Below are 72,089 nucleotides of genomic sequence, written 5' to 3' on the forward strand. Positions count from 1 at the left end.
TAAAAGGATAATCATTCAGAACACCTGAAAGATTTAAAACACATAGAAGACAAAAGTCCTGTGTGAAAATGTACCATAATAACACTTTCCTATGATTTATTTTAGTTACTATTATAAAATATATCATCTCCCTGGCCCTGATCATTGTTTGGAGTATTTGCCATAGAAATTGCTGTTGCTAGAAATTGCCAGCATTCATTTAAGAAAAACACACAGCCAGGCAGTCTCTGGTATAAAAACTACACAGTACTGTATTGCCATACCCCTCATGGGAGAATAACATGAGGAATTTTGCCTGGGAGTTATCAATGAATTCCCTCCACTCCAAATTTCCTGGTTCTGATGAAAGTGGGAGTAGAATAGATTGGGACCATGTTGGAGAGAACACCAAAAGTCGGTTCCTAAAAACTTCCCTACTTTTTTCTTTTCTCACTTTAGAAGATTCTAGAGGGCTCTTTCCATATCAGCCTCTCCGATCCCAAGAGTCCAAGCTGTCCCACATTTTCCTAGAAACAAGTTTCCCAAAGCTTAACCCATGGAACACAAGTTCTACAACAGTTGAGAAAGAAAACATTTGTAGGGTCAAATAAGTTTGGGAGATCCAAATGCATATTAGCATAGTGAGTCTCTGAGAAAGTATTACTATAGGAATGAAACCTGTTTAGCCAGGCTTTCCTGAGCTATGAAATAATAACCTTTATTTTCATACAATGCATTAACATCCAATGAGAAGCTCCACAAAACACACTTTTATAAACACAATAATAGCTGTGAATCAGCCAACATTGCTATCTCTTCTACCTCTGTGCAACATTTTAGAATTCAGTAGAATTAAAATAGATAGCAAAGTACATAGTAAATAGATGTATGATACATCTTCCCTTAGAATGATGAAAAACTGCTTGAAGACAGAATCCACAAAATTAGAGGAAGAAGAAAAGAGGGAAAAGTATGTGCCTGAGCAAGATATGCTATAGATTGAGAAGCACAAATCCAGGAATTCTTTTGCTTTTGAAAGTTCAGCAGCATTCTAATATAATTAACTGTTGCTCCTTTTTTCTTAACTTGGAGTAAACTTGCTTACTATGCTTAAAGTTGTAAGATGGGAAACAATTTAATTGCAATGCCTGAATTTCCCCAACCTATGGCATAAATGTAGCCATTAACATTGACATTCTAATCTCAATATCTCCAAGCTCCATTCAGGCAGGTCCCACCCCCCAATTCAATAAGTTTCAATAACTTGCCTCAGTACTTGGGTGAGCTGTGATTGGAGTTCAGGACTATGTGGCTTTCAAATACTCCACTCAACATCATGAGAAACACAAATGCTGGTTCTCAGTGTTTTCTTAAATTGGTCCTGGCAAACCAAACCTAGAGTTTGGACGGGAATACCGAAACCTGGCACCCCATCCCATGCCCCTCCAGTAAAGCCTCCAGGACCACCACCAACGCAGCCACCATCCCCTGTGTACCGATTCCTGCTGAGCAGCCAATGATGCCTTTGCAAAATAAAAACCATCCCTCCTTCCTTGCTTCTGTGTGATGGTGATTTGGAGTGTTATCTGAGTCCCCCAGAGTGTTTCAGATCTCTCTAAGACAGATTCTTTCCCCCTCCGAGAAGCCTTGCCATTCCTGCCACCAGCTAAGCTACCGATGCTGTCTTGCCACCCATCACATGAAAATCCTGCACTCTCTATGCCCACCGAAGGACAGAGGAGAAATAGCATGACTGTCTCTTTGGTGCTGGTGGGAAAAAAAAAAAAAAGAGGAAGAATGGAAACAGCTTCCCTATCTCTGTGCATGGATAGCTCCAGATGGAGACTAAGTGGCTTAGTCCCAAAATATTCTGGCATTTTGAGAAAGAGCTCTTTCAATGGGCACACACATCTCTTTCATCCATGAGTTACAGAGATTCCATGAGAGCTGCAGCACCACTCCAGAAACTGCATTTAGCCCTGAGGCCCTGTGGCTGAGTGAGGTTTGCCCTGCTGGCTCCATAGTCCATAATGGAGAGGAGCCCCTTTCTTTTCTCTCATCTTTCCCCTAAAATGACTTCCATTCAGTCCCTCTCCTCAACCCTACCTTCCACCATCAGAACATATTTCCCTTGATATATAACTTCCAAATAGTCCCTTCCCCATCCCATCCCTAGCCTTGACCATTCAAGTCTCCCCCAGATCCCATTCCATCCCATCCCTAGCCTTGACCATTCAAGTCTCCCCCAGACCCCTTCCAGAAAGCTCTGCAAGCCCACAGATAAATCACTGGCTACAAAGGGAGATCGTTTGAAAAAAAAAGATCTTACTCTAGTCACATGTCCAACGAGGCTGAGTCACCATGGAGCCAGCCTGACCACATGTCCCCTTGCTTCCATCCCTTCCCAGCTCCTGCCCAGGCACTTTGTTCTGTCTTCATCCTAATCCTGTTTCCCAGCTCCTTCCCCTCGGCCTACAGAAGTTTATTAAGCCCTCGGTCTTTTACCTGGATTTTGTTAGTGCCTATGGCTTACCTTCTTTTCATTTTCTAACTGCACTCTCTATCTTTTCTCTTAACCATTCATTCACTCATGCAGCTCCTGCAATCTGACTTATGAAATGGTTCTTATTCCAGTCCCCATTCTTAATAGTTGGTGCACCTGATGGTTCCTATTCAGCCCTTAATTTTCTTAACTTCTGAGCAACACTGCTGACCACCCCTCTGCATTAACACTCGTCCCCGCCCTTTCCCTTCTATGTCATAAACCTTTCTTTCATGGTTTTTCCTTGCTGTTTTGTGAACACTCCCTCTCTGTTTTGTTTGCAGGCTTCTTGTACTCCGTCTTCCCCCAAAGCACTGGGACTTCATTCACCCTCATCACTCTGCACACTTTCCTTCAAAAGATCTCATCTATACCATAGTTTCCCTCAGCACCTATGCACCCATGTCTTTACCTCCCACTCACTTATTTCCCCTGAGCTCCAGACCCTCATTTCCAACAGTCGTTTGGGCAAGTGTGCCTGGGTATCCAATAGACACTCAAAATAGAATTATCCTATCTATCTACTCTACGACACACGTGTCTCATTTGAGTATGAATTTACCCACTCACCAAAGCCACCCAGTCACTCAAGAAAGAAACCTGGGTGTCCCCCTCCTTCATCTCTCCCATCACCAGGTCCTATCATTCTCATTTTCCAGCTCTCAAGTCTGTCCTCTCCCTGTCATTCCCACTGCCACAGTTCAGACACTCAGAGTTTCCTATTTCCCCCCCCACACCCTCACATTATCCAACAGCAAGTATGGTCCGATATATTAATACTGAACTACATTTATTTCCTCAATGCATCATTCTCTTTAATACTTCCATGATTTCACCCATACTACCTTTCTATTCAAAATGTCTTTCCTCTCCTTGTTCAATTGATAGAGACTTCAAATGTTAGATGTTAAGTTCATCCATGAAGTGAATCCTGACTTCATCATAAAGAGACATCTTCCTCCTTTGTGTGGCATGGCACACTGGACACCTACCTCCATTAAGGGCATTGTTCTCTGTGGTTGGCAACTCTTTCCTTACATCTTTCCCCTGTAGACAGCAAGTGTTTCAAGGATAGAATGAGACTCTGTTCTAGTCACTCTCACTTCCCCGGAATTTAAAACAATGGTGGGTTTTTAATGATTGCTGAATGAACCAATTTGTCTGCTGTGCAATAAAAGAAGTAACAGAAATTGATGTTAAGAGAGGGGGCGGCCAGGTACAGTGGCTCACGCCTATAATCTTAGAACTTTGAGAGGTCGAGGTGGGAGAATTGCTTGAGGTCAAGAGTTTGAGACCAGCCTGATTAAGAGCGAGACACTGTTTTAACAAAAATAGAAAAATTAGCCAAGCATGGTGGCATGCCTGTAATCCCAGCTACTCGGGAGGCTGAGGCAGGAGAATTGTGTGAGCCTAGGAATTTGAGTTGCAGTGAGCTATGATGATGCCACTGCACTCTAACCTGGTCAACAGAGTGAGACCCTGCCCCCCCCCCAAAAAAATAGTTGGGGGCAAGCCTTTTTTAGCTGGGGGAACAGCAAGGAAACACACTTACTTTTTAGGAGAAAATTCTGAACAGGAAGGTAGTCTGATGCTTAGATGCATTCAGCCAAGCTCTGCTGTTAGCAATGTCACCTAGATGAAGTCCATTGCTATCTCAGAGCCTCAATTTATTCATCTGAAAAATGAAAAAAGAAAACACAGCTCAATTACTTGCAAGATATCTCTTATCCCTGTGTCTTTAAGATAAGCAAGAATTAGCCAGAAAAGAAGGGGGAAACTGTGAAACAGTCTAGCAAAACACGCAGGTCTGAGTTCAAAGCCTGGCTCTGCCAATTTCTAGCTGCAACCTTAAGTAGATTATCTAACTTTTCTAAGCATCAGTTTCTTTGTCTATAAGGTATATATAATAAATGTTTTTTCAACCATAAAATTATGTGAGAATTAAATCAGTTGGCACATTTAGCATTTAGAACACTATCCAATACATGCAAAGCACTTACCAAGTAGAAGACTTGGTAGGAATGAACCTACATTTGACTTCTTAGCTTTTTACTTCAATGTTGATCAGCTGTGACCTTCAGACTCCCTACATTTGTAAGTCAATAAACCTGTGAGTACCAAGAGCATCTGCAATTTCTGCCTCAGGTGTGCTGTTTCTGCCAGCAGAGCCAACCATTCTTGCACATGCCAATACCAAGAAATCCAGCGTGCACGGAACTGGCAGGCAGGATGTTGAGGTTTCAGACGTCTCCATGAGCATCTATCTTCCACCAACCTCAGGGAGGCCATGGAATAATTCATGATCTGTGCTCCCTCAATTCCGGGGAAAGGAGTGAGAGGACCAGAGGGCACTGGGGGAAAGGAGCTGATGCCTCTGACCTCTTCCAGATAGAAGCTAATCAGTCATAAGCCTGCTTTTTCATCAGGAGCTAGAAGTAAAAAGAAGAGTATAACTCCAAAACCCCATACTGACCTCATTTTGAGAGCGTCATTATAACTACTGATCTCCTTTAGTGAGATTTCCAAGAAAGTCCTTCACCTCCAACTTCAACCTTAGTCTTAACTGACCAACAGGGAAGAGAAGTGGGTGGGAAAGCAGCTTTGATTTCCCCCTGCTGGATCAACACCCAGGTTGAGAAACTTAATAATAGGAAGCCCTGACCTCCATCAAAGGGCTAAGTTATCCTTCAGCGAGGCTATTAAAGTATCCACCATCTCTCATGGATTAGACAGATATTACATTTAACCCCTTCATTTGATGAGTAGCATAGTAGGTAAAGGAAAAGCCCAGCACTGTGTTCAGGATGTCTTGATATCAAATGGTACAGGCTGGCAGTGACATCCCACAACCATTGCTAGGAAAATGAACAGGTGGGGCTCTTAATACATGGTGACCCCTGGCTACATCGTTACAGCTGCTAGGAAGAAAAGACAGGATAGGAGATTTGGGCTACAGGTTGTCACTTCTCCGAATTAGTAATGAAGAACTCGGAAGACGTTGGAGCAATGTCATTAGTCTTAGCTGCCCTCATAATTTTTAATATGCCTTTGTTCACCTTCATTTCCCTTTAAGAATGGGGAAAGTCCATGTAAGAATTCATGATTTTCTGCCCCAATCTGCCTGTCTATAAAGTGGTGTACCTGAAATGGCACAGCTGTACAAGCATGCGAGCAGACCCTTGCCAGGCGAGCTGCTCCTCCTTAGAGTCCGACAGGAACTGTGTGAGTGGGCTAAGAGATGAATGGCGGCCCTTACCTGGCCACAGTGGGGAAACCTTTAAAAGGAGAAGCAAGCAGCCTTAATTTCCTTTATTCCGCAAGGCAATCGTGAGGGGTTTTGATCTTTCCTGGGTTTGTTTCTCAGCCAGCTCTCGTCCTTTGTCTTGCCCCTTTCAATGAGGTTCTGCAGTTTTATTTTTTCTAAACCAGAAAATGTAGCGTGATTCTGTAAATGTTTTCTTGCTGTTGTACTTTTCAGACTATTTTCTTCCTTGTTTTTTGGGGGCCTGAATCTGCCTTTGGTCACACTATTTGCTCCTCTATGGTCACCTCGGAGAAGATTAACCCTTTCATTAGAAAAGCCTGGCCAGGGTCAAACTACCGCCTGGCTAGGGACTCTTACATCCCTTTGATCTCCCAGCTATGGAGAAATTATTAGCAAATTCTAAGCCTTCCCATGTGATTTGTTTTTGTAAATTTGTAGAAATTATTCCTAATCCTATTACGTGGCCTAGGGCAAACCTGCATTAAATATAGGAGACTTTTTGTTATGTGGCAGATGGATAATAAAGGAATGCTGAATGCAGCTCCATTCCAAGTTATGGGAATCTGGACACTTCATCAGCATTCACTTAATCCTCTGCCATGGCTCCGCCTTTGATGAATGCTCTCATTTATGACCACTGATGCCGCTCACTTAATTTCAGAGAAGAAAAATAATACCTAGCTGTTAATGTGAATATTTGAGTTTATGGCTGTACAATGAATAATTGTGACATTATCAAAGGAACATCTCCTTATACATTATTCAGTTGTATAGACCACATTAACCAGAGATTGGAAACTTGCAATTTTGCATCTTCCATCTTCTTTGGAACGGAGACACCACGCAGACAAAAGTCAGTGTCTCAAACCAAATTCTACCTGACAATGCGTATCAGCCCGCACTATATTTTGCTCATTGTGGTGCCAATCTCCTATCTTACCAATGACATTTTTTCAAAGAAAGAGGGGATTTCCTAGAGACTCGACCCCATGCAACTTCCATAGCTTATTATTGAATAGGAAAATGTAGTTTGGGTTTCTGCTTTAATACTGATGGCCATGGAGGATGTCTCGAGGGTTAGACTGAAAATTAAGACAGCACACCTTTGCTGCTTATACTTTATATATAAACTGAGGGTCTGTTTCAATGTATGCTTTCACTTTAGAAAGCAGGAGAGAATGTTTGGAAGTCATCCGTGAATCACTGAGTCTTCGCTGGGTTCAGCCAGGCAGAGATCCATGCTGGTACCATTAAGGACAGTCATGCAAAAATCACTCACTTCTCTGTTACAGAGATAGATGTGCCTTAGCTGCTTCAGCATTTACGCCTTTGTTTCTGGGGAGGTAGGGGGTGAGGTGCCAGCAAAAAGAGATAGAGAATAAGATGGAACATTTTCATTGTAAAAACTCATTGAATGGTGTTTTTAACCAAGATATATGTATAGGTTATGTGCAGGCATGTTGTTTAAAAATGCCAGGAATATTTTATAAAATAGCAAATTTTATTTTATAAGACAGCAAATACCTGTATCAGACTATGAATGGCACCACCGAGCTATTGATTTCTTAAAAATCCTTCCATTTTAATTTAATTTCAATATTGCTTGGTAAATAGACTTTGAGGTTAAGATCAGATTTCTCTAAAGATGCTTTTCTGAGTTGCTGTTTGGGTAATCCTCGTGAGATCGGTTATATTCATTGATGGCAAAACGCCCGCAAATAGATCTTTGAAACTTGGGAGGTGCACTAAGGTAAATGAAATCAGCAGTATGTGTCATTTTTCCAGTTTTAGTAAGCTATAAGCCAAACATTTTCATATTCTGCTAGTTTCTACACTATAGTCAATTTATGGGCACAAACCATTAACTGGAAGATTGTAGAAAAGAAGTATTTTAGCCTATATTCAGAAAATTCATTATAGAAATACATTTATGATTGTTCAATGCCCAGAAGCACGTATAAACAGGGTGTAAAAAGGGCTATTCAAACTGCATATGGTTTAGTAATTCATATTTTAAGCAATACACAAGACTTCTCGACAGTTAAAAGGGGTTCTAGTTGCTCTTCATTTTCATATTATATGAAATTAATAAACTGAATAGCAAATTTGGTGTTAGTAGGCACATAAGGCTTTCTCACCCGTTCCTCCAGAGACTGCTAGTGATGCCATTGAGAACCAGGTGTGGACTCTCAGAACTACTAAGAATAATCCCCAAATGAATAGAATACGCTTAGCTGAGGACACTGCAAAGTTACATCTGTAACAGGTGACGTGGTGTAAGCCCTCAACCCACGGGCGCCATTTTGCTTGTGGTGGTTGTTCTCTTCAACAGATAAAGTTCCTCTACAAACAATTCTAATAACACTTATCAGTGGCCATTCTGGATTATTTATCCCAGGAAAACAGATGTAAAGAAAAATTACAAATGGAAACTTAGATGGAACAACATATCAACTACATTAAAGACCAAAAAGTACTCTACTGGTGCCAGCTTAACACAAGTGCCTTCTGGCTTCATAAATGGCTCATTACTCAGCTCGGGGAGTGGAGGACACCCTATGCCTGCGGCTCTTAATCCTGAGCAATGGATCACCTGTGGTGTTGTAAAAACTACTGATGCCAGTTTCCCGCCCTAAATCTACTAAATTACATTCTCAGGAGTAGAAATGAAGCATTTGAATTTTTCTTAAAGTTCCACAGGGCGTGATTCTGATTTGCTGCCATAGTTGATAATTGCTCCTCTGTAACTTACCTTTACTTTAAAGGCATTTTGTGGGAGAGGGAAAAGGACCTTGGCTTTGAAGCCAGACAACCCTGCATTGCAATCCTGGCATGGCTCTCACTGGTCATGTGCCCTCAGACAAGCTGTTTTGGCTCTGCAAGCCTCTGTCTTCCCCTCTGTAAAATGGGGATAATCCCACTTTACCTCATAGAGCTGCTGTGAAGTTACTGTTACAGTGCCTGCAACACAGTAGGCACTCAATCATTGTGGTTTTCACGTGAAGGTGACCTGACACCTCACCGCACAAGGAGGAGACGCGAGAAAAGAAAGAAGAGGAGGAGGAGGAGAAGGAGAAAAGGAGGGGAGGGAGATCGAGTTTGCCAAGCCTTCCTTATGGAAAACAAACAGGCTTTACCATCCAATAATTCGCTGTTAACTTGTATTCTGAAAACAAAACACCTTTTCAAAATAGTTCCAATTCTTTTTTCTTCCAAAATGACAGCCTAAAAAAACCACCTACCTAAAGTAAAATTTGTTTTCATTGTCACTGAAAGCAGGCAGGGAAGAGAGGGGAAACAGAAACTACCTTAACACCTTCTCTAAGACCCTTTGAGGAAAGTTTAAAAGAATAAAACAAAGCCAAATGAGCCGTCAGATGTGAAGGCCGTATATATATTTTTTCATGTGGGAAATGAAAAAAGAAAATACCATGCAAAGTGAAATTGGGGTTGCATGCCACAACCAAAGGAACCTGCCTGGGCAAAAATACATGCATACACACATATACATGTAAATACATAATGCATACATACATGGCACATTAATAGGGAAAACATTATACTCTTCCCCCTGACCATGTTAGCACTTACATTATTTGGGACCCTGACATCGAGTAAATCCAGTCTCTTGGCCTCACTTGCTGGTTGAATAAAGGCAGAGGGCAACCACCACAGGGCTCCAGGCCCATAGACTGAAATTTTCTACTTTGATCTAATACATCTAGTGTCAGTTTTCTTTTGTGCAAACACCTCCTCAGCAAATGGGTTGGGAAGCTCACCATCTATATCATGTGCAATAAATTATACTTTGCTGAAATGTTGCCTCGCTAAAATATGCTAAGAAAGCTGTGAACAATATTTACAAATAGTTCAGATGTCACAACAAAACACCCACCACTCCTGCATTCTTACATTTCGCTATAATGAATGTGGTGATAGAGGATACCGCTCTTAAACATTAGAAAAGTATTTTTACGGAGACGTAATTGGGAGAAATTCTTTAAATTTACAGAAAAAAATTCTCTCTTTTTTTTTTTCTCCCCCTCCTGAAGAGTCTGCTCTCTCAACTGTCTAGGCGGCAGCCTCAATTTCACTCGCTCCCAGCATCTCATCACACAGCAGACTGTTAGTGCTTATTTTTATTTTGGTACATTGTTAATTTCTTGACAAAGCAGAAAACTTTGTTTACCACGACTGTATACTACTGACATTTTTAAGACTTGATGCAAACCGACGGATGCTATGTCATTTCAGGGAAGAAGAAAAGAGCTGCTTCGCATGTAAGCCAAATGACCTGGTTGTGTTTCCTGGGAGGCCAGTGGCAAGGTAGGGCAGGTGTGGCTATTTCTGCCAGTCACTGGGAAAAGGCTGGGAACAGGGCAGTCAAGCGTGCCAAAAGCCCTGGAAAGAGGAAGGGGAAGGACCGGTTTTCTAACTCAGTTCGCTTCCTCCGAAAGCTCCTGTTATTTCAAAATGAGACAAGCATGAGAAGGAGCTTTCAAGGTAAAATGCAGCAATTCTACTGTGAGATGATATTTGAGGGGGGAAAAAAAAAGTAGAAACAGTTTACAATGGGAGAGATGTCAAAAGTAAGATATTTGAATATCAGGCATTTTTACAGTGAAAGAGCTCTTTCTATGATATATGAGAGCGATCAGGAAAAAGTGCCACACTAAAGGAGGACAAAAAGTTTTCCAATTTAACTATTCTTGATTTTGTTCATAAATCAACATTGAATTTCAGTATTATGGTTCCCACAAAATTTTGTAGTTCAGCTACTTACACTATTTTTCTCTACATTGAGAATCATCCACGTGTTATGTTAGTTTTTTTTGTTTTTATATAAAGAGTGATATGTATTTTTTGTAAACATATAAAGAGAACCACTTTTTTTTTTCATCAAGGAAATCGAATATTTTTAAAATAAAGCTTTTGGTTCTCTGGTTTACTTGCAGCTGCTTTGCTTTTCAAGTACAAAAATCTCTCTTCTTTGCTCTTGGGTCTGTTTTCTAAACTCCACCGCTGAGCATTTTATCATTTAATTCAATTAACCCTGTATTCTCATTCTATAGGTGGCGTAGTGAAAGAAACCCTCAGTTTTTAATTCCCCTGATACAAGCACCATCCTCTCAGCTGCCTTTTTGGCAGAGAAAGTACAGAAAACAGAATCAGGTGAAAAATAAATGTGTTTACCTACCATCAAAACATCTTTCAAGTCCAATACACATTTTTGTTCTATTAATGCCAACGCAGAGTATGCAGGCATGGTGGCCAGGGGTGCTTTAAAATATTGCTAGACAGACCGATTAAAACGCACTGCATTCTCTCTGCCAAATTCCTGCCTATGGGGAGCAATTAAATTTGCCTTCCGCACATTCAAATACTGAATAAGAAGTGAATCTTGTATCTCTGCCACTTAGACAAGTATAATTCCAATGGCAAGATTTATCAACAACTCACAGGCAGTTTGGGGTTTGGTTTTGTTTGTCAAACAGCACAAGCCCTCACACTGCATCTGGACTCTGTTACAAAGTCACACGGGGGACAGGAACCCCAGGAGAAGGGTGCTCATTTTGGCCGATGAACAAGCAAATAAACCCAAACATCAAGGAGGCAGCTCTGAACAAATAAACCGTTCTGGGCTAGACTGAACACACATAACATTATCCAGGAATATAACCAAACAGCAGAAGGACTACTTTCCTATGGCTTCTTTGCAGTTAGAGAAGTCAATGTCAAATGTAATTGCAGAAGCCCATAATTGGAATTTTTTAAATGTGAATTTATTCTACCAATACCACGTGAAGTCACCAAAGGTTTCCTGACTGATGGAAAAACCCCAGCATTTAAGGATCTTTGAAAATAATAATAAAATTACAAATTAGTCCGGGGGAAAAAAAATGATTCAAGAAGATTTGGTGCTGACATTTTTATTTTTAGGTTTTAAATTTTTTCTGCTCCATCGATTATTTCATGTGTGTAGGTTTGTGATTGCCAGAGAGATAAATGGTTGACGGCTGTTATTACACTGCCCCAGTTACGACACTTCCACCCCGACTGCCTGGCTTCAGTGATCTTTTGGGTATGACATTTCAGCTTTGGCCGTGGTCCCCATCAGCCTCTGAGGCAGAGTCCAGGCAATGATCTTTCTGGGACCTGACTAAATGCCTAGTTAACTACAAGGTTACTCACACTGGAGCAGGTCACAAGGAAACATTCAGGCCCCCAGATGTCTTTCTTCTTGCCTCAAACAAAGCAGATGTCTTAGATTTTGCAAGGCTGTGTGTAATCTATTTTGGCTTTGCAATTAGGAAACTATATATTTACCATGTCTTTGGACATTCTGTCCTTGTTGTTTCAAGGGGAATATGTCTTCCAAGTGCATATAAATCAAATAACCTTTGAAATTTTGCAAGTAATAATGCTCCTACGTACAGATTAGGATAAAATGTGGGAGAGAAAACCGTTTTTCTAATTTACTGATCAGTTTATTCAGATCGCAAATATCTCAAGATTATCACACATTGCGTTTTCAATAAAAGGTGGATCTGTTAAAGCTACTGAAATCATTATTGAATATTTCTATTTTGATATCTACTTTCAAGACTTACAAGCAGATGAATTCACACTAGGCTGAGAACTGGCAGACAGATTAATATGCCAGAGCTTTGTTCTTAATGAATTTTGATGTTTCTCTTTCAATATATAAAAAACAGTTTTACATGATCTTAAAAGAAATATCTTAGATTTTCCTGGAAATGAAAAAATGAACAATAAATTCCTTAATTGACATTAAGAATATTTGAATAAGACTCAATAGTTTTATAGGTGTTATATATGTGCATATATATATATATATATATGACAAATGTAAATATGGGTATCACATTTTAAAAGGAGTTATATCAATTCAAGTAATTTGGTGCATGTCTTCACAGAATATATCCAAAACCCACCTAGAAGTTTTTCTAAATATGTTTTTTCATTTCATTCTTTATTGGTCCCCAACATCACTGCCTAGCTGGTAAGTAACCACTATCTCTAAAGCATTATAAATATTCATTTTTAGACAATAAAGTCTTTAAAAATCCTCTCAAAGAATTTCAAGCCATAGCAAATGGATAAATCACTGCACACCTAAGTCCGTATTTGCATAGCTAAATTATGTATTGTAACTGTGGAGTCTTTTACTTCTATTATATCAAGGCACACACTGGTGTGTTTCCATGAATCTTTCCTTTAGGGGCTGCAGCATTATCATAATAAAGTCAAATACCCCATATTCCACAATAGGTGCTCCATTTTCACCTGGAAGGGACTCAGATAAAAAAGCAAGAGGTACCAGCCCTGGAGTCTGAATTCCTTTGACTTTGGCAGATTATGTCATCTTTTTGTAGTAATTGAATTGCCCTTTTTCTGTGGATTAGTTTTAGCAGACTTTCTCTTATTTGTGTAAAGGCAAAATTAAAAGCGCTTTTGAAATAAACGTAACGTATATTATGTCACCATCATTTTTTCAGTTTTGTTCCCTTTTTGTCTCTAAAAGTGCTTTAACGTTCTATAAAGCTTTTTCTAGACTATAAATTCTAAGATAAAGTTTTAATAAAAAGAAGTTTGTCAACTACAATGGCTACAGTCATTCTTCCTTTAACTTAAAACACTGCCTAAAATGCAAGCTTATTGGAAGTTAAGAATTTAGCCAGATTTTGTGAATTCATGTTTATTTATGAGATTTGCTTTTTGGGGTGGGGCTATGTTTAATTTGATGCAATCACTAAAAGCATCAACTGAAGTCTCTGGTTGTCTTTATAAATGTCTAATATCACAATAGGCTGCTGGGCGAAACAAAATTTCCACTTAAATAAAATTTCATTTGTATAAAATATCAAATTTCTAAAATATAAAATAATCCACAGAATATAGTTGTTCTTCAACATGATGTATTAGAATTTTTGTTAAATTATTACTGGGGAAGTATTTTTTTCTTTTGTTTTTGCATTTACTACTTTTTTTGGTTTTGTTTGTTTTTGCTTTTACAAAAAGTAAATGCATGAAGAGGAATTTTGTGTTTTACATGACTGCAAACCTGATTTTTATTTCCGGTGTTCTAAGAAATCCAAGGTAATTTGGAATACAATAAAGAATAAAAATGTGTGATCAATTGAATAAAGTATTTCTGTAAAGTCTGAACAAAGTAGAAACCTGAATTGCAGCCCCAAGTATTTAAATAAGCTATTACAAAAGGAATGCTAGAAACCATTATATTTTGTGATTTCTTGTGAATAATGGAAATGCTCTCTATTAGGTATTTTTGCTTAAATGGAATAAATGTTTGAGAGGGATGGTGTTCAGCCTTCGTAACCTTCCATGCCACCAGTACTAGCACTGTTATAACTTCATCTTTTGAAAAGGAGACATACACTAAAAAGAAATTCACAAAGTTGTGAAAAGAGGTGCAATTTAAACCCTACCCTCCACCTCCATCATTTGTGACTGGATGGTTTCTCCTATATGAACGCTGATGAAGACTTTCAAGCGTCCTTTCCCTGAGCATTCTCCTGTCAAAGCTAAACAACATTACAGCACTCTTTTAGGATAATATGTCTCCTCCAATTCTGAACGCCACGCATTGACAGTGCTCTCTGAAGTTCTTAAAGAAATTAAAGATAGATTTACTATAAATAGTCTGCCAACGCCTTTATGTTAATTGAAATTGCCATCTCCCAAAGATCCTTTGGTATAGTTAGCTAAAGGGTAATACAGTTTGACCATTATCCACTTAAAGTAATTTAAAGAAAATCTGTGTTGCATAGAATTAAAATCATATTTGGTGGCATAAGGATCATACTTAATCATACTGGCATGCTCCCAATTTCCCATTTGTAAATAACATTTCCAACCCAAGGCTGGAGGCTGGAGGAGGCATTTCGGGTATTGCTCTGCTGTAGTCTGTATTGCCATGAGGTGGGAGGAGCACTGGACGGGGAGTAGGGGGCTTGGGCAGAAGTCCTGACACAACCGCCACGTGTGTCCAGACAAATCCTTTCATGTCTGTGGACCTCAGTCACTTTTTATATAAAAATGGCTAGCTGATCTAGAATGCTCCCTCCTCTCCTACAATGGTGGGTCTCATCTGAGTACACAGGCATAGGAGGACAACGTGGGACGTAACTGAATGTTATTACACGGTAGATCTTCCCAAAGTGCCTCCACCAGAACCCAGTAGCAATTTGCTATCAAGTAAAAGACTATGCATATGGCAAGTTTTTCTCTGTTTGAGTAGGAAAATTAAAAAAATATTTAAAGTTATTTAGATATTTAACCCAAGCATTATCATTCATAATTTCTTACATCTTAAGCAACTTTCACAAAGAAATTTCTGCACCGTTGCTCAGATTGCTTGCACAGAGAGGAGTTCCCTCCACCCCTGAAAACAAAGCACAACAAAAAAGAGTCTTTTATTCGTGTTATTGTTGTTGTTCTAATATTTTTGGTCTGAAACACAAAGTCGCCTCCAACCAAGTATTGACAAAGCTCTCTTTTGAAGACCATGGTTCTGACACAAAGAACTTTTCCATGGGTGCCTTTTATTTGGCTCTGTGGTGGTAAAATGCTAGCTACTATGTACAGAGAGTTTATGTGAACATTCTGGGGATATGAATGATAAGAGAGAAGCAGTAAATGCATTATACGAGAGAAGTATTAAATTCTTCTTCTCACTTGCTAAAGAAATACCTGATTTCTGGTAACTCACTTCTCTAATCACCATACCTCAGAAATCAGAGTGTGGGAATCTAGACAGCCTCACCCCATGCAAAAAAGGATCCCTGTGGCCACAATGTAGAAGTGCCCAGGCTTGACTTCACTCCCAACCCCCGGTCTCCTGTTCTGCTTTTCCTTTTTCATTCTCCAGTTGTTGCCGTGAACCGTAAAACTTCCTACAGCATCTCACTGTGTTTTCTTGAAAATAACGATGCTATGAGAACACAATAAATACATAAACAAATCAATAAAAGCATAACGACAGAGAGTTTTGAATCATCATATAGGTAGGTGGCAGAAAAAAGAAATGATTCCTCGTCTTCAAAATATATAAAACCATTTGAAGTTTGCAAGAAATGTTTTTATTATATTATTTGAACCTCTTTTTATGTAGGATTCTGTCTCTTCATAATAAAATGTATTAAAGATCAACATATATTTTTAGACAGAGTGGACAAATGTGAAATTGGTAAATCCTCAACGTGGTTAGCATACGTCTGTGCATGTTTACATCTTGTAGCTAAATACCGGTTTAAATTTTTCCAGCAAACATCACACTTAAATTATTCCATCTATTATCATTTCGTGGAAATCTGAATATATAAACTAACTACAAGATGAGCCTAGTTTATTTCCCATTTCTCTAATTACATATGCAATGGTGCCTGTTTAACATGCAGTGCCTGCTTGATCCCAACTTTCCAGTGGATTTTAGATGACTCTGTCAGTTACACAACCAGGCTAGTTCAAAGAGAGCAAGAAGCACTCGCATCCAAATGAAATCTATATTTGGTAATTCTTAAAATATCATTTTTCCATGGCTTTGTAGGGCATATTGCTTACTCAGATAATGCGCATGCCTTTCCAGTGAGGCACTTTTTTGAAATGTGATCTTGGGTCACTTTATGTTAAACTTACTTACTCCGCACATAGGATGAGTAATGCCAGATAAAGTACTGTCATTAAAAGCATTTTTATTAAGGGGGTTGGGAGAGAAACCCTTTAAGCAGTGTTATCGAGCTCTTTGTTGAACCAGGTGGGACATCTATATGAATAGAATCTCTTCAGACCTAGACTTCGGCAACAGCACACCTGGCCTATGTTTGGAAAAGAAAGTCTCTCTTGTTTGGCTACACAGTCGGCTACAAAGAGCCAAGACAACCTTAATTTATCCATTAAGAGTGGAGGCCCGTATTTAAGAGTCATCAGCAATAAAGGAAAATACACTGGATCATTTCAAGTGCATGCTAATCATTTAATGTAATAAATGGAGCAACTCTAATTATCTCCCGAGGAAATGATTTCACACTAAAACAATGGGAATGAAGAGGTTACTTCAGGAGCATAATACACAGCTGAAAATTACTCATGTGAATCTGGAGATTCCTCTTGCATTTCAGACGGGGGAGGTTTCTCCCCACATACCCCTAATTCAGTTGCCTCCTTAATTCTATGGGATATAGTAAATGCGGTTTAAGATATTTAGTACCAACCCTGCCGTGCTCTTGTTTTATAACCCCAAGCAAAGCTCCCACCAGGCTCGAGATCAGTGTCCATCACAACTGCTTTGAAAGCTGCTCCCTACCTAATAAGAGAGTATCTGACTTTAATGCAGCAAAACAAATAAATTCGTCTACAGACCACTGTAGCATCTCCACTTCCCATTCCTTGCCTCCCCCAAAATGATCAATTTGCCACCTACACTAGCCGTTACAAAAGAATTGCCAGTAAGATGCTTAAAACTGTTTTTTAAATGTTTCAATCTTTGTGACAAGTATTTTTTTCAGTATGGTTTCTTTTTTCTTTGAAGTTATTTCTGTTTAAGTGTGTGTTTTACTTTTTTTTGCATCACAAAATTATGGCTAAAAAAAGGTAATGGAGGATTTGTGGAAGAATAAAATGTTTAATTATTTGGTCAGATCTCTTGCAAAAGAACAGTTTTACCATTAGATTAAAATGGTTTGCTAAAGTCCGTATTTCTGTTGCCTCATTGTTCTGTTTCTTTTGATGAAGCACGTAAAATGAATACTACCTATTTAGAAATTTTTAAAACATAGTCACAGTAAGCAGAATAACTTCAGTGGCTAGGCATACAATCTCATCAACACTAGGTAAAAGAATGATTTGATTTCTTTCAAATCTTTCCTTTAAAATTAAATTAAAATCTAAACAAACAAACAGAAAACCAGATAATATGGACTTGATTTTTGAATAGTCCTTTCCCCAATTTCTCATTGCTTTGCTTTTGGGAATAAAGAACACATTAGAAGACTCTTCAGAAATAACAAAGACTTAGGAAATTGTGTCTTCTTAGGTTCTACATATAACCTAAGTACGTGTTTATCATCGTGAATACAGTAAATGTAAATAAATTCATAACTCTGTTTCTGTTTTGGTAATATTCAAAGGTATGTTGAATAAAGAATCAAATCATCCTTAGATTAGAATTGATAAACAAATCAGAGAACATAAAACAACTACATAAAATAGAAAACAACCCAATGCAAGACTGATTAATTCTCCAATTAGTGTAAAAAGCATAAGTGGAAATCGTAATTTTGAGGGAGCAGATTTGCATTCATTTAAAACCGACATCCATATTTCATAAAAGGGAATGCTTTCACTTTTTACTTGGTGTCACTGCTCTCTGTGTACATAAAAACAACCGGTATCAGATATGAAGTTAATTGGAATCAACTGCGCCCATCTTTACAGGAACACACCGGAATGTGTACCATTCAGGCTCGGCTTACCATAATATTCTCTACGGAATAGCTGACCACAGGATTCTCATTCACAAACAGCCAGGTTAAACAGTTAAATGCTAGCAAATCCTGCATAGCCCTGTGGGAAATTTCACTTTAATCCTGAACTTATAAGAGGACAATCAAAGCCCAAAGCCTGGGTAACAAATCTGATCCTCTGTTGCAATCTGCGCCCTCATGGGAAGGAGAGAGGTGCTCTCTGTACAAGCCCGAGATGGATAAATACCTAAATGATGAGATAGATGGGGAATGCAGAAGAGGCGTCTGGCCTCAGTCATTCGCTTCCAATTCCATATTACACTGCGAGAGGCAATTCTCGTGCAGCTCAGGAGCAGCCAGTCCTGATTACTAGAAGTTGAAGTGTGGCTTAAGGAATGATTAATGACAGTGTCGGGAGAAAAACAAAGCACAATGAGAGTTATCTCTAATCCACCTGCTTGCAGATGCTCTAGTAAGGGAATGAAAATGGCCCTGGTGAGCCCTGATGATAAAAAAATCAAACTAGAAAGGTGCAAAGCTGTAGATATGTATTAATCTGATATATAAAAACTAGGTCTTAGCTTGAATAAAGCATTAGGCATGAATGGAGCCCCATAGGTGATAGATACTAGGCCATAGTGGACTTCACATTGTCTGTATTTTTTAAATCAAACAGAACTGTTCCCTTCAGTATTGCCTTTGACATTAATAGGTTGGTATTTGAAAAGTCACAGTTCACTAGATGAGCAGGCTTGTGAGTGCAAGCTCATTAAACAAACCCCCTTTTCTTGTTGTTCTTAAAAGAAATATGATGACACCATACCACCACCTTGTGGTCTTGCTATGCATGTACATACCACCCCAGGAAAGAGGTCTAAAATTCAATCACATTTTCCAAACGCATAAATCCAGGTGGAATGTAATTATAAGATCAATGGTGTACTTTATAAGCAAGTGCATTTATGAGTAGCTTTCACCTAAGACAACACATTGCCAATAAGCTCATTGGAGTTTCATAATGTATTTTTGGATGCAATATGAGGTCTCAGCCTGGTCATTCCAATTATATCTGTTCTAATTTCAGGCCACCAGTGCAACGAGATCAGAAGACATCAAATATCCATCTGTCTGGAGAAAATGAACAAAAGCATTTTACCCACTGGTCCCCCTGCAAGTAGTCACTGACTTCTAAAAATTTAACAAAGCTAAGTAACAAGAACACTTTGGGTTTTCGTAATTTTTCCAAAGAAAAATGTGGAAAAGACTGTGGAACAGTGAAATGTGTATGGGCTTTCTTCTAAAACAAAGAATGTTTTGTTCTTATCCCAAAATATATATTGTCAGAAAGCTCTAAGGACCTCCGTAAGCTAAATTTGCATGTTCGGGCATTTTGTTGATTTGCTTATTCACCATGCATTTCACCTTTTGATATGAACTTGATTCTATGGAGGCGATAGCATTCCATAATTCCACGTGGGATGCAGTCACCCCTGTTAGAAGGTAATGATGGTGACTCCCTGATCCAGGCAGTCTCTGGACGCCGATACATTCCCAGGCTTGGGAAAGCTGCTTCGGCTTTTGTCCACAGTGCTAAACGCCTACTGCATTCTCTCCCCTTTAATCTAACTAGCAACAAGTTAAATGTTAATTCATATTTCATGCAAGATTTTTAATATTGAAAGTCTAATGAAGATTTAGCGTTCCGTTTTTTAACAAGGCTGACATTACTGTTGAAAGAAAGCAAATACATTATTTTAATTAATATCAATTCATAAGTGCTCCTGATTTATATATTAAACAAAGAGAGAAAGTGTCTTGTCATATACCACAATTGATTCTGTATTCACCCATCATTTACTCAGAGCCCATTTCCCCCCTTCTTCCATGGGAAATGCATGATGGAAGCCGCCATGTAGAATTGTGTGTCTCTCACGCGCCGTTAATGCTGTGCTGTGATCACCTCACCCTTATTTCCTTGTGACGAGCTTCAAGTCAGTTCTAGCCAAGTGTGCTTGTCTCCACCTGACATCTTCTACTATCAAATAAGCAGCCCCTATTGTTTTAAGCTTAATGCCTTTGTGTATGGCACAGCCTTCCAAAAATCGCAGAAAACCTGACAATTTGTGTGTTATAAAGGCATAATGTTAGGCCAAAGGAGGTAATTAATAATAGCAGTTTATTGCAGCTGGGAACAAGAATTGCCTTGCAAACCAAAATATCTTCAGCCATTTAACTAAGCACAGAGTTAGCAAGATGGCAAGGACCTGAATGGAGAGACAAATTCTCTGCCTTATGTGTTATGACACAGTAGGCAGTAAGGAAAATTCCAGAATTTTATAAGATGCTCTTATCCCACCAGACCATGATTAAACTGAATATTATCTGTTAACTAAGTTCTGCAGGATTTTCTTTTTCCTCCCCTCAGAACTCTCAAGGGCAGCAAACTGTCCTCTTCTGAAGCCAACACCGTGATTTCCTCATGTGAAGTCTTGTGCCAATCGGGCAGTGTTCTCATCCTGCTTCCTCACCTCTACCCACGGCCACCCCCACCTGCACATTCTGTCAAGTTACGTATGTCAATTTCCAAAGGAACAACAACAACAAAAGTAGACACTAGGCCACTTCCCAGTCTGTGCTTTGAATAAAAAATACTTTTCTCTGAGATCTGCTGCGATATCCCTGCCCCAGAAAGACCCCAGAGATAAGGGCAGAGCCGAGAAAGATCTGTGGGTGGGGCAGCAAGGAGGGGCAGGAGTGCTTATGTAGAAATGTTTTTAAGCCAAAGAAAGGATTTCATTTCTTCTTAATTGTTAGCCTGTGGTACAAGTCAGTAATTATTTTGTCCCCCAGTAGCAAGACAAAAAAAAAAAGAGAGAGAGAGAGAGAGAGAGAGAGAGAAAGAAACACCCTAATGCTTCATGCCTGAAAGAAACACCCTAATGCTTCATGCCTGAATCATTCCAACCAATAATGCTGGCTGCTGTTTCTGGGGAGAAAACATTCCAAAGCCCCAAGTCAGGATATTAATCCCACACCATTTTTAAGAGAAAAATAAATCATTTGCCAAGAGCAAGACAATTGGGACCGTGAGAGAGGACCTGACCTGGAATACCAGCCAAATTCCTCTCCAGTCTAACCCAGTCTCTTCGTTCAGTGAGTTTAAATCTAAAGGTATGTTTGTCTTTCTGGACTGCAAGGAGAGGAGGCTTCATCCCTGGCAGTGGATGTGACTTCCTCCCCCAACTTCCTGAGAGGTAGAAATGGTGCTAAATGTGCTATGCACACTTTATAGCTCTGCAGGGTCAACTAGGACTTGGAAAGATGCTTCAGAAATCAACATGCGAAGGAAAGCTCCACCCCAACAGCAATGTGAGTTACATTTATGCTCTATAAAATAAGGCATCTCCCAATTTATTTACCCTGGCGTGATTATTTATCTGGCATTATATTGCAGCAGTAATCCAGGGAGTTGCTTTGTAGTTACTCTGTTACTGCTCTTGTTTTGCAGTAACTCTGTAAATAACTTGTGTCACCATTCTATGTCCCATTTCCAGATGGAAGATAAGACGTTATTTCTGCTTCAGTGCAAAATCTTAACAGCTGATGTAAGGAGGTGTTCAGATTCCTATCTAAATTACATGCCAGACATTCTGCATTAGCATTGTTAGGCGGATTATTTATCTACAACCTGAATATATTTCCAGGATATCAAATGATGACTTATAAGCTATCTCCTATGATGTGATGTGCAAGCCTAGAGCAATATAAGAAAGATTTTAAAACCACCTCCACGGAAGATCTTAGCTTAGAAAAACTGATTCAACATTGTTCTACTTACCTTAATTAGCACAAATCTTAGCCATATTTGTTTATAACACTGTGATAGTGACTAAATAAAACCATTATGAAGCTGCCTACAAGGCCACTGGGTATGCAAGGAAAACTACAGTCATTACTACCCAGTAGAGGGCAAACACATTGTATTTTATTGCTAATTTGGACCAAATCCCTGTAATTTGGTATTTAAAGATTGTGCATGGGTTATGAGCATACAGTTGTTGAATAAATGTACCATGGTATGTTTTTAGCATCTGTGGATGTTTTAATTGAATAATAGTCTCCTTTCTGTATAGCTTAATGAAATGCACTGTGTATTTGGGAATTCAAGCAAGGTATACTATTTAGAAAAGAAATCACAAAAGAATTTGCTTGTACTGTCTAGAACTCCCTTACCCTACTAGAATCTGGAAGAAAAGATCGGAATTAAAACCAAAAGACTACATTTAGGTGGGTAAATGTGATTTTTTTTCCATGCCATCTTCAGTTTCCCTTTGTTAAGAATGAAGCTATACACTTCCCCACCCCAAGGCTTGCTTCCTCCCCAAGTAGAAAGTATTATAGTTTGGGCCAATATGTTGTGTTATTCCATTAGTTTATGTTTTAAGACTAAGGAGAGATATTTCTGTGTTATAAATTATTTATAAACACAAGAACAAAGGGAGGCTGTCAGGGCTGCTGCTACTTTGAGAAAATAAAAAAGAAATGATGAATTTATGGAGAATCCAATTTGATAAAGAGGGAGGAGATGCAACTGCTAATTATTAACATCCATCTGCAGACAGAGACCTGAGAGGAGAGAATTAGATGGATACATTTACATCTGTCTGTCACCAAAAGAAATCTCACTAATGGTGTTCCACACTGTCACCAAACTCTCCCCATCCAGCTTAGAGAGCCTTGGAGACATGTAAAGATATTTTAATCAACAGCAGGGCATGGAAGAGATGCAAGGAACTTTAGAAATGGACATTGACAAACAGCAGCACTTCCTCCTGCAGTGCACTCTTTCTTCCCTTCTCAAAACATAAAATAATAAAAAGTGGTGTAGACTTTATCTTTGTACCTAGTTGATATGGAGAACAGCAAGTTTTGAAAACTTTTCTATTTAAGCAGCTGCAAGCCACATCTTCACTGGTCTCAGGCACAGTGTGGAGGCAGAGGCACAGTGAAGAATGCCCAGCAAAAAAGAATTGGTTTATGATGTGAGAATTTTTTTCACTATATTATTCTAACACTGAGCCTACTTCTTGTCTTCTAGACATTGCTTCCATCAACAGGAGGGAACCTAAAATGGGATGCTTTGAAAACTCGGGATCCTGAGCTGCTGCCTTTCTTTTTTGAAAGGAGCAAAGGAGAAGGATAAATATATTAAGAATTTGTCAAAGAAAAAGAAATGCTCTGTGCCTGTGTGCAGCTTGCTGATGAAGGGAAAAAGCAGCCCTTCTTTCTTGAACATTAGTTCAAGTCTATAGACCCCTGAAAGGGGTCACAATTTCAACTTTGCCCTTGTCATCTTATTTTCAGTAGCAAGGTCATCTATACTTGGGAGGTTTCAAATCACCTTTGAAAAATTTAGGGCACTATTTTTATCTGTCACCCTTCTACACACAAGCCTTGGGCTGGTTCCCATATCTGCTATTCATAGATTTGGCAGTTTTTTAGCCTGAATTTTTGATGTGTTGTCCATCATGTGATTTTTCCCAGTTGGTCTGAATTAGCCAGACAGGGTATGGGAAGAGAGTTTTTTTCCAATTCTCTTACTTTATCACATATTTTTAAATCATGCAGGAGTAAAAAACAGTGTGACTCTGCACAATTTTGGAGATGCCACTTTATAGTTTTCTGCACTATAGACCTTCTACAAAGGAAGGCTTTCTGACAAGATTGAATAGCTATTATTACAAATCAGATATTTTTTTCTTTAAACATTATTGTGTTTTTTCTCAAACTTTTCCTAGTTAATAAAGCTGCCTTGTGAATTTTTATGTACTTATTTTAATAGTTCAGGAAACATAGATTTAAGACAATAGGAATAACTCTCCAGTCCTAAGATTTCTATAAATGTTTAATTCATTTAGTATTTAGTGCAGGAAGTAATGACTGTCCACAAAAAGTGATGACTAATGTCAAAGACAAAATAAATAAATACATAAGCTGATCACAACCTTTGTTCTTTCTGCATGGACACTACCTCCCCCAAAAATGAGATAGGTAGAGAGACTGAGAAATACTTTGCATTTGTAAGTGTTTTCAAACATTTTATAATAATAATAATAGATTTTATAGTGATCTCTGAAATGGAATTTTTTAAAAGTATTTTCCCTCCTGTTCAGTTATCACTGAAGTCATTGGTTTTTACCATAGAAGTTAAATGCTGGAAATAGGCCTGCAAATCTCCATAGAGTTCCATACAATGGAAGGCAGGCCATGAGTTTAATGGGGTCACATATGGTGAATTGAAATAGATGGGTCTGTTTTTAATAGCAATTTTGTTAGAAAGGTACAGAGAGGTCAGCCAATAAATCAATCTAAAGTAAAGTTTTGAGGATTGTTCTTCCCTCATTTTTTTCCCAAATACTTTTCATTTATTATCTGGAATGTGTAGGATGTATAGAAATTCCAGAAAAAGCTTTTCCAACATGGTTTACCAGATGTCAGGGTTAGACCAGGGACTCTGGAGACCAGAGGATCAGGAAATACTGTAGAGTGGAGGGAACAGTGTGGGGACACATGGCTAGAGAAGTGACACAAGATGGGAGACCCGTTAGGGTCTGTAGTATGACCCCTGCATTCCAAAAGAACACAGTCTCTGTAAACTTTCCACAAAGGAGGGGGAAATAATTGAGATTTGGGGGAATTGGACAAGAAGGAAAAGGAACAAAAGTACATTAATAGAGCACTGGGGAAGAAGGAAAGATTACTCTGTAGGGTCTGTGTCCAGAAACACAGTAGTTCAACCTAGCAACCCTTTATCTAGACAGAAAATGTCCAGAGGCATAGCTCAGGGGCTCACTTTCACTTACATGTGAAATTCAGGTACTGAAGTTCTGATGCTTATACCTCCCTAGGTTTAGAGAAAAGCAAGAAATCCTGGTGGGAGAGAAAGGATGTCGACCTGAGACGCAGAAATACCGCATCCACCATTAACCAGCTGGTGGCTTGAGCAAACCACTTCTCACTCCTGAGCCTCCATTTCATCACCATCTATGTAAAGAACTTGGGTAACAGGCTTCTTGTAAGGGGTCTTATCACTGGGGGCTGCATTCAGGTGATGCAGGAAGACATTGGAGAAAAATCACCTGCTTTAGTTCTTGAAATTATTCATATTTGTTCCTAGAATGTAGGCTAAGAATACTCTAATCTCATTCTCTCACCACCCACCCACCCACCCACACACACACACACACACACACACACACACAAACAGACCTGCAAACAAACACTGTAAAATAACCTACATAAGGCCGGGCGCGGTGGCTCACGCCTGTAATCCTAGCTCTTGGGAGGCCGAGGCGGGCGGATTGCTCGAGGTCAGGAGCTCAAAACCAGCCTGAGCAAGAGCGAGACCCCGTCTCTACTATAAATAGAAAGAAATTAATTGGCCAACTGATATATATATATATAAAAAATTAGCCGGGCATGGTGGCGCATGCCTGTAGTCCCAGCTACTCGGGAGGCTGAGGCAGAAGGATCGCTCGAGCCCAGGAGTTTGAGGTTGCTGTGAGCTAGGCTGACGCCACGGCACTCACTCTAGCCTGGACAACAAAGTGAGACTCTGTCTCAAAAAAAAAAAAAAAAAAATAACCTACATAGACTTCTTTTGTGTATAAATCGTACTATATATTGCAGAAAAATGAACTTTCCATTTTTTTCCATTTTCTCTTATCTAGACATATAAGTTTCACAAAATAAAACTTCAAGAAAATATAATCATATCCAAAGATAGACTGTGAACAAATTCTCCACTAAGTTTCCTTCATCTATTAATAATTTCAAGATACCCAAGCAAATACATTTTTTTATCAACTGAATTGTATGCCTACATAAGATGGAGAATTCTAGTATATCGCACAGCACAATAAAGGCTTGATGTAAATACTTCAAGTCCTAAAGATAGGAATCATGGAAAGTGAAATGCATATGCTTTATAAAGAATAACTCCAAATTTATGGGATTTGATATTAAGACAATAAGTTGTCTTTCGTCCAAATACTCTACTCAAATATCACAATCATTTCATCTTTACATTTATAGATGCTTCTTGACTTATGATGGGGTTGCATCCTGATAAATCCATCACAAGTTGGCGGTATTGTAAGTTCAAGTGCGTTTAATACACCTAACCTACCAAGCATCATAGCCTAGGCTACCTTCAGCGTGTGCGGAACACTTACATTCGTCTACGGTGGGGCAAAATCATCTAACAACAAGTCTATTTTATAATAAAGTGTTGACTACCTCATGTATTTTATTGAATACTACACTTAAAGTGAAAAACAGAATGATTATAATCAAAGTACCTTTTCTATTGTATGGTATCACTTTTGCACAGTCATAAGTCAGTTTCAAAAGATGAACCACTCTAAGTAAAGAGAAGCCTGAAATTCTCTGCCACACCACACACTAAGTTTATCTGTTCCATACCCCCTAGCACCCATTTCTTTTGCCCACACTGCTCCCTGCATCTTCAGTGTTCACTGATTCTCATCTTCCCCGTACCCCGATTCTATTCACCCCTTAAGACTCAGCTCCCACGAAGGGAGTTTTTATGTCTCTAGTTTCTCCAGGGACACTAATAGTTCACACCTAATGGCTTGGTATAAATATTAATAGCTGTCCATTGTGCTTTCTGGCTTGGGCAGTAAATGATATAGTTACTGTGCCAGTTATCAACTTCTTGCTTTCTGGCTCCAAATCCATACTTCTTTGCTCACGTTTGGAGCTGGACCTTTGTATTTTCCTTTGCCACACAGCACAGTGTTAGTAGAGGATGCTGCAGAGACAAGACAAGAGGCCTCTCTTCCTCGTTCTGGTTCTTTTCTTGCTCCTACAGCAGTGGCCAGCAGGTGGCTTCATGACCAGTGACATGTAGAGATCCAGAATCTCGCACCGTCCAGCAAGTTCCACTGACATCCAAGCAGGTGGCCTCTCCGTGAGTTTTGACAACATGCCAAGAAGTTTTTCCTGCTCACCATCACCTCCACAAACTTCTCCACCATCCAGTGGGCAAAAGAAGAGTTCATAAACCAAGTTTCTACCTCTTTCTAAAGAAGTATAAGACTAAGGCACTAGACAAACAAACACCTAATTGCCCTCACCCTGGGAAAATTTGTACGGGATATGACAAAGGTAAAGAAAAATTCTAAGATGCAATACTATACTAAGACAACATAAACAAAATAACATCTCTTGCCCTTAGGAAATGTAATGTGACTTTTTAAAAATGAGTATTTCTGGTAATACAAAAACCTAAAATTCAAAATAAAAACTATCTGGTAAACTCAATGGGAAGAAGTTTCCTACAGTGTGGAATTACAAATACATATGCCTGTGTAGCGAACTGACTTTACATGTTTCTCAACCATTGTATTGTAATTTCTCTTAAGGCAGGGCCAGTACTTTAACTTGATGATTTGCACCTAGTATGTGATAAGAAAATATTGATTGGAGAAGAGACACACCAGATAGCACTGAAATCTTAATAAGATGGGAATCTTCCAATTTTTAATCTCAAACTGTTTTCGTGAAGTCAAATTCTAACTGAAAAAAGGATAAGAAGTAAGAATTCTAATGGTTTTCTGTAGAGAGATGTGGTCCCAACAAAGTATCTCAGCTAAATCTAAATTGGACCCTGGTGGATTGCATTATTCTTCCTCAAAAACACCAATTCTCCTCTTTGTGCCCCTTCTCACCTTGCCAACATCACGTTTGACCGTGTAACTTGCTTGGGACATTAGTGGTACGCAGAAATAATATGTGTCACTTCCAAGACAAACCTTTTGGAGCTAGGATGTGGCTGGCCATTTTTCTTCTTTCCCCGTTGCATGAGACTGGCTGTGTATCCACAGTGAATGTGCCATCACCCTGGGTCCCACCATGACAACATGAAACGGGTAACCTACGATCGATGTGCAAAAAAAATAAACCTTCGTGGTGGTAAGTCATGAAAAATTTCAAGTTGTTACTATAGCATAACTTAATTTACTCTAACAAGTTTCAGACAGCAATGGATAGTTGGAAATGAGGTAAAAGGAGAAGGAAGTCACAAAGAAATAGGTTACCAGCCTGAATGGCAGGGAAAATAGTGGAGCCCAGGTCATGGCTTTACCAAGAACATCTTCGCAACGTAACACAAGTCCAGTCACTTTCACCTGCCTTCTAAATTGCTATTTTTATTAGAGATGTGAGAGGCCCCCACATCACCATCATTCCAATTAAAGCAAAAATATTTTAGATTCCATATATAAACCACATATGTGAGGGATAGATATATACTAATAGGAGAACTAAGGCTATGAAGTACAAAAATCCAATACAAAATGTAATGGTACATTCATACCTTTAGATATCCACCTATGAAAGGAAAGGAAAGTACATTACACTTTTCTTCATAAAATTTGGAGCATTGTATGTTAATAGGGGTTTGTGATTGCATTCTAATAATGATGGTAGATTGATTGTTTTGGACAAACAAGTGTATCTACCTGAACTATTTAGCATATGCAAAATATCATTGTAAATATGTATAAGAATACATACAATCCTGTATTATTTAGCACAATAAGGGAATTGAGTTCCTAAACTAATCAAGTATTTCAGTCTTCTATAGTTGCCAATTTCTAAGCAATCAGAAAACAAAACAACACAGGAGAATACACTCAACACCAAACTATGTTGGATACAAGTCTGTTTTGTGAAGATTCATATGGCACTACAGGATCTTGCAGTGTTTCATGATCATCATTTATTATGACTCTTGTTAACAAGAGGAAGATGCAGAAATTGTATTCTGTGAGACACCACAGTGTAATGAACATAGAATCAGAAGACTCAGACACAAGTCCTTATTTATAGGAAGATGATACACTCTGTGTTTCCTGGAACAGTCCCAGTTAGTGCTACTGAACTGGTATACTTATTAATGGCATTCTCATTCACTTTCAAAACTATTCCTATTGAACAATATACAAGTATATAAGTATGTATAAATATATATTTATGTCTGGCCTTGAAAATCCATTTACTATTTAGAATCCTAGTTTCCTCAATTACAGATCTGAGGATAAAATTGACATAATACACATAAAAGTGTAAGCTTTTTAAATGCTATATACATGTAAGGTATCGTTATTATCACTATTATTTGAAAAATTTAGTCTACAGAGTATCCAATCATAAAGCATGCTGTCTTAAAAAAAATTCTGTCCTTTTTATTTCCTTCATTCATTCAAAAAATGTTTGTTGGTTTACTACTATGAGCCAGAGACCCTGTTTGGCACCAAGAATAGAGACGAAAAAACAAAAAAACAAAAAGTAGCCCATTGCTTTTACACTAATGCTTCTGTAAAAGTTAATCCTGTTGGAAAAGTACAAGTAAATAAGAGAAACTCTGTTGTGTTTGTTTAATTGGGAAGACAACTAAAATGCAGAAGAAAGGTGAGGTTCTCAAGTCAGCCTACAACTCAGTCCATTTTGGATGGAAGCTAAAACCTGAGTCCTAGTTCATATGCATGCTCTGGCCAGTTCATTGTTTTGTTTTTAAAGGATTAGTGGAAATTCTCACAGAGTCCTTGATCTTGCCTCCAGAGATCTCCTAGTTCATCCTGGCCTCTAGGCAAGATTGCCCTTAATGGCAAAACAAGAATAAGGCTAATCCTTGCAATTGTGCAAAGTTGGTTAGTCCTGTTTATACAAGCTCCACACACCAATCTTCAGGGTGTTATTTTCAAGTTTAATGGCCCCATTCTCAGAACTTTATGAGCTGCCATAGTCCTATAGACCTCAAAACAGTTATATTCTCTGTTGAGAAATGGAAGACTTTAAAGGGAAATGAAGGAGGGAAGCCTTCCTCAATCAAATGTCCAAACAAATCACAACTGAGCAGAGTTTCGGCAAAGGGTCTCCAAAGGTAAGTTTTCAGAGTGAATATAAATAATTGTCTTCTTCTGCAACCATGAAGACAGCAGCTCCTCTTGATGCTACTCTACAAATACACAGGGAGTAAAATTATGGTTCACTAATATTAGATACACCTAAATAAATGCAGTCTTCACTTTCAAAAAGACCAAAGTCAGAGACTCACTAACTGTGTCTTCCACATCACTTCCAGGTTCCAAAACCACATTTTAATCAGACCTACTATATGGAGCAGGAAAACATCCCGACAAATCTGAGCCAAATGTCTGCTCTGATGCTGCTGTGACAGCCATTCATAGAGCTCCAAGTGCCCTCTTTTGGCCTGCAGAGAGAATTGCAGTCCTCTTCTATTGTCAAAGGAGCCCTTTGGAAAAGGAATGTGTTTACAACAAAGCCCTTTACTTATGAGCAAACCACAAAGATGACTAGACAAATGGAAGTTGCCTCTAGTCAAAGCACTTCTGCTTTCAGAAAGCCTCATTAAATGAGTTTCATTATACATCTCTCAACCCTGGTCTGCAAACAAGGCTCATTCTTAACCCTCTCCAGTCGAACACTGAATTTTAATAGCAATTCATCAGAGAGCACACGGTGCTCTGTTTTATAAGCTGCCTCGGAGGACAGGTTGTGGCCAACAGTTACTATTCTCTTCTCTCTCCATTAGCGTTTATTTCATCCTGTCCTATCCTATATATAGTTAGCTATTTACAAAATGGCTTGTCAATTTCTTGAGGGCATGGGCTATATATTGTTTGTATCTCCACAGCACTTGGCACACAGCTGGGCTCTGTAATGACTAAAAGTATTGTGGCTGTGGAATAACTCATTTGGAGAAAATCTTCTGTTGCATCATTGCTGGAATGAATTTTCCTCCTTCAATCTGTTATTCTAATTCCCTAATAAACTTTTCAGTACCTTTCCTTTCAGAACCTTTGGATTTAACACAGCAATAGGAGCCAATAAGGTGGCATAAGTCTCCAAAGGTAAGAGGAGGAACTCAGAGTTTTATTTATGGTCCTTTTACTAGGTCTCTGCCTTTAAAAAAAAAATTCTACAGAAAATGTAGTATAAAGTTAGTTGCAATTCTCAACCTTCTACTTTGGCAAAGAGCTGTATAGTTGGTTCTACTTGGGTGACAAATTCAAAACCTACTAGGTCAACATCAAATCTTATAATAGATAGTCATGGGAAATGCTACCTTTGAGAGATATCCTTGAGCAATGTTAGTGTATCTTCGGCACTAAACATTTTCTTAGGCGATTCTGCATATCAGCTTCGTCGTTCTGATTAGCGCTACTGCTGGGTATCATGAATGGGTGTTGGAAATGCTTCATCGATAAATTACAATGATTTTTTTCAATATGACATACACTTCAGGCATTATATCATGTCTTTACTGAATGTGCCTTTTGGAAATGCCAAAGAACAGAGTGGAATACCCCTAATTTTTGTAGCACAATGCAAGCTCATAATGGCTGCCTACATAACCAAATTAAGTTTCATCATCAGTTATCCCAAAAGAGTATTGAAGATTTACTGGACATACTTGGATCAGACAGCTTTATTCTTTGTCATGAATTGGAATTTACTGAAAATCTGCCAAATCCAGGGCACCTTGGCAGCTACTTGACCAGAAAGGCTGGAAAGGCAATGGATGGTGCCAAGAACTATGGTCTCCAAGCAGTGGGATTCAGTCCACATCACTGACCCCCTGAGTGGCCGCATTTATAGAAAGTAGTTGAAACATGAGCCCAGCCAGAGATATCCCAACCTAAGTGATTATATTAGAGCCTACTCCAGAAAGATAGTAATAGATGGCACGCTCAAGTTTAGCCAGTATCTGCAAAGATCACAGAAAACAAAATGAGTCTTTTGAATATTTTTCAGAAGGGGTATACAAAAGGTATAGACTACCTCCTCCTTTCCCTAGTCCAAGAAGTCCTTATAAAGTAGCTAAGATAGAAATACTGTTTTCAATTAGAAGTTGTAAGAAAAGGCTCAAAAATAAAGGGTTGGTGGAGAAAAAAGATAGCATAACACATAAATAGAACAATACCTTGGCCAGAAATAAATAATTTGTTTGAAAAACAAATTTTAAAACATCCAAAATTTTACCTCCTTTTTGCACTAATTTTGAAGAACTGATGACTAAATTGCAATGTGACATAGTAATACAAAATCTGAAGAGATAAAGCAATTAATTAGTGGAGATTTTATAAATTTATTTTTTAAAACATCAATAAATAACATGTTAATTCATAAATGAAGATACTAGTCTTTAAAGCAATGAGAAATTTACATTTCAAGTCTTCATTCTAAAGTATAGCATTAATAAATAACTTTTAACTGCACAGTAGATTAAAACCTTGATATCTATGTATGTCCATAAATGTGTTTATAAATATAGACCTGTGTGTATAAATGTATTTGGAGATATATATATATATATACATATATATATATATATATACCGTACGTGTATACGTATATACACATACACATGCATACACACACATCTCCCCTCATACATAATCACAAAACATAGCTGCTTGGGGAAATATTCAAATCAAGACACAAAACTATAAATCTGTATAGCAGAAATTATTTGTTAGCATTCCTCCTAAACACAGACTCAATAAAGAAAATATGTTATTATATACATTATATTAACATTTCCAAGATTGCTCCAGGTATAAATTTTCTCTCTGGGCTGAGGCATTTTGTATTTGATCATCATGCATAACCATTTGGTTAAGCAGAAAAGAAGGTTTTTTTGAAAAATATGCCCAGTCCTTCACTATGGCTGTAATTGTCTATAACTTGTTACCACTGTTGCTGGATCATCCCCTGCTTCATGAAAATAGGAGAGGCAAAGGAGGAAATCTATCTTTAAGGTGATGGTATCCATCCATCTATCTATCCTCTCTCTCATATATGTGTGTATGTACATAATACATGTAGATATATTATTCTAGCTATAATTCAAAACTTTACCTAATCCATAATTTATAAACTTTTTGTGCCATGGACTCCTTTGACAGTCTGGTGAAATCTGTGGATCTCATCTGAGAATAATATTTTTAAATACATGTTGATATAATAAAATACAGATAGTTACAAAGATATAAAATACATTAAAATAGTTTAAATTTTAAAAATTTGAAGGTATCATTTACCTTTAAAATTTGAAGGCCTTATTCTATTTAGGTTACCCTATCTTTTTCTCCAGTGACCCTTTATTTTTCATCCTCTGCCACAACTCCTAATTGAAACATACATGCTTCTTTAACTGGTAACACATCAATATCTAGTGGTGGACTTAATAACTACCACAATTTTAAAATTGTGATGAACATAAATTGTGATGAGCATAAATACAGTGTGAGAGATCTAAAACAACTATAACATGCTATAAAAATATTTGTGATTTCTATTGGCAACAAATTCCCAGGTATTGCTAAAACAAATGTAGTTTGTTGCCTTATTCCTAATTGAAAGAAATGTTAAATTTCAATGAGAGATTAGTGAAAAGAAAGATGTAATTTTTCCCCCCATCCATGCTCATGGACTTCCATATCCTAAAAATTCCCTGATACTGTCTTACAACATAGACACACAGGTCTTCAATGGTCTGATTTTGATAAAGTGATAGTAGTATATATTTAGGAATAAAATATGTCTAACTCTCCCCACTATGTTATTGACACAACTTACATAAATCTTTACAATGCTGAATTTACACACAAAAAAGCAATTTTTAATGTTATACATTTTAAGATTATTCACAGAATTGTCCAGGGCAATTAGTCAAACACTGAATTGTTTGTGTGCCTTATGACACAGGGGAAGAATATTAGAGAGTTAAACGATAAAGAAGCAAACAAAAAGGAGCTCAAATGTATCTGGATGTTTTAATAGGATAGGAAAGGTCTACATTCAGTGATAATTAAGAAGTGGTCTAGAGATTTCACCTACAAAGACGTTCACTAGCCCTTGTTTCCAAATGCTATTGTGGGATTGTACGACATGAACTATAGAACTAGATGTAGGCAGAGCTTGAAAAGTCTAGAGTGAAACAAATGTCGGATAGAATATAAAGAAAGCCCTGTTCAGGAGCTTGGCTTGAGAAGAGAATGGGGAGAATCAAGTAGGATCAGGTTGGTGATGATAAGAAGTAGAGTTAAGAGTGAGAGGAATAAAAGTTGGAAAGCCAAAAAACAAAATTGAGGTTTCCCATTTTCTGGACTTCAGAGTCCGCTGACCTCTGGGCGGCATTTGAAGCTTTATGATGCATCCCTGACTTACAAACTAAAGTATTCGCGATTTTTTCAGTATGCTAGCATACTTTACCATCAGCATTACCTTTTTAATGCTCTTCATTTAGCCTGGAGTATTTTTTTCATCTCTACTGATAAAATCTCACTCATTCTTCCAGGTATAGCGGAAATGTCAGCTCCTTGGAGTCTTTTCTAACGAACACTCTCTAGTTAGAGTTAATGTCCACTCCTCTAACTTTGGCCTTTCATCATAGGACTTGCCACACTATGCCCTTCACTGAGTTGGTTGTATAAATAACTGAGTAGAATGACTAGCTCTTCCTAGCAAAGATCACAAGTTCCTCATGTTCGGTACTCTCTGCAGCATTTAGCATTACACCTAGACTATATATAATAGGTGCTCAATAAATGTTTATACATTGTCAGTGGTATCTCATCAGCATAAACTGAATCTGTGATTCTGCACCATTCACCGAGCCAAGTTGCTTCGACCAATAGAAATATCCAGGATAAAGACATAATCATCTACTCATTAGATGTCAGCTCCAGAAACAACCTTGCCAACCACGTGATTTAATGGTGAGAAAATTAAAGTCCAGAAAAATGTTTGCATGTTACCCAAGATCACAAAACCAAGATAACGATGCAGATTTCCCATTACCCAGTCCACTGATCTTTTGGCTTCACCATGAAATCTATTAAGAAGAGAAGACAACAGAAGCTCTAGATTCAAAGACCATAATTCCTACCACATTAAATTTAGCTTTTAGGAAGTTTGAGTCATCTTTTTTTTTAGTAACTAAAAATTAAAAAATAAATTGAAAAACAATGAAAAATAAAATGACATGTCATGGGAAGAAATGGGACAATCTTGAAGGTGAAGGTGCAAGATATAAATAAATAAGCCATAGTGGGTTGAGGAAAGCTAAAAAAGCAATGCAGGGGTAGATGCTAGGGAAAGAATGAACAGAGAGGAGAGGCTGACATATCTCCCAGATGTCTCCCATCATCATTTTAGTTCTTCAGACCAAAGACCTTGGAGTCATCTCTAACTCTCCTTTTCCTGACCTTCTCAGCAGCAATATTGTTGGCACTACTTTCAAATCCATCCAGAATTTGACCATTTCTCACAATCCCTACAGTCACCTCTTGCCTAGATTATTACATTATCCACTTCCATATTTGTTGAATAAGTTAATGAATAAATGCACAAATCACACTCTGCTTCTAAGAAGGTGACCCCTGAAGTTTGTGTCAACATATTTTTTTCTTAGGTGCTCTAATTTCTACCACCACATGTTCAAATGGCCTTAAACCCCCTGTTCTGTGACTTTCCCCAATGTATATCCACCTACACGGTGGTAAGATAATCAGACCAATGGAAATATGATGCAGGTTACCTGGTTGACACCCATCTACATATGAATATTTGAAGACAAACAGCAGGAAGGGTGTGTTAAGGGGACCCTCCATCTCTCCCCAAAACCACACTCTTCACCTAGAGCTGGGCCCTCTTACTGAGCTGAGAGCAATTTCATTTTAAAACATTTATAAAATGGGTAAGATGATAAATTCACTGAAATAGTAATAACTGAACAGAACAAAAACTCATCAAGAGTATAGGTTTGAACCAAAGATGAGAATTCATAGCTCAGTATCAGAGACAGGTTCTTAACAGGAAGATATACTAAACCTTGCTCCTAGGTAAAAGAAAACTATATCCACACTTATTTTAAACTAAACAAATTCTTCAAAGACCAGTTAAGATTTTTTTCTTCCAGAGACAAATTAGACAATTTCCTACTGACTAAAGAACTGCCTACTTGATCACTGGAATTTATTAAGCCTACCCATTCCTCGGATTATGCAAAGAGTCATGTGTTTTGACCTTTTGAGAGAGGCTAATGTCCTCTAGACAAAAAGATTTCTAAAGACATGACTGGCAGTCAACAAATTATTTGGCCACTGAGGAACTAAAATAAAGAATTTGGCCAAAACTGGAATATGAACTATGGAAACCCCCAGAAAAGACAGAAGCTACCATCTGGATCTCAGAAGCCATCCTTCCAAGCCTTGGAACTCTGAGTATGACTCTCATTCTAAAAGTCAGTTGCACAATGTTTCATAATATTCATTTCAGAACTTGTCCATAAATTTCAGGCATCATTGTGGTCCAAACTTAGTGAGAATGAGTTAATTATAGATGGTACCTAGAAAATAGAAAATAATATATTTTATAAATATTAATATTATGTATTACTTTATAGTTTTACAGGGAATTTTAATATGTATCATTTTGGGAGCATATAAACTATGTTTCTATACTTACCCCCCCCTTAAGTCTTTACCTGTTTACTTTATCTGTTATTTTCCCTGATCATGAATTTTATCTATTTTTATCTATTTTATTATACAAATTCATACAAATAAGCCTTTAAATAATATACGGAACAAAGCAAAAAGAGCTACCAGTAGCTTGCTAAATACAGTGGATGTGTATGTACAAAGTTATATTATTCATATTTTGCTGGTGAGGAAGCTGAGCTCCAAGAGTTCAAGTGAGTATGTCCAAGGTAACACACCTCACTAAATTAGGAAGCTGAGATGAATAGACGGATTATCTGACCAATGCTCTTTCTGTCAAACCACACTTCCTTTCTGTGATAGGCCATCAAACTAGTGAAATGTTTTGTCCACAATGCTAATTTAGCATAAAACATATCACCTTGGATTGTACTTATTCATGCAAGCCTGTTCCCCTAGCTGCAGTATGAGCTCTTCGAGTTATCATGAGCAAACATGGAGTGACCAGTCATATTTGCCTTCCTGTAGCCCTGTGACAAGCCCAGTGCCCAGTGCAGTGGTGTTCATCCTGGCTGGCAGTGTGGCGGTGTGACTGTGCACATGCTCACACAAGCCTCAGTCTCTCTATCTAGTGATCTGCCTACTCTCTAGTTCTCACCCAAGGTTCATTAACATGCACACTAGGCTGCTGTCCAAAGAAACCTGCTGTACATGATTTAAGAATTTGGAGCTATCTGCCTTTCCCTGGTGCAGTGCCTATCATATAGTGGACTTTCAGTAAAAGAAGTTAAAACACTTAAAATGAATAAAATGTTAAAATAAGATATCCATGGGTTGTAACATGGACATTTATACCATACCCATTTTTTTTTCTGGTCATAATAACATTCCTAGCAGCATTTGATCTATAAGGACATCATGAAATGCTCTTTAAAATCCATATGCACCGGGAGGTTTCCCACCATAGTCACTCAAGCCAAGTGAGGGAGGCTCCAAGAAAAACCACACAGAGGGCTGGAAATGCAAGCCCTAGAGTTTGGAGGACACAGAGCTTGGAGCCCAACTTTCATCTGGAAAAAGTCCAGATGTGTGAGGGTTTGCAGGAGCTGCTGCCTTTTATGGCCAAGGAGAAGAGAGGGCTATGGTGAAAGCAGCCTGCTCTTCCAGAGTTTATGGGACAAAAGAGCCAAATGTTTCCTCTGAGTCAGAATGACTGCCAAGGAAAGTTGCAGGACTCGAGCTGCCATCAAAGGGCCATGCCCAAGTGGCCATCCTCCAGGGCAGGATGACTCCAACAGAAAGAATCAGGTCCCAGGGTCAGCCAGAGGGTGCATCTCCTTTGCCAGGGAACGATAGCAGTCTCCAAGAAATCCCAAAAATACCTCATCTGCCACCCAGATGACTCTAAAGTCACAAGAATGACTACTCCTAAGACAGACCTTTGTCCTTCCTTCCCTCCCTCACCTCCTCCTGACCTTGAGAAGTGAGTAGAACAAGGTGAACAATAGAAGGCAAAGGACACTGTGCATCCTCTGTCCCCACTGCAGGTTTCTGACTCTGAGTCAGGCTGGGAGTGATGGGGCAGAGATAGGGAGAGAATCTAAATTGACTGAGAGATTGAATGTATGACATTCCAGATACTGACCTTCCAAGTTGAGTACTCTTTCTGTGCATTGTGTTACTCACAGTAACTTCCTGTCTTCATCCACGCCTTTTATACAGCATATATGTCAGACCATACCCTACAGAGCTTAGGAGCTCTGGCTTAAGGGGGCAGAGAGACATGACCTTGAGCAAGTTACTTACCATCTCTAAACCCCAGTTTCCTCCTATGCAGAAAAAGAATAGCAATAGCACAGCTTAACAGGTTGTTGTGAAAAATGAATGTGATACATGTAAATACATGTAAAGTGGTAGAAGACTCATTTGCTCAATCAATGTTTATTAAATACCTACTATATTAGCTTTCCTAGAGCTGCTGTAACAAAGTACCACATACTAGGTAGCTGAGAACAACAAAAATTTATTATCTGACAGTTCTGGAAGTCAGAAGTCTGAAATCAAGGTGTTGGCAGGGCCATGAGCCTCCTGAGGGTGATAGGGATTGATCTGTTCCAGACCTTTCTCCCAGCTTCTCATAGTTCCTTGGCTTGGGTCAGCATAGCTTCAATCTTCACATGGTGTTCTTCCTGTGCCCCTCTGCATCTTCACTTGGTATGTTCTTATAAAGACCTGTCCTATTGGATTAGGAGCCCAACCTACTCTGGTATGACCTCATCCTAACTAATTATATCTGCAACAACTGTATTTTCAAATAAGGTCACATTTTGAGGTGCTAGGAATTAGGGCTTCAACATATGAATTTGGGGGCTATATAATTCAGCCCATAGCACTTACTTTGTATTAGACACTTCTAGGTACTGGCAGCATAGCAGTGAACAAACTGTCCTTAAGGTATTTGTGTTCTAGCTGGGACAGTCACACAATAAATGCACAAACAAATAATTTCAGATAGAGATAAGATCTCTGGAGAAAGGAAAAAAATGGATTAGACCAGTGGTCCTCAACATTTTGGTCTCCGGACCTGTTTACCTCTTGAATTCTAAAGAGCTTCCGTGTATGTGGGCTACACATAAAATGGTCCTTTACCACCTTAGAAATTTATCCTATGTTCACCATTGTTTCAAAAATTGGTAACATGTTTTGTGCTTCATGCGGAAGCATCAAGTTTAATATCAAAAAAGCTAGATAAATTTATGCTCAGAAAAACATAAAATTTTAGTGTTAACATTTGTAACTCAGAAAACATGATTTTTATACCATCACAGAATGGTTGTCCCAGTGGTCACTCAAAAATCACACCTAGTCAAACCACACCTATCTGAATACCTGAGCATTGTGTACTATTATTGCCATTTGCCTCTAAATGTGTAGTTCTCAGCCCAGTTACACCTGAGAAGCACCTGGGGAGCCTAAAAAAAATTGATGACTAAGTGCTACCCCAAACCATTTAAATCCAAGTGTTTGATCATGTGTTCTGCTGGGTGTCAGTGTTAGTTTCTTTATTTTACCATAGATAATCAGTAAGCTACAGTAGGTATGAAGAATTGAAATCAAACGGACACAAATATTAGACAGGTAATTCTAAACCAGGGTTGAGAACTACTAGTCTAGCATAGATGAATACAAGCTCCAACAAGCATAGATTAGTAAAAATCAACCTCTCCCTCAAGTATTCTGAGAGTCCTCTTCCTGACCTTGCTCTACTCCAGATCCTTGGAATCATTTGGATCAAATATGAATATGAACAAGGATATGTACATTATATTAATTCCACCTATATATAGACGGCCAACTGATTTCAATGCTGGAAGGAAAAGTTTAGCTCTTGCTACCTTGGAAAATGCCCAACAATATGTCCTGCAAAAAGGTTGAAATGTCAAATGACATTGCTTCCTACAAAACTGAATTAGAGTGTGACCTCAAATGTTAATATATTCAGATCTTTCTTCTACCCTTAGAAGGTCAAATATTCACAACAGTTATAAAATCTGCACTGACCTATCCTCCCAGGATTTCTGAGGCTGCAGTAACAAATTACAATATTAAAGAAAAAGAAATCTCCCATGGAAGGAAAGTTATAGTCTAAGAAAGTGGAAGACTTCCTGAAGATGTAGCTAAACAGAGAAAGGTACCATCAAATAATACATTAATACCTAATAGTTACATATCGTGCTTTAATTTATAAAACTCTTTTGCATCTGTCACCTGATTTCATCCTTGTAACAGTTGTGTTGGCTGACTATTACTCATATTTCTATTTTCTATAAAAGGAAATAGAGATTACAGGAGGTTAAGTGACTCAGCCATGTTAATGGCACAGACCTAAACTCAGCTCTTTTTCAGGAAATCCTGAGCCCTCTCTACGGCATTTTTCTATGTGTGAGAATGTGTCAATGTTTCTTGAATAGGTTTTCCTGTTACATACATTCTCCCACAAAAACTTTCTTCCCAGACCAGATAAATAAATAATCTGTTTTTGAATTTTATCAATACATCGGGTAATTATAATTCCCTAAAATAGCAGTTTTCGCCAAAGCTTATAGGGCATTTTCTAGTCTTTATCTCCATTAGCAACTGTTTAAAACCAACAGTTGCACAGTAGAACCAGTTTGGGACAGAGTCTTCAAATGCTAGATAGAATTTTTTAAAAAACCATTTTTCCTCAGTTTTTTTAAAGCAAGTCAAATAAACCGTAATGACTCTGAAAACTCTAACCCAATAGACATGAACACAATCATCCCTAGAGGAAATTCTGAGTCAAATGAAGAAGCATAAGGCCAAATTAAAAATGATCTCTCTAGCATTTCACCTAAAAATCCAGCTGAACAAAGAATGCAGTGATGGTAACCCACGTAATAGGCAGTACTCTGAGTAATAGAGAGGAATAGGAGATCCAGTCCACGCCCCATTTTAGATAACATCTGTGGCTCTCTGTAATCAATGAAAATAATACTATGACTCTCTTTGGTCTGTGTTCTTGTATAGAGGCTAAGGGGGAAATAGGTCTTAGATGGCAGGGACATTTGGTATTAATGCCCTAAACAGCAGTCACTTTATACAAAATCAAACAGCCAAATGAAAGCTGGACAGAATAAAAGACCAGGAGCAACAAAAAGCAGATGCTTTGGCGAGAAGGCAGCCTATGAATGTTGTTTTCCCAGGATTTTGATAGCAGGAGTGTTTATCTTATTGAAAGCAGAGTCTAATTGAATAAAAGAGTTTTTAAAATAGCGAGCCATTAATTAGGCGGCATGGGGTAAAGCACAGGCCTCAGTAATGTACGAGGCTTCTGGGAGCCACACGCCGTCCTCATGGATCCTGTCAGGGCGCCAGAGGAAGGAGAGCACCGAATGTTTTGCCTCTTCTGGAAACCTACCTGATACATTTGGAAGTGGCTTCCCCATGCGTCGCCTCTGTTCAAATCATCCCATAATTACTCTGGCACTGTGAGCTGCGAACTTGGCGGGCTCTGAGAGATATCAGATGTTTTTCTCATGCTTGCTGAACCTCTCTTAGACAAATTTTGCATTGTTTTTTGTGTCAGTTTTATCGTGGAACATCGTGTTGCCATCTGGGAGGAAAAACAACATGGCAGAGGAGCAGCTGGTGAATGGCAATGGCCAAATAAACATTGGCAGGCGCCAGCCATTAGGTGAGATAAGAGGGCCGGGCAGCCGCCAACGCCAACGAGCCCTCGCCATTGGAACATCTTTCACTGTCCCCTTCTCTTTTATCTTCATTCAAATTCATGGTAATTTTTCATCCTGAGGCTCAAGCTCTCCAAGTGTCAGGTGTTGGGCCTCCCCTTCTCTGTCCTGGAGGAGCAAGATAGATCCCTAAAGTGCCCATCCAGTTGAATTTCTCTCCCCGGGCAGGACAACAGGCCAGTGGAAAGCATCTGATACCTTAACCGAAAAGACTCCTCCCAGGGAGGAGAAGACACCAAAACGCTCCCCAAGCTTTTCAACCAATTTGGTGGCCTTTATTTCAGTTGTACCCATCATCATCAGTATTCTTGGCTTTCCAACCTTTAAATGTTTGAAGGACTGTATGCGTGATAAGTATAAATAATAAGGACTCGCCTTTGATAGCAGAGCAGCAAGGGGAAATAAGTTACACCAGATACAAATTATACCCCAGCTTTCTTGTTTCTAATATCATTTTTCCATTGTAACATTTCTAAAAGCATAGATGTCTAAAAAAAAAAATAAATCTGACACTGTCCAGGCAGCAGAATAAATTGTGAAGTACCAGTAGCCCTCATTGCCTACACATGTGCAAACTGATGAACATTTGAAGGTGAACATTCATCCAACCACATCAGTTGCATCATTTCTATTAGTGGGATCAAAATGGTTGAATTTTTCATTTAAATTTGGATTCTAAATTTTGGCTTAAAATACCAAAAAAAGATTACACTGTGTTACAGTATTAATTTTTAAGTAGTTCTGTTTACAGAAATCTGTTTCGTTGCAAGCAATATAAAGAGAGGCAATAAGAATTGCTGAATCAACCAAAATAATTAAAAAATTGTTAAGTAAGTAGAGGTTGGCACGATAAGTATATGTGTCATGGAGAATGACACTTAAACTAAAACATGGACAAAAACTTCATTCTTATTTTCAATATATAATTCAATTAAGGGCAAAAATTGTGTGTGTGTGTGTGTGTGTGTGTGTGTGTGTGTGAATTTAACCAAAAAAGAAATGGAAAAGGATGAAATTACAAGCAAGAAGAACAGTACTCTATATCACTCTGCCATTTACAGAGAGAGGCCAGTGGCTAAGAACCTTTGAATGCTGGAGTGTAAAAAGCTTACACACATATTTTGATTGCAATCGTTATAAAATGGCATGAAATTATGTGCATCATTAGTTATTTTTTAAAATCATGCATAAAACTGATGTATAATTAATATATTGTTTTATCCATCACCACAAAAAAATCAATGGTGACGTTAGAGAAAACATGCTAACTTTCAGAATTATTGAGAATCATCTAATTCATCCATCCCTTTGTTTTAAAAAAGTAATAAACCTGGTCCTAAGATTCTATCCTTATTCATGGCAGAACTCCAACAGAGTTTCTGAGCAAAACAAGGGGACTTCTTAAACGGGAGAATAGGAGAGTGTAAAATGAAATGCCCTACCCCAAGGGATAGGCCAAATTAGGACCAGGCAATAACTGTACTTAAACAAAAGTAGAGAAAATTCTCTGAAAAAAAATCCTTGAAACGAATCAATCCTCATTTATGCATCTATGATTAAATATGATCAAGAAGATTGTTGGGGAAAATCTATGAGAAACTAAACCATAATGAAAACTTCCTAAATGTCTGTTTAGATTCATTTCAACATTATTCATGAAAAAGTCAGTTGCTCTGAATGTTTTAACAAATATATGTACAGCCACATTCTTTTGTCAATATGCTATTCATTCTTTTGACATCTATCAGGTAAGTATATGAAAACTGTTATTACCTTGATTTGATTTCCAGTGAGATTGAGTTAGTTTCGTGTTGTATTGCTAATTTAGAAATTTTGAGATCATAATCTATTAGATCATAATCCATAATCTATAAATTCAATAAGATTTTTGTTTACAGACCAACATTTGTAAGAAATTTTGTTCTAAAGTAGCAGGGAGATATTTTCTAAAGTAAACCTATCATTGTCAAAAAGAAGCTACCAGTACTTCCTCTTTCCTGCTCAAGCATTTCCTATGTGCATAAATGCCAGATAGACTCTGTAGTGATTCCAAGAAAGGTGAGTCTTGGCTTCACTTTACTGATGAATAAATTGAAACTTATAAAGGGTAAATAGCTTGCCCAAGGTCAAGCAGCTCAAAAATCTAGAGAATCTGACTCTAAAGCCTGTGACCTTAACCACTACGCTGTGATACGAGGTGTTAAAATGCCAAATTAGCAGCAGATAACTAGATGGTGTGACTTCTACACCAGTTAAAGTGGCCAGGTAGGCTTCCTGAAAGAGCTGAAAAATGAATAGAAGCTTGGAGGACAAATAAACTTGGCAAAGGTAGATTTTGTCGGAGAGCAAATAAATCAATAAAACTAAAAAAGAGATTGTTGGATGACGAGGAAGTTGGAAACTCAGGAGGGACTAGGTGGAATTTTGCAGAAGGCCTTCATGAAAAGAAATTCGAATTGGAATTAAATGCTGGTCAAGGCAGTGCAGATCAATTTGTAAACGAAGAATGTCCTGTTTTGGAAGGCTTCCAGAGAGACTCAGCAGTACAGGCAGGAAGTAGCCGCCCTGCAATGAGTAAGTCAGCACCTTCCCCTGCAGGGTAATAGCCTTGCATCTCAGCGGGGCTCAGAGGACAGAAGGGAAGGACGTGACAGAGCTAGTATGATCATTGCTTGAAAAATTAGAGCGTATAATCACACGGAGATTTTTCACCCCAAAAGACAGGATCTTGTCACTTAACAGGATCGATGGAGAAAGAATCATATCCCCTTGCCATTGAGAAGGGCCCAGAGGAGCAGCTGCTTCTCTGCAGTGTTGAGCTGAGGTGTGTTTGAGGTAGCTACAAGTTCATCTTCTGACCCACCAGAAGGCTCCCGTTAGCAACAAAATTTCAAAGAAATAGAATATGATGTAACCATTACATTCTAACCATTTAGTCCATTTGTGCTGCTATAACACATATCTGAGACTGGATGATTTTTAAGCAATAGAAATTTATTTCTCACAGTCCTGGAGGCTGGAAATCCAAAGTCAAGGTACTGGCAGGTTTGGTGTCCAGTGAGGGCCAAGTCTCTGCTTCCAAGATGGCATCTTGAATGCTGCATCCTCTGGAAGGGACAATCACTGTGTCCTCATGTGACAGAGGTACGGAAAGATCCAAAAGGGCCTGGAAATTTCTCTCAAGCTCTTTTATAAGGGGTTAATACCATCCACGAGGTCAGAGCCATCATGGCCTATGGTCCCCCCACCTCTTCATACTGTTGCACTGGGGATTAAGTTTCAACTTGAATTTTGGAGGGGAATAAACTCAAACTAGCACCCAACAGTCCCAGAATACAACAATAGTTCTATGCAAATTAAAGCCTGGGCTTTGAAGAGCCAAGATTTAAGATTCTAGGGCTGGAAAATCTTGTCATATCAACATCCACACAAAGGGCACACTGAGTTTGAAAAGCTAAGAAAAATACCCTATTATGAACAGAAATAAAAAAGATTCGAACACGACTTGCTTACAAATAGCCAGGCATTAAGGGTAGGGGTCCCTGCCACAAAGGGGGCATAAGTGGGAACCCCGAAGGCTACAGGACCTATTGAAATATGGAAGGCAATTATTCTGACCTGTCAGTGGAGTGCTAGGATGTAATGCCAAGTGCCTGAGATCCCCCATGTGGGTGCCTAAACTGTGGGAAAGCAAGTGAGAGGAGCTAAGAAGTTCAACCTGACAATAAGCTCTTTAAAAACTGAGATATTTTATTTATATTACAATCCTCAGAACCAAACACAATTCTCAGTACATATGAAGAGCTCAATAAACATTTGATGAATAAACAGAGACATGGTGTCCCTTCTACCATTCTGGGAAGTGCAGTAGAGACAGAATCAGCCTTTCCCCTGGATAATGGCCTCACTTAGGTGACATTGTCTGAGAAGCACAGGGGGCTCCTTCTTTTACTGAACTTTTCCAGCAACCCTCATCGCAGGTGCAAATGTGACCTTGAGTGGGTCATTTTTCAGTGTCAAACATTGCCCCTCTCCCTGGCGGATGGCCTTGGAAGCAGCAGGCCCAGGAAATACTAAACATCTAACTGATGTCACTCTCTGAAACATGAGTAGCATAGATAGCCTGATTGGCAGTTGTCAAAAGCAAGTGAGGAGAAAGAAAGGAAAGGAAAGGAAAGGAAAGGAAAGGAAAGGAAAGGAAAGGAAAGGAAAGGAAAGGAAAGGAAGGGAAAGGAAGGGAAAGGAAGGGAAAGGAAGGGAAAGGAAGGGAAAGGAAGGGAAAGGAAGGGAAAGGAAGGGAAAGGAAGGGAAAGGAAGGGAAAGGAAGGGAAAGGAAGGGAAAGGAAGGGAAAGGAAGGGAAAGGAAGGGAAAGGAAGGGAAAGGAAGGGAAAGGAAGGGAAAGGAAGGGAAAGGAAGGGAAAGGAAGGGAAAGGAGGGGAAAGGAGGGGAAAGGGGAAAGAAAAGAAAAGAAAAGAAAAGAAAAGAAAAGAAAAGAAAAGAAAAGAAAAGAAAAGAAAAGAAAAGAAAAGAAAAGAAAAGAAAAGAAAAGAAGGGAGGGAGGGAGGGAGAGAAGAAAGAAAGAAAGAAAGAAAGAAAGAAAGAAAGAAAGAAAGAAAGAAAGAAAGAAAGAAAGAAAGAACAAACGAGCTAAAAAGAAACTGTTGACTTAACAATTTGCCTTGAAGCCCAAACAAAGAAGACCCCATCCTTTGTAACATACAGGCCCCACCATATTTTAAGGCATTAGGCAATGTTTGGATTCTCCATCCCTATGTTGCTTCTTCTTCCCTCTCTCCTTCCTTTCTGCTGTTCATCAACCTCAGCTGGAGGAGAGTCAAGCACACAGGCAGGCTCCTGTGGGTGAAAACAGGCCCTACTATGTGACGTGGAGCTCCTGGCTCCAGGTCTTTCTATTCCCTCTCATTTATGCTACCTACCATTTATTTACCCCACTAAATACTAACACTTACTACATAGCTGCAATAACTAAAATTTTGTGGTTCTACCATAAGAATATACCAAAAAAAAAAAAATCAATGGATGGCTTAGAAATAGACAGTAGTGTTTATTGATATATGATAACCTGAATCAGTTTCAACAATACATATTGCTAAAATATTTAGTTAACTATTTGGTTTTTAAATCTATTTAATTCCTAATTTATTTTAAAAAATAAGTACAAAAATCTAAACCATAAAAAGAAGAAAATAAAAGTTAAGTTTATCAGTTTTCTGGTTTTTCAAGCTTTAAAGTTAGACAAGAAATTACAGAAGAAAGTTAAAGTCAACAACATATTACCACTTTAATATGTTTAATACCACTTCAGAAAATACCTTGGAACAAAATTTTAAATATTATAGACATCTTTTTTTGGCAACAGTGTCTTAACTTTCCTTTGGGTAAGTAATGTTCCTGCTTGGCTTCATTAGGTCTGTCTCCATCCCTTCAAAACTGGACATTTAAGATAATTATGGCCAATGCTACCTTCTACATCCCTAGAGAGAATGACCGTTTCGGGAATAGGCACATGACCTGTGTCCACCCAGTGGGACTCAATTCAAGAGCTTGTACTAAAATGACTGGGAAGTGGAGTTCTCTTCACACAGCAGTAGCTGAGAGGGCCGAATCTCTGCTTGGTCGTTTTGCCTCTAGACAGAAAAGGTCAACCTGAACGAGGTCAATCCAGAAGAAATCCCAGCTGAGACAACAGGTGGATTCTGAGCCTAGAATTGATGTTATGAAATCCTGAAACTCAGCTCTACCCGAAGGCAGTTCTCCAGAGCCTTCCATAACATGAGGCAGTTAATTCCCATTTTTGTTAGGCTAGATTGCAGGGGCTTTCTGTCTCTTCCAACCAATAAAGATTAAAGCTCATAATGAGGGGAAAGAAAACATAATAAGCATTGCATAAGGGTGGTAATTTTCTGAATATCTAAATTACTCATATAAACTGATAAGAACTTTACCCCATAAAAAATGAGTAATTTAATAAAACAAAAAACTAGCTAATTAACATGTAAACTTTTTAAAATACACCACACTAATAATCAAAGAAATACAATTAAAGTATATTTTAGATACCATTTTTTCACCTATAAAGTTTACCAAAGAAGGTGTGATAATTATCCAAAATAGAAGTAAGGACGAGTTGAGACACACTCACAAGCACCACTTACGAGAGTATCAGTCTGTACAGACTTTTTAAAATAAAACAATTGGACAATATATAGAGACACTCCAACATTCTAACACTTTGTTACAATAATTCCACATTTAGGAATCTATCCCAAGAACTTATCTGAAACAGAGGTAAACCATTATGTATAGAAACTTCAAAAATCATGTCATTAAAAATGGCATTTACAAAGAGTTTTTTAAATGAGTAATAAAAGATTTTCATTATATCCCTAAGTTAAAAGTGCGGTAAACAAACTTGGGTTTTTAATATGACTATGACTATTTGAAAAATAATGTATACATGGAGAAAATGAAAGAAGACACATTAAGTGTTCATAGTGGTTTATCACTGGGTGATTGGGTAATATCTCTTTTCTTCTTACTACTTTCCTAAGTTTTCCACATTGCCTATAATAAGCATGATCTTGATAATCAATGAAAGATTTTAAAATTCTTTTTAAAAGGTTACTGGCCCCTTTGTCTCATTTGCTCAGAAGTATCTCTGAGGGTGGTACAGAGTGTCACAGAATCAAAGGGTAGTACCCTAACTGGAAGGGATTTCAGAAGTGATATGGATCAATGTTTCCCCTAACACAGCTATCACATTCACAGCATCTCTGACAGAGAGTCATTCGCTTTTTATTTGCAGACCTGCAAAGAGAGTGGGAGGGGCAGGGCACAGAGCTCATTCATATTCAGGAAGGCTTCTTGTTCTCAGCGATGAGAAGTTCCTACTTACATTGACTCTGCATCTTATGCTGAATTTTCTTATTGTAACTCTTCTCTTGATAACTTCGAGTCATTAATCTTAGTCTTACTCTCTGGAGCAATAAAGATCATGTCATGGGAAGATCTTGGCTTTACCATCAAGTAGATCACAGTTGGAATCCTGGCTATACCGCTACATGAGTATGATGATCTTGAACAGCAACCCCAAACCTCTGCTTCATCACTGGTAAAATGGAGATAGTGATACCCATCTCTTAGAGAAGTAAAAGAGATCCTATGTATAAAGCACCTCGCATGATACACGACAGACACTTATTGACTGTTAATTCTCTATCCTCTTATCCTAAAGGCTATGCACGTTGCCTAGAAGATAAGAATCCAAAATTTTTGTTGAATGAATGAATTTAAATTATTTTTCAAACAGCTGTGAATCCACCCAAGCAGATTATAATCCACCCACATTTCCCCATCGTATCCATAAGAATGTTATGAAAGAATATGAAGTGCTATATGGAATTTAGGATACATTACATTTCAACTTTCCCTTGAATTACCAGACTAAGAAAGGGGGGAGATCTGATTAACCTGATGGATGTTCTTCTTGAACCCATGTTGTGCTCAGTGATCACACTCCCCTCATAACTGCTCATAAAACATCTACTTAATAATCTGGTCAAGAATTATGCTTAGAATAGACATCAAGATCATTAGACTATAGTTTTCAAAAATTTTTTCCTTTCCTGATTTTTTCTTTTTTTTTTCTTTTTTTGATATTTTGGCAGCTTCTGTGTAACCTCTCAATGAACTTTCAAGAAAAAAGTGAAGCAATTAAAAAATGAGCTCTAAGTGATGATAAGTATAAAGTACTTCACATGGTACACAGCAAACACCTACTGGCTATTAATTTCCTATATAATATCATCAGAAATTATATTCGTTGGTTCTTTGCACCCTGGATATAATGTATGAGGGCCTGAAGATCTGAATTTACTTAAAGCACATTGGTACTCTCTGCTTCCCTCTCCTACTAGTGATTTGATTCCATGTTTATATTTTCAGTTCTCTTCTCTCCAGAAAAGAGATAAGGCACTCAGAGACAACAGGAGCAAACTGTGACTTTCATTTTCTCTGTTAACTGTTAATATTACACCAGCTACCCTTGAACAGTGGTTCTCATCTCTCTGGACTCCTTTTAGGATTTCTGGCAAACCACCCCTCCCCTGAGCCAGCAATATTCCCTAAATGCTTCATGTCAGTTTCTTCCCATTCATCTTTGGTTACCTAACTCTGATTTCATTCTTTTAGGATAGCACATGGTGAGGTTATTTAATATTCTCTCCCTTTTCTTTTTCCTTTACATGGAAGCAAGATATCAAGTAGGAATTTTCCCGTTTTCTCAGGGCTATATCTAAGACCAAAGCTGAAGACTAATATATGCTAAGACAACCCCCCATTTTCTAGTATATGGAACGTCCCTATGGAGCTTACTAAGAGGTGTTGCTTTAGGATAAGCTTTACTACCAACCACTGCCACCTCTCCCTGAATAGTGTAGAAAATAACTTAGAAGGTAGTGAGGAGTAGGTTATCTTGCTACCTAAAAGCAAAGGAGGAGAGCTTTGAGAGAATTTATTTTAAGAATAGGGGGTGACTACGTAAAAGCAAAACAGGAAATTTATTTTCCATTTGACAAGCCATTTGCCAGCACACCTGGGCTACCTGAGCCAAAGAAAAGAGGGTTGGAAAGCATAGTGAGTCTGAGACAAGAGGCAGCAATGACACTATCTAGCCCCATCATTTGACATGGCAAGGACAGATGACTTTCCTAAAAGTCAGTAGACACTAAAAATGTTGAACTCTGGCTGTCTTTCCAGACATCACCAAGAGGGCTGACCACCAGGAAAAGAGTTCTCAGTTTGGGGTATACAACTTTTGGAAGGGCTTAGGGAGTAGAAAAATAAAGCCAAATTTCTCATATCATAAAGTATGTCCTGGGAAGGGAAGAACTTTGGAGGCCCTCAGAAGAACCCACATATGAAAGGACCAGCAACTCCACACCAGAGGGCATTCATGATTACCTTGAGCCAAACAAGCAAGGGCAATTAACCAAGCAGAGAACTCAGCTTGATCACAGGCGGTTAAATAAGAATGCATTTGCCCTTACCCATCTTCTACATCACCTCTTAAAAAAAAAAAATATCCTGGCTAGAAGATGGAAGAAGGCAAAGTCAATTGTGTGTAGAATGAAGGGAGAAAAGGAACTTGGAATCTAATCTCAAAATAAAATTTTTGAAACAACAACACAAGACTATTCTAATAATTGAAAAGTGACTGGAAAGTGACTTTCCAACATATTATTAGGGTACTTGTTATTAATTGCATGCAAGTAATTGACAATGAAGAAGCACAGTAAGTGAAAGCTTATATTTAAATGATTCAAAACCAACAAATATATTTAATTATATCTTTTATGCATTCATCTTTGTTTAGAATGAGGACAGCCATATTGCCATTATTTGATGTTCTCTTCCTTTTTCTCCCTTGTCTAGATTATACTGGGATTGCAGATTCAGGATATTTATGCCTCTTGGTATCCCCTATAGCAGCACAATAAACATGACATGAAAGAATAGGCTGAGGGGAAAGTCCTCAAAAGGTCCCTATTCTACCTTTGAATACCAGAATTCAGACATGCCAGGAGGATGGTGGCAGGGCCTTCACCAAGGAGCAATAACTGGGCAGGATAGAGATGTAATTACATAAGCATTCAAAGAGGCTGCCTTAGAACGTCTTGGCAGTGTGAAAACCGGAGGGAATTCATGCCAGTGGGAGATCAAGAGGCCTGGTTCTATAGAGCACCAGGGGATGATTTTACAGGTCATCACGTGCAACACCACTTATAATATCTCCCAACCTATTCCCATAATAGCTTCTGCCAAATTCCACTAGAAGGAGTGATATAGGGAGCTGAAGAAGTGGAGAGAGGAATTATTAAATTAAAATGAATTAGGAAGTCAATAGGCACACTAAGGAAATGAAAGTTGAAGATCAGATAGTTGAAGATCAGATTGTTATAAAAAGTCGTAGCTGGTGGGAAGCAAGTTCTTTCCCACTTCAACAGGAGTAAACCTAACAGCCCGATGGGATGACATTCACATCAAGAGTTGTGCCATTATACAGCAGCAACAAACCTACATCCTACATGAAAGTTAGCCCACTTTATCAAGAATGTCCTTGATAAAGTTAGCCCACTTTAGCAAGAATAGCCTTAAAAGGGAGCTAGAGGGCAACAGAGAACAGACTGAAACAAAAAATTGTGTACGATAAATGTTTTTGCTAAAATGAAACTCCAATGGTGTCATTAGAGGACTTCTATAAACATCAAAGAGAATGTGAACAACTCTGAAGATCCTGCCAAGAAAAGGGATTTCATAGATTCTATTGATAAGGACTTGAGGGGTAAAAAGAATACTTTCATAATAATTCCCTTTATTATGTATTAATCTTACCACTTTGGTTATATTGAATCTCTAGAATAATTGTGGTCTGGAAGACTTAATAATTAAAACTAAGGTAAATGTTAAATGTTGAAAACTTAGCATTTGTTTTTAACTAAGCTTACACCAAAGTCATATGTAAAATAAAAATTTCAGGCACCACTACAGCAAGGAGAGGGGCCTTATGAGAATGGACTGCATATGTATAAAATTTGTATGACATTGGCAGCCTCGGACTAGATACTGATATTCTATTCTATAAGGCTATGTTTCTGACCAATGATAAAAGGCAAATTTTTTGAGAGTTTTTTTTCTTTATTTTATATTCACGAGTGATAAATTTAAGTTGATCTAACTCATTGCTCAAACTTCCTTGTGACCACTGAATAAATGAAATGGTATCCTCACAGAACCAAAGTTCAGTGACGTTCAGGTGCTTTTTTTAAGTCTGACATGAAATCTTCTATACCTCATGAATAAAATAAATTTGGCAAGCTCTATTTCAGAATATTTCAGCTGAATATTTCATATCCAACTATTTGTTATAAAGCCCTAAAGAGATATTGGAAACCCTAAAGTGATAATTTCCCCATTTTGAATATTTCTGAATTCCTTGGGGGAAAGAAAAAGATGAGTCCATTGCTACTGGACTAAAAGAATATTGAAAATTACCACATTCAGAATTTAGCATTACTTAGTAGTTGGGAATTCAAAATACCTCTGGATTATAATATTTTTGGAAAGAGAAGAAGGCATTGGCCTGGAATACCATATCTAGCTTGGCTAGCGGCAACACAACTGATAAGCAAATAATATGCACTTTTACCCCTAAGGATCTGGGAAATAAGCACAAACAAAACAGTCAAGGGCTTAAAATTTAGGTATGGGAAATTTACTGTGGCTAAACAGAGAAGAAAACGGTTGATCCCAGAGGAAACAAGTAGATGGTAATGAAGGATGCAATTAAGAGCAGTGGTAAAGCAATTCACTACTATTGTTTTGTTTCATCCAGTCACTCTAAGCAGAGGCAGCTGCAACAAGGGAATGGTCCTCTCTACTCCAGCATCTGGGGAATTCAGATGCTGAATTCCAGCACAAAGACCCATCAGTTGAAGGACGAAGTGACAGAGGATTCAGAGAGATTCGTTGGCTAATGGACGGGGGAATAAATTCTCCCAGAACGCCCCCTGTTCAAACCACTGGAAATGGAGTCGCCCTTCACATAATCTGTATGCCTGTTTCTTTTTTCCATTTTCAATTTATAATAACAATAACGACCTAGACATAGGACATTTCCTGGGCTTTAATGACTGTCTGAGGTTAATGGCCCTCAACTACACCTCAGGCCATCAACCCCTCCCAGCTGGTCATTAATCTCCAGGAAATATCCTGTTCCAGGGTCATTATTGTTTCAATATCAACTATACCTTAAAAGCTTTATGGATTCTGCAAATACAGATCTCTCACCAATGGAGGTTATAAAACCTGTTTAGAATTCTGAAATTATCTGGAGTTTGACCTCTCAGAGATGTTTTCTTCAAAACTAAAATCAGCTTGGGAAAACACTCGACTTTTGTTTATTTATTTACACTTCCTCAGGAAAGAGGTCTATTAAATATTATATGGACTCAAACAAAAATCAGTTAATACTGAGGGGAAAAGTCAACTTTAAAGGGGAGAACCGTGTCTCCTGAACAGGAGCATAACTCAGCTCTTGAAAACAAATGTTATTTGTGAAAATAGCTCGCTACAATGATTTATTGCTTAAATGTCACCAGATTACCTCCCATGCATAGAATGTACCTAATTCTAAAGTTTCCTTTTCATTTTTGTTCAATCTATACATTAACATTATCACAACGAGAATTCCATATGAGGAGGGGCTGAGGCACGAGCGGAATATGACTTCTGGACAGGGCAGTTATTCAGAGTCTGGTTCAGCAGTAAAGGGAAAGGCTTCCTGGATGGTCGTCCAGGAAGCCTTTGAGATCTAGAGAGCTAGTATAGGCCAAGGAGGGGGACAGGGCAGGAAATCTAACAAATGGTAATAGAAGCATGCCTCAGTAAACAGGAAAACCATACAAACATGGGGACTTGGGCAGGCAGGTCCTCGGAGAGATGTGGAAACATTGGATGGATCCCAACTTTGAGGAAGAATCAAGGGTCAAAGAATCAATGGGGGTTGTGACAAGAATACAGTCTAAATGCAGGGTTAGCCAGAACAACATTTGCAGGTCATGGTTTCAGATCCTGAAACTAAAGAATGAGTTAGGACACTAGTCACAAGAATGAAGCACAAGCTCATGGGCCAGACCAAGAGCACAGAATGAGTGAAAACAGGAAGACAAGCTGTTTTGGTCTGCTCCGGCTACTGTAACAAAATGCAATACACTGGATGACTTAAAAAAAGGAAATTTATACCTCCCAGTCCTGAAAGCTGGAAGTCTAAGATCAATTCAGTTCCTGGTGAGGGCCCTCTTCCTGGTCTACAGACAGCCACATTCTCACTGTATCCTCACATGGCAGAGAAAGTAAGAGATCTTTTGCATGTCTTCTTTTTTTTTTTTTTGAGACAGAGTCTCACTCTGTTGCCCAGGGCAGAGTGCCGTGGCATCAGCCTAGCTCACAGCAACCTCAAACTCATGGGCTCAAGCAATCCTTCTGCTTCAGCCTCCCAAGTAGCTGGGACTATAGGCATGCACCACCATGCCCCGCTAATTTTTTTCTATATATTTTTAGTTGGCCAATTAATGTCTTTCTAATTTTAGTAGAGACGGGGTCTCGCTCTTGCTCAGGCTGGTTTTGAACTCCTGACCTTGAGCGATCCACCTGCCTCAGACTCCCAGAGTGCTAGGATTACAGACATGAGCCACTGCACCCAGCCTTTTGCATGTCTTCTTATAAGAACCTTAATTCCTTCATGTGGGCTCCATCCTCAGGACCTCATCTAAACCTAATTACCCCAAAGGTCCTACCTCCAAATACTATCACAGTGAAGATTAGGGAGACAACACATACATTTCGGGAGACACAAACATTCAGTTAGTAGCACAGGCTGACTGGATTCTACCTGAATTAAGCTCTCCATGATCAGTGATAGAGTGATCTTGGCATCTGGCACAGAGCTGAATCTTGGAGATATAGGACTGTATTACAGAATATCAGACAGCTCACACAGAGCTATCCACTCTAATACTCTACTTACAAAGGGAAAAAAACAAACATTTCTTTGTGAAGCCGCTTAATAATTTTACACTAGGTCATACAAATGTGAAACCACAAGGTATTGGGACTCAAAGAGCAGGGAGTAGAAGTAAACAACAGTTTCCCAGAATCTTCAGATAAAGTCTTTTCATCAGAGGGAAATGAATTACTTAACTCATAGAAAATGAAATGATGTACTATTGTTTTACTACCTGACTGCTGTTATAACACCTTCTGCAAGCACTGAAGTTAACACACTGACTGCTACTGGAATATTTTAACTGTGGAATTGGGAAAGTATTAAACAAAAGATGACTTTGAAATAGACTCTGAGACAGAGGCCTGAGTATAAATAGCTTATTTGGAAAACTGTTTAGATGATTCTTAAACCCCACCTACTTTTACAATTAGGTTGAGCCAGCAGGGCTGTCAGCAAGATGGCAGAATAGGAGTTCTCCAGCTTCACTTTGCCCCACAGAAATACAACTAGCAGCTATCCACATGCAAGAATACCATCACACATATTCCAGAACTTTGGGGTTAGGCTGAGACACCTCCTTGAACTGTGCAACCAAGAAAAGTAGTGATCAGATCGATTTTCTTTGACCAAACCACACCTCCCCAAGCTGGCACACTGTCACACACAGAGAATTCCCCTAAAAACATTTTTACAGTAGGAAAGGGGGGTTGGAGGTGAACATTCAGTTTCCCCACCATTCTGGTACTTTGCTCACTCCTATCTTGTCCCAGGAAATATTGGGATTACTGGCAGGGCTAGACCACCTGGGATCAGTTAAAAACAAAGAACAGGGTGGGAGACTCACAGCGACTAGCATGCAGATCTTGGTGGTTGCTCTGCATTCCAGCCAACAAAAGCACCATGGCAGTGAAACTAGTCCACAGCATCTCACTGCAGGAAACAGTCCACAGGTCTTTCAAGCTGAATACCTAGCCAGCTTCCCCACACAGCCTGAGTCTCATTAAGTCCTGCCCAAGTCAAGAGGCAACCGTAGGTGAGAAATTTCCCGCAGAGAGAGTATCTGGCCCCACCCAACCCCAGCAGCAGAATGAGGACTCCACCAAACCTTGGTGCTCTACTTAAGCCTCTCTAGGCCAGGAGGCAAGCCCAATCCCACACATAGCCATGGGGCATAGTCTCTGGCCCTGTGCACACTGTGTGGCTGAGCAGAAACCCAGAGACTTCACTCAGTCTCAGAGCCCATCACACAACCCTTCTCTACTACAGATTCTAAACAATAGTACTGTCCATCCAGGGAAAGTAACCTCCCCCACCCCCCCCACCCCCGCTTGATTATAGATGACTGCAGAGCCCAGCCAGCAGCCCCACCTAATGGGAGAGTCCAGCCAGTAGTCTCACTGGACCACAGAGCACAGCCAACAATACCATTCAACCTCAGAGCACAGCAAGTAACTCAGCCTAACTAGGGAACCCGACACCAAGGTCTGCCTTTTCAAGGTTGCTACCGGCCAGCACATCCCCAAGACCAGGCTAGATCAAATAACAAGGGTTTATCACCACCAAAGAACTTCTACAAAGGCCAGAAAAGGTGGATGTCTCCTCAAATGTGCAAGAATCAAGAACACAATCCTTATGTAAGAACACAAGGATTATGAAAAAATAGGGAAATGTGACACCATCAAAAGAAACTAATAAAACTCCAATAATGGACCCAGAAGAAATTGAGATCTATGAAATGACTAACAAAGAATTCAGAATACTCCTCTTAAAAGTTTAGGGAACTACAAGAAAATACAAATAAAAAATTAAATGAAATTTGGATAATTCATGAACAAAATGAGAAATTTTACAAAGAAATAAAAACAATTTTAAAAAATCAAACAGAAATCCTACAGATAAAGAATGTAATAACTGAACTGAAAAATTCAATAAAAAGCTTCAACAGCAGACTTGATCAAGCAGAAGAAAGAATCAGTGAGCTTGAAGGTAGGACATTTAAAATTATCCAATCCAAAGAGTAAAAGGAAAAAAAAAATTAAAAGAATGAAGAAGGTTTATGGAATACCATCAAACAAACTAACCTTCACATAATAGTTACTGAAGGAAATTAGAGAGAAAAAGGCCTAGAAAGGATATTTAAGAAAGTAATGGCTGAAAATTTCCCAAATATGGGGAAAGATAACAACATTCAAGAACAGGAAGCTCAGAAGTCACCAATCAAATTTAACTCAAAGAGGAATTCACCAAGATACATCATAACCAAATTATCAAAAATCAAATACAAAGAAAAAATACAGAAAGCAGCCACAGATAAGAAAGGTATCACTTTCAAGGGAACCACAATAAGGCTTTCCGTGGATTTCTCAGCAGAAACCCTACAGGCCAGGAGAGAGTGGGATGATATGTTAAACATGCTAAAAGGAAAAACTTGTTAAACCAAGAATACTTTACCTGGCAAAGCAGTCCTTCAGAAATGAGGGGGAAATAAAAATTTTCCCAGACAAACAAAAGCTAAGGGAGTTCATCACAGCTAGGCCTGCTTTACATGAATTGCTAAAGGGAGTTATTTAAGCTGAAAAAAGGCTGCTAATTAATAATACATATGAAAATTTAAAAATGCAATGGTATAAGTAATACATAGTAATGCTCAGAATTCTTTAATACAGTAAAGATGGTGTGTAAAACAATTTTATCCTTACTAGGAGTGTTAAGAAACAAAACTATTAAAAGCAACTGTAGCCACAACGAATTGTTAATGGATACAAATTATAAAAACAAATGTAAATTTTGACATGAAAATAATAAACATTGGGGGGAGTGAAAATATAGAGTTTTTGCATGCAACTGAAAGCACATTATTATCAGCTTAAAGTAGCCTGTTTTAAGTATAATATATTTCATGTAAGACTCAGAGTTACCACAAAGCAAAAACCTATAGTTGCACAAAATATTTAAAGAAAGAAGATAACAAGAGAGGAAGAAAAAAAACCAAATAAGTTACAAAACAATCAGAAAAGAAATTACAAAATGGCAGTAGCAAGTCCTTACCTTGAATATAAATAGATTAAAATCTTCAGTAAAAAGACACAGAGCTGCTGAATGGTTAAAAAAAAAATTCAACCATATTTTGCCTACAGCAGACTCACTTCACTAGTAACAATACATATAGACAGAAACTAAAGGTATGTAAAATATATCCCACACAAATGAAAACCAAAAGAAAACAGGGGTAGTAATACTTATATCAAAAAAAAAGATAGACTTTAAGTCAAAAACTATAAAAAGAGACAAAGGAGTGGTTAATTGGTGAACAGATTAATTCACCAAGAACACATAACAGTTGTAAATATATAGGCACCCAACATTAGAGCACCTAAGTGTATAAATCAATTATTAAATGATCTGAAGGAAGAGATAACTATTAATATAAAAGTAGGGGACCTCAATACCTTACTTTCAACAGTGGACAAATCATCTAGACAGGAAATCAATAAAGAAGCTTTGGACTTGAATTGCGCCTTAGATCAAATGGTCCTAACAGATATATACAGACCGTCCCACCCAATGTGTGTGCAGCAGCACACACATTCTTCTCCAGTGCACATGGAACCTTCTCCAGGATAGGTCATATGTTCGTCCACAAAACAAATCTTAACAAATTTAACAGGACTGAAATTATGTCAAGGACCTTTTCAAATGACAATAGCATGAAACTAGGTATCAATAACAGGAGAAATCTTGGAAAATATGTAAATATGTGGAAATTGAACAACATACTCCTAAAGAACCAATGGGTCACAAAAGAAATCAAAAATTAAATAGAAAAATACCTTGAGACAAACTAAAGTGGATACACAAAATACCAAAACTTATGAGATGCAGCAAAAGCAGGCCTAAGAGAGATATTTGTAGTGATAAACACCTATATCAAAAAAGAAGAAAGATCACAAATAAACAATCTGATGTTACATTTCAAGGAACTAGAAAAAGAACAAACTAAGCCCAAAGTTAGCAGAAGGATGGAAATAATAAATATCAGAGCAGAAATAAAATAGAGACTAGAAAAATAATAGGAAAAAATCGATGAAACTAAGAGGGTCTTTTTGAAGAGATAAATAAAAAATAAAGATAAAAATAAAAGTAAAATAAAGATAAAAAAAAGATCCCTTAGCCAAACTAATTAACAAAAAAAGAAAGGCTGTTCAAATAAATAAGATCAGAAATGAAAGAGGAAACATTACAACTGATACCACCAAAATACAAAGGATCATAAGGAATTACTATGGATAATAATTATATGGCAACAAATTGGGTAACCTAAAATAAATGGATAAATTCTTAGAAACATATAACCTACCAAGACTCAAGACTGAATCATGAAGAAATAGAAAATCTGAACAGACTAGCACCAAAAAAAAAAGATTAAAAAATGGGCAAAAGACACTAACAGACATTTCTCAAAAGAAGACATATAAATGATCAATAAAATCATGAAAAATGCTCAGTATCACTAATCCTTAGGGAAATGCAAATTAAAACCACAGTGAGATATCATCTCATACCTGTTAGAATGGCTTTTATCAAAAATATAACAAATATTAGGGATGATTTGGGGAAAAGGGAATTCTTATACATTGTTAGTAGGAATGTAAATTAGTATAGCTATACGGAAAATGGTATGGAGGTTCCTGAGAAAACTGAAATAGAACTACCATATGATCCAGCAATCCCACTTCTGGGTATATATCCAAAGGAGTTGAAATCAATATGTCAAAGGGATATCCATACTCCATTGCCCATTGCAGCACTATTCATAATAGCCAACCTATTGTGAACCTACCTAAGTATCCATCAGCAGATGACAAGGTAAAGAAAATGTGGTATATATACACAATAGAATATTATTTAACCTTAAAAAAGAAAAAAATCCTGTCATTTTTGACAACATAGATGAACTTGTAGGACATTATGCTAAGTCAGACCAGAGATACAAATATTGTATGATCTCATTTATATGCAGAATCTAATGAAGTCGAACTTGTAAAGTAGAGAGTAGAATGATTGTTACCAGAGGGTGGGGAAGGAGGGAGGGAGTAGGGAGTTGTTGATTAAAGGATACAAAATTTCAGATAGGAGGAATAGATGTTGAGGTCTATTGCATAGCACTGGTGACTGTAGTCAACAATAATGTATTATATATTTCGAAATAACTAACAGAGCAAGTTTTAAATGTCTCACTATAAAAAAATGACAGGTAAGTGAGGTGATGGATATGTTGGTCATCTTGATTTAATCATGCCACATGTAATACATATAGCAAAACATCACTTGATACCCATAAATGTATACAGTCATGATTTGAGAGTCAAAAATAAAATAAAGTTGAGCCAAGATTGAAGGAACAGTTTCTTCAGAGGTGTGTGCTGTGAGTATACACCCCCAAAGGGGAAGGGTGAGAGGGCTGTCACTCCCAAACCTAGTGAGACGGGAATACCAAAGGGAAGAGTGGGAGAGCTACTCTCCCTATGCCTCAAGATAAGTGAAGTAGGCTAATTAAAGACCTTCCAAACATGTGCATGTCCTAATTCTCGCAACCTATAAATATAACCTATATAGCAAAGGGTCTTTGCAGATGTGATGAATCATCTTGAAATGGGATTATCCCAGGTTATCCAGATGAGCCAGATAGAACCATAAAGGTCCTTATAAGAGAGAGGCAGGAGGGTCAGAGTGATAGAAGCCAGTGTGCCAATGTAAGCGAAGGTCAGAGAGATTTCAAGATTCAACGTTCCCTGATTTGAAGATGAAGGAAGAGACTGTGAGCCTAGAAATACAGGTGGCCTTTAGAAGCTGGAAAAGGCAAGGAAACAGATTCTTTCCTAGAACCTCCAGAAGGAATGCCGCTCTGCCAACCCCTTGATTTTACCCCACTGAGAGCCCACATCAGATTTCTGACCTCTGTATGGCAATAAATTTGTGTTATGTTAAGCCATAAAGTCTGTGATAATTTGTCATAGTAGCAATAGGAAATTAACACAAGATAAAGGTTTTAGGGATCCCACCAGGAGGACATCTTACTATGATGTATCCTCTAAATCTTAGAGAACAGTGGGAACTGTTGTCTGATTCTTATCTGAAAAATCCAAGGGCATGATATAGGTTAGCTAATGGCTTTGACAGCAGAGTGAAAAACTGGGACTTGGTCTACATTCCAGAGCTTGTTCAGACAAAAAATACGTGAATGTGTTCTGCCTGCAAAGGACCGTCTTAGGTCTCATTCATGAGAGCCACCTGCAGGGCCAGCTTCATGGGCAAGGGACTTGTGCAGTCACACAGGGACCAGCTTTCAGAAGGAATCTGGCTTGAAGTTCATACTCACTTTTTAGCAAGGGGCCCTGCATTTTATTTCACACTGAGTCCTGCAAATTATGTGGCTGGTCCTGGCCACTTAGAAGGTCCAGAGGCCAGCAAAGAGAAACTGGCAGAATGGCAAAAGTCTTAGTGACTAAGAGAGAAGAAAATGAAGAGCTGCTGTATTACACAGACTATTGCCCACATCAGACCTAGAGATCTCAATTATGTCATGATAGTTGTTGGGCACCCTCCAAAGCATTGATACAAGCATGCACAGGAGAAAATATTGGGCAGGGATATCAACCAGGCCCTGGGGAACAGGTGTCAGTGCACAGCGCTGTCAGTCAAGTAAGAACTTTAAAGTTCTCCTTTGCTCTCTTACTTAGCAGATGTAGGAAAAATCGTGTGCAGCTTGATGGAAAGGAAAAGTGGATATACTCTCAATGTAAAGAGATAAGTGAACAAAGCCCTTGCCCCAATTGCAGCCTTTCTGCCTATATTAGGTCCCAGCTGCCAGAAAGCCAAAGCCTCAATTCTACACCAAGTTCAGGGTTCTGTTTCCTTCATGATGCCAGGCACTGTGATGACTGAACTGGGACGTTGAATTGTGACTGGAAGCAACCAGAAAAAGTCCTGGGATTGCCAAATCTCCCTTTGGAAGAAGAGCAATGAGAACCCAAACTATCTATGGATTAGCACTTTTCAAGGCAATGATTATATAACCAGGTCTTAGTGAAGGAGTCAAGGATAAAATGTCTCATCGCAAGTTTGATAGACATTGTGCACATAGAACATTCAGTATTGCCATATCAACCAAACAGAGAATAAATAACATAAAGGGGAAAAAAGACTCCAACATACAATGTCCAACAACACTGAGCCTCCATTCTAAATGAAAACATAAGGTAATGCATCTCCCCTCGGTGTCTGATCTTAATGCACAGTATGGTGTATGGACAAACACGAGGATGAGCAGAGGGCTCCTTCCTCCCATCCACCCTCCATAGACCCAGAATTATCTTTCTCAAACACAATGACCATGCCAGTCTTCTGCTTAAAAGTCTCTAATTCCTCTTCAGGGGCCTTCAAGGTGAAATCCAAAGGCTTGAGTACATGCACATGGTCCTCCTTAGCGGAAGTCCCTTGCCTACTGTGCCACACCCCACACACTCTTAGAGCTCTGATTTCCCAAATTTCAGGCATCCACATGCTATCTGCATAGTGTTTGCTACATTCTCGTTCCCCAGTGTTATTACCAACATAATATTTTTCTGTAAACCAAGTAACGTTTTTACTTAAATAAAATTACTCTCGTTCTAAACAATATCTTTAAATAGATTTTTATGTACTACCTGTAGTTTTACTAAATGTTTAACTATTGCTATTGAAATTAATTTTTAAAAGTAGAAATTTTACCTCTGTGTCTCAATGAAACCATCTTTTACACCGCGAATTGTTCATGTAACAAATATTGGGATGTACTGCTCTAGCCAGAAAATACAGTGAATTTATTTCTGTTCACTGAGCACACTGTGCCTTTGCACCTGCTGTTTTCCGTCTTCTTAGAGTGTGCTTCCCATTATCTGTTAATTATTCCCTTCCTTTAGGATCCAACTCAAGCCAAAGCCACCTCCCCATCGAAGCTTCCCTAAATCACTTAAAGCTAGATGCTCCTCCTCTGTGTTTCAAAGCACTTTCTACCTGCCACCCTTGTAACATTTATCACATTGTAGGGATGACTATATACGTGTCTGTCTCCCTTATGAAACTGAGTACTCTAATCACCCGTGGGTTATCCTATTATCTAAATCAGTGCATACTGGGTGCTGAAAAACAATTTGTAAAATAAATAAAGAATGATGGAACATGTAACTATAGCTAAGCTATAAGTCATTTTTTTGTAGGAATATCCCAGCACAATATTACTTTGGTGAAACAAAAGACACCCCAAAATCTCAATGTATAGAAGACTTCTCTATAATTATTATATAAGACTATTAAGAAAATTTAAATGATATTTTCCATATGGGGCAGAGAGAACACAGAAAAGACTTGAGAAAAAGAGTATAACGTCACATCAAAATTCAGTGTAAATTGATGAGTTTGCATGCAGAGGCTCTAGTTATTCTTTTCATGAATCCTCCATTTAATGTTAACTTTCTAATTGCGAATTTTAAAAATATAAGCTAGAGCTGCAAATTTAAAATAAAGCAAAGGGTGTTTAAAGCAGAGACCAAGCATTGGTTACTTCAGAAAAAAAAAAATGACCTTTTTGTAAACAAAAAAAAATGATGCCACTAATATGAAGGGTACACCGAATAACTGCTCTATAATACCAGCTCCATGTTATCATTAAGGAAATTCCCTTCTCCTGTGGCACTTTTCCAGGCTCACAGAAGAATGAACCACAAAACATTGAGGGGTGTAGTTATATGTGTGGGTGATTTTTTAAAATCTTGCTTTTAAATTCCAGCAAGACATTTATTCTCATCCTCATTTTCCTCATCTTTTTAGCTTGAATATACATTCAAAAATGGTAAAAACATAAATATATGTTTTTTTATATTTTTCTTATACTGAAAACTATAATGCTTATTCACATATAATATTTTAAGTGTTTTTATGGGGTTGGTGATGGGGAAACAACATGAATGTTCACAAATTCAACCACAGCTAAACATTCATTGAGTGCCTCGTGCAATAGAGTATAAAAGAAGATTTAGGCACTGCTACGGCTAAGTCGTGTCTCCCAAAATTCATATGCTGAAGTCCTAACCCTCAGTACCTCAAAATGCGACTGTATTTGGAGATAGGGCCTTTAAAGAGGTAACTAACTTAAAAGGAGGCCATACAAGTGAGCCCTAAACCAGTATCAATGATGGTCTTATACGAAGAGGAGATTAAGACGCTGGCACACGAGGGATAACTACGGGAGGACATAGGAAAGAGCCATCTGCAAGTCAAGGACAGGCCTCAGAAGAAACCAACTCTGCCAACACCTTGAGCTTGGACATCCAGCCTACAGAACTATGAGGAAAGAAATTTCTGTTGTTTACGCCGCCCAGTCTGGAGTCCTTGGTTATGGCAGCCCCAGCAAATGCAGGTACTCCCCTGGCCCTGAAAAGCTTGAAATCTAATAGGGGATATGTAAACAGGTAAGGAGCATGATAAAAAGAAAAGTTATGGTAAGTTAATTATGAATATTATCAGCTCAGCAGAATTTCTTGCAGTGATTAAAATGGTAATTATAGAGAGTATGTAGCAACCTGGGAAATGTTTGTAAAAAAATATTAAGTGAAAAGGAAAAACACAAAAACATATCTATTCTAAGATAACTATAAAAGATATGTTGTTAATAGACAAATAATGGAAGAAAACTTAAAAAAATATAACGCTTTTGTTTTGAGGTGAGATCTTTGACAAACTTTCATTTTTTAGTTCTTTATTGTTATAATAGCAATGATGCAATAAATTTTAAAACATTTAATTTAAAAAAATACATGAATTTTGTACTAGTTCAAACTATCATGGTTTATGCATTATGAAATTTTCTTAAAACCAAATTTTGACTTGTATATGATCAAGCAAAAAATAAAAGTAAAAACAAACAAAAAGAAACCTGGGTAAATTGACAATATTAACTAATGAGTACATTACCTCTGTCTGTCTGGCTCTTTGTTTCACATTTCAGTTTAGTTCAAATTTCTGCTTCTGAGAAAGATGGGGGAGAAGTGCTCTAAGAGGAAATTCAAAGAGATTTTAAGAGCCTAAACTTTGTTCAGAATTAGTCTCTAAGGATAAGAAAGGACTAAAAAGGAAAACAGCGTATTTGAGTCTGTATTCAAAGAACAATGATCTAAAATGAGGTTCTAGAGCCCTGACCAGCTGTGAGCCTTAAAACCAGGCTCACTTTATAAAATACCCAGGAAGGATTTGCCAGAGTTTGAAGCGAAGACGAGCGAGGTGCGTGGAAGGCACAACTCTCCATTCCTTTGAGGCAGCTGGAAGGGCCAGAGCCTGAGCAGTTTCCGTTCAGGGTTCGGGGACCTGGCCAGGCCATCCCCACGCAGCAAAAGGGCTAAGGCCCCGCAAACGGAGCCCGAATGCCCAGCCTGGAAACAGAGCAGGTGTTTTCACAACAGACTTGCACGCCAAAGGCAACTGCTTTCGGGCAGCAGCAGAGCAAAACGTGAACTGTCTCTCAGCGACTCTTCTGCACGGGGTAAGGCATGGCATAGAAAAGTTAACAAGGCAAAACAGCTGCTCTAAAGCTGCACTGGGTGTTAATCAAGCCATCTCCCAAATAGCAGGAAAGCTTATATCAAAGTCCTTAATTTGCCCCCAAGGCCCTGTTTTAACCTTGATTTAACAATTCCCACTGAGAGCAATCTGTTACCCTCATCCCACACAAGGCCCCAAGGTTGGGTTCTGCTGATCATACCAGCTTGCCTTTGGTAGCCCCTCAAGGAGAAAAGCTCCCCAGGAAAGAGAAGGAGCTTTATTTTTATACCAGTTAAAGCCCCTATCCAATCCATTAACAGCTACAATAACCTTGGTCCAGGGCATTTCCTGCAGAAGCTATAACCAGCTGGGGTTAATGAACTCTCCCTACCATTAATTCCTGGGAGAGGCCATTGGCCTGAATTGTTACTTAATTACTCTTCTGTGTACAGCTTCATAAAGCAATGAAATGCCTTCTTTCAGGAAGAAGGGAGATGGTAATGGGGTCATCAGAGGCCATTAATTTTACAAATAGTTTGTTAGAAACTACAGTATGTTAAGAAGTCACTGTGGCCCACAAATCAACTCAATGTGGTCCTTATTAAGTAGAGGCCCGAAACTTCACAGGTTTCCATGACTTGCACACACAAGAAGTTACAAACTGTGCAGAATCTGGTCGAAATGTACACACGGAGGTATGCAGAAATATATGCTTTATATTCTGCAACCAATGTCTCCTATGTCCAGCTCCTATTCCTAAGGTTGGCAGAAAAGACTTCATGGAGCCAGTTGGAGATATCATGGATTTTTCCTATTAAAAAAATCTCTTTGGGATAATTCCTCAGTCTTTTATGGAGATTCTCCCTCTGCAGAGCTCTCCCCTTTCCCAGGATGGTGGCAGGGACAAGGAAAAGCTATGTATTCATGAGGCCTTGCAGGAAAAGCTTTGGGTCTTCATGGTGCTCCAGATCTGCTGGACTCTGTGTCCACCTCAGCACAACCCAAGGTCTTCTCTTGTTCACCAAGCCTCTTGCCACCACTATACCCCACTTCCAGGTCTGAGATTGCTCAGCCACTTTCTCTTCACCACCCAATTTAAAATTGCAACATCCTGCCCTCACCACATATATTCACACATGCACACACACACACACACACACACACACACACACACACACCTTGCCTTTGCTCTTACCCCCTTCACCTGTTTATGTTTTTTCTGTCAACCTAAAATAACTGAAAGTGTAGAAATTTGGGATTATTTATATAGACAAAGTGTAGGGACGCTTAATAGAATTTTAACATATTTCTACATAAGGCTTAATGCCTACTTACAACAATCTGATTAGTTAAGGTGGTCTTTTTCTTTTGGGAAATATATATTGACCATTCCAAACTGAAGCTGTAATAATCATGGGGTCTTTTGCACCATCTGGTCTGAGTTAGGTTCAAGACAATAAAGAAGGCAGTTAATCTCTCACAAAGATCAGTGATTGAAAGAGGGCAGGTCTGGTCTCTGGTCTCTCCTAGTCATTTATAGAACAAGAACAGTGAGGAAGAGAGTTAAGCTATAATCTAAAAAGTAGAATTGCAAACATGCTACATGATTCAGTCTTTAGCGCTAATTTCCCCCTCAGTATAACAAATTTAGGGGGTACTCAAATTTTATTTTCTTTTACACTTCATAGCATTCTCCTCTTTTATCATACCAAATAAAATAAATTTAGGTATTTATTTTACTGACTGTGTTACTCCTTCCCCCAACACACATACACACACACACCTTAGAGTGTAAACTCCATGAGTGCTTTTGGCTGTTTTGTTCACTCTCTCTGGTGCTTAGAAGATAGCCTGGAAGACACAGGTGCTCTTTCAGTGATTCAATGTTTATTGAATGAATGAGTAGTTAATTGTCTACACCATGGGATCATACTGGGCACAAGAACCAGAGTACCCATTTTAGTCACACTTGGGCAGGAAGGCAGCCTTATCTCCTGGAGAAATAAAGAGCAGGTGCTGCCCCTTCAAACTGCCCAGAAATCAGATCCACTGAACCTACTGTTTCAGTAGGGCAGACTGGGCTATGAAACCCACACCCCCATCTAGGCTCTGAACTCTACAGGAATGATGAGAAACTGTTGCCACTCACCCACTGTGACATGCTGCCCCGCCCATCCTGTGTCAATAGCACAGTCATGACCTCTCGGAAGGTTCTGAGATTCTATTGGATGGTTCCAGTGGGGAAAGGTTATAGACTCTTCAGAAGCTAATTGACTAGGGCAGGATCAGGAAGACAATACACATCGGAAGAGAGGTAGAGTCTGTAGAAAAAAAAAATGGAGAAGAAGAGAAAACTAAGAGGAGGAGAGAGCCAAATAATTTACTTAGGCTTGGTTTTCTGAGCCCTCTTTAACACTGAAGATATTAATAACTGGAAATCCTTGCAGAGGCTGGGCTACAGAGCAGAGGTTACTTTTCAGGGCAGTTAGGAACCAACATCCATGCCCATGGGGCCTTATGGAAAACAACTGGGCCTAGAGCAAAAAGATACTTAAGACTGATGCCCTCTATTTCTTCTTACTGTCTTATGTAAATTTCCAAAGGGTTTTGTGTTGGTTCTATTCACCTCTGAATACATCTGCTAGCAAGACATACATTGCATTATCCTAACTGAATCCTTATTAAGGCATAATCAGATCATGGAAAGAAGAATCAGAGGTCTGGGTTTTGTCATGGCTAAAATGTGGAGATTGAAGGGAAGAAACCAGTTAACTTTGGGGGGACTCTTGGCTAGTTACTCTTTGCTTCATGAAGGGACTCATTTCCCCAACTCATCAGATACATCTCTGCTAGCATTTTAGGAACTACAATGGAAGAACACCAGGAAGATCAACTAGAGTATGAGTAAGTAATCATGATTATGCAAAGCCATAGCCAGGGACCAAGGTATGAAGCAGATCTATCTACTACTGACACCTTCTCTCACCTTCTGGTCTCCCTCTCCCCTCCTATTCCCATCCATTCACCTACCCCAAACCCTACCCCAAGCACTTTTCACCCTCCTGAAGTGGTAAGTATTGTAAATCCCCATCCAAGCCAGTCCTTCCACGTTAGCATTTTATTTTCCAATATCATGCTTCACTCCTACCCCAAAAAAAGTTCCTATTCCTCACTACCCTATTCCTGGTTAATTAATTCAAAGTCAAGCCAATGAATTAATTTACACAAAAGAAAAAGAAAATTTTATTGAGATCCTCCCATGTGCCAAGTAGCCTTTCTAGACTACTCTAGAGTTACCATTATTTCATCCAAATGTACTTGATAAGAGTGTATTGCATGAGAAGGTTTTGCAACCAATTTATCTAAGAAAAGATTGCCAAGAGAAATAATTCTCTCGATGCAAAGAGCTATTTAAAAAAGCAAATCTTCTCATGAAACCAGAGGGGAGGTGCACTATTATATTGAGCACTTTGGAGGAGAAAGCCTGGGAAAGACCTCCCTTGCTGACTGCGTTGAGAATTAGTGAAACAATTGTAGAGCATGAGTAGGAAACGTAGAATCTCAAGAATGAAAAAGGAAAGGTGTGTTCCCAGAAAGAGCAAGGTTAAAGAACTGCATGCATGTCTTCTAGATATCCCCTTTGGCCCAGTAATTATTGATCTTAAGATAACTGGCCTTTGTTCATTTGGGGGGCTGAGTCTATAGGTCAGAGAAAATGGAAATCTTAAGATTGGCCCAGTCAAAGAGAAACATTATCAGTTTGAACATGGACCTTGAAAGGGATATGCAGAGAATAGATGAAGCAAATCAGGAACTTCTTCTCAAAATCCAAGAGAGAGAAAATGAGATTCAGAGGTGAGTATTAGGGTTTCATGAGGGAAGCTCCCAATCCAAAGCAAGGGGTGGAAGAGAGGAGACGAAATTGGTTTTTCCTGGCTTGCTCTAAAAACCTATATCTTGTGTAGAAAAAAAAAAAACAAAAAAAACAAAAAAAAAAAACAATTTTCTTCTTCATTCTTTGGCACTTCTCTATGGCTTGAACACTGAAACATAGCAAGTTTCAAATAGATACCTAAAAGACCAATATTTACTCGAGTTGAGAAAACATTGAAGTGTTTCTCTTGGGAATCAGGTGAGTCTTACTTCTTGTGACTTTGAAGTGATTCTGATTCCATGAATTCATTAAAGACTTTCCAACTTGATATTCATGTACATCGTCATTGAAGTACCCTTGCAACTGATACCTGCATTTTATCAGTTCTGAAACTGCCAATCATGGGTCCTCACGGAGTGTGCTTCTGTTGTCCAGGCTGGAAAATGAGGTCACTCAGACCGGGGACCTGGCAGAAGAGGAGGAATGGGAGAAGGACAACTGCACCACAATGGAGCGGGAAACTGCCTTGCAGGAACTGGAGGAAGAAACAGCCAGACTTGTAAGTGAGAAGGTGGGAAGAGCCATTTAATAGCTTTTATTCCTCTAGCTGTCCCTCAACAACTGTCAGATAGTCCTATACAAAGAATAGTTACCACGACAGTCATGACAGAATTTGTCCATGCATGGAAGGGGATCTGTGGAGGGCAGGGTTTCTTTGGTGATGTTTAGTACTGGGAAGCCCCACAGATAGGCAGCTCCAACTCTGTTAAGTTGGTGTGTACACATTGCAGCATGCAAGTAGTGCATAGAAAAATATTGCTGAGATAAGACGGACGACAACCAACTGAACAAAAACAGGTGCTGGTGGACAGGTGCACACTTACACTCTGCTTCTTTCTCTCCGCAGGAAAGGAAGAATGAGACCCTGGTCCACAGTATAACAGAACTGCAAAAAAAGGTGAGGCGGGGCTCTTGCCTTCTCCAGTGCCCCCACAGCAGCCCCATGAATCCAAGAGGCAAGAGGGGCGACTGACCTTACATACCACCCACACGTCAGAGAGGCCTGTACTTGGAGTGGGTACTGCTCTCTGATCTACTCCCCTACGTCTGAGGCTCATGACCTACATGCCGTGGGTTTTCTCTGCAAATATGTGGTGAAGTGAGTAGATAGGATATCCATTGATTCCATGGGTTCTTCCTTCTCATATAAGAAAATCAATTCCAACAGGTACTCTATTGAAATGATTAACAGGGACCTTTGTGGCAAGACATGAATTTTACTTTCTGCAAAGATTAAAAAACAACAACATCGAAAACTTAATCCCTAAGGATTCCCTTTTCCTTGTCTAGACCTTTCCTTTTACCCCAACACCTCCTCAGAATACAGTGGACTTCCTATAATTACCTCACTCTCTACCCCAGGCCTGCATCCCTGAGTAACCCAGCATGAACTAGGGGTTCAGGGAGTATTTCTACCTTGAGTGGACTGTAACTGGTGACTAAGATCAGTGAGAACAAGACAGAGGTAGAACTAAGATGTTTCCACAAGGCACTGGGTATCTACCAAGAGACCATCTCCTGGCAGCTTTTATCAAGCATGTAGTTACCGATCCTCACATAGCAGAGAATGTCTTTGCCTTCCACATTTCTTAGCTTAATGTATTTTTTATTTAAAATGTCTTTTTTATTTCAAACTATAGCTTACAAGGAAATCACAAAAGATAACCAAGTGTGAACAAAGCAACCTAGATGGAACCCCAGAAGAGTCAAAGGTAAATGAAAAAGCAATCCTAAATGAGGTTGGGCTATGTGACCAGAAAACAAGCTGTTAGGGTGGAAACAATTGTCAAAGTTGGGACAAACTCTTGGTCGTGTTTGCCAATGTCAGGATTAAGCCTGGGCCACTAGGTGCTGAATTCTTCTCTGCCCTTAGTA

The 72,089-nt window shown here is 38.7% G+C and overlaps 1 protein-coding gene and 1 long non-coding RNA gene across 11 annotated transcripts in view; both read left to right on the plus strand.

Annotated features, from left to right (window-relative positions):
* Positions 1-21,356: 21,356 nt before the first annotated feature.
* Positions 21,357-24,287, plus strand: LOC105872585 (uncharacterized). Of its 2 annotated transcripts, XR_001154640.2 has the most exons (4): positions 21,357-21,463; positions 21,585-21,661; positions 22,515-22,579; positions 23,391-24,287. It is a non-coding gene; the product is annotated as an uncharacterized LOC105872585 (long non-coding RNA). The 2 variants fall into 2 exon arrangements; XR_012919644.1 differs by lacking the exon at positions 21,357-21,463 and having other exon boundaries at positions 21,474-21,661.
* A 44,188-nt stretch (positions 24,288-68,475) lies between these two features.
* Positions 68,476-72,089, plus strand: part of TMCO5A (transmembrane and coiled-coil domains 5A) — a 14,377-nt gene continuing 10,763 nt past the window's right edge. Inside the window, exons 1-6 of one of the 9 annotated variants that reach the window (XM_012766369.3) lie at positions 68,476-68,594; positions 69,134-69,184; positions 69,970-70,135; positions 70,590-70,725; positions 71,062-71,112; positions 71,855-71,926. In XM_012766369.3, the coding sequence (XP_012621823.1) occupies positions 69,996-70,135; positions 70,590-70,725; positions 71,062-71,112; positions 71,855-71,926 (399 nt within the window). In that variant the 5' untranslated portion in view covers positions 68,476-68,594; positions 69,134-69,184; positions 69,970-69,995. The remainder of the gene's footprint in view (positions 68,595-69,133; positions 69,185-69,969; positions 70,136-70,589; positions 70,726-71,061; positions 71,113-71,854; positions 71,927-72,089) is intronic. The other 8 variants (XM_012766367.3, XM_012766364.3, XM_012766370.3 and 5 more) reach the window with 8 other exon arrangements.

This window comes from Microcebus murinus, chromosome 6, assembly GCF_040939455.1.
Source record: "Microcebus murinus isolate Inina chromosome 6, M.murinus_Inina_mat1.0, whole genome shotgun sequence".
Taxonomy (NCBI): domain Eukaryota; kingdom Metazoa; phylum Chordata; class Mammalia; order Primates; family Cheirogaleidae; genus Microcebus; species Microcebus murinus.